Here is a 70,786-nt window from a genome sequence, read left to right as displayed (position 1 = left end):
CTGACGACCAGGGTGTGACAATAAAAAGTCATAGAGGATAGACAACAGCTACCTCTTGGACGAAATGAAGAATGTCTGGGAAACGCAGAGTCCACTTCCAGTGCAAACTGAATGATGAGGTGTCAGCTAGGCCTGAGGTGGAAGTACCAAGAAGTTGGACACTGACCTTTGGACATAGCATGCCATTAAAGCGTACCTGGAAAATGGATGCACGGTCTTGCAGCCAAAGCCCAAGTTCTTAATGACCTGGACAGGCAGAGAGGCATGGCTCTGCAGGAGGACGAATGGTGGGAAGGAGTGAGGGACCTCGGTTGCAGAGGAAGTGAAAGCTTTTAAGCAGAGAATTTAAGAACATGAATTATGGGGGTGGGGCAGGGGGAACAAGATGTAATAAAACCAGAATTGCTCTTTTTGATCAGAAAGTCTGTGTGACAGCAGGTGTACCACTGGTGCTGCAGAAAGTGCTCTTGTTGGAGAGAAGAGGCAAGCTGTCAGCTGGAGACAGAAATTAATATAAGTAAAACCAAGACACCAATGCTTCAAAAACCGGTGACCGTAACTCCAGGAAGACACGCTTATCAAATCTTACTACAGAGAGGTCCTCTGAGCCCAGCTGCTCTTCTAGCCCACCTGCCAGAACTGGAGGTGTCATCTACCCAGGGCCAACTACATAATTTGCTGGGTTCAGTGCAAAATAAAAATCCAGCTCCCTTGATCAAAAAGCAGGGGGGAAATGCCATTAAAAGTACTAAAATACGGGCTTCCCTGGTGGCACAGTGGTTAAGAATCCACCTGCCAATGCAGGGGACATGGGTTTGATCCTTGGTCCGGGAAGGTCCCACATGCTGTGGAGCAACTAAGCCTGTGCGCCACAACTACTGAGCCTGTGCTCTAGATCCCACGAGCCACAACTACTGAGCCCACATGCCACAATTGCTGAAGCCCACATGCCTAGAGCCTGTGCTCCACAACAAGAGAAGCCACCACAATGAGAAGCCCGCGAACTGCAACGAAGAGTAGCGCCTGCTCACCGCAACTAGAGAAAGCGCATGCACAGCAACAAAGACCCAACACAGCCAAAAAAAAATAGTACTAAAATACATACCGCTTTCCTTTCTTCTAGGGTCTCTTGACTTGGCATGGTGTGGTTCTTTTTTGTTATTTAATGTCAATCTAAGCAAAGAAAAATTAAAATTTTTCATTATTAGCATAAATTTAACCATTCATCTTTATATTATACTATGGCAGTTTTAAAAGCAAATATAAGAGCATTTATCTTATAGGCAGAATTACCAAAATTACACAATTCTTATTTTGTAGCTCATGCATGTATATGTATATAGTTCTTAGCAGGACAGTGGAAATGCCACACAAAACTAACCACGTACTTTAAATTTAAACTTTAAAAAGTCACCAAGAATAAAGGTCCTTCAAGTAGTTCACAGGTATCCATCTTCTAGAGCCTTAGCTTCTTGGCATAAAATCATACATTCCTTCTGGTGTTCATCTATCGCTCACGCTGCCACTGCCGTCCAGTGAGTGGCCTCCATGTTTCCCATAGGCACGGCCTCGCATGCGTACACACTTGCCTTCAGTGTCACGCCCGGGACAATCCAGGGGCTGCACTTGGACTTCCAGCCTGAGTCACTGAATGGAATTTGGGGAATAGTTCATAGGCCTCAAAATGCAATATGCATTTACTTTGAATATTGAACTTGTACTTTCCATTCTTGAATGTTCTTTTCTTTTTTGCCTTAACCTGACCAAGCAAGTCAACCCTGAGTTTTGTAGTCTGGGAAAAATAAATGTATTTATTCAACTAAAGATTACCTCTTAAGTGTTATCCTGCTACATACCTGTTTTAGTCCTAGTTCCTGTAGTTTAGGTAATCGATAAATGTTCTTAAATGTTATGAAAATATAATATGTTTAAATATTTTTCTTTTCCAAATTCCAAAAAAACTGGACCCATCCTAACAGTAAAAGATGACTCTACCGCTGAATCCAAATAATAATCCCCAAACATCTGTCCACTGCTTGCTCTGTACCTGCTCTTCAAGGTGGCACCAGTAGCTAAAAAGCACAGCTCCTCCCCTCGGGGAATGGAAGGAAGGCGGAACGACAGCAACAGTCAAGCCTCACACAGCTTAAAAGGGGTGGTTTGAGCCTCAGCTCCTCTAAGGAGCCCCCTACACTGAAATCACCCTTACCTGACCTTCTTTGGCTCTTTTATTTTCCATCTAATTGCCCTCTGCCTACCATTGGACCATTAAGCTTTTCCCCCCAGAGAATAACCTTTACTTAGAATATTTGGCCTAGAGTTTTTCAAAATCTGTCCAGAGACCCCAACATCAGAATCCCCCCAGGATGGGGATGTGGAACTATTAAAGTACAGACTCTAGCCTCCTCTGCAGATATCTGAAAGCAGAATCTGCGAATCTCAGGCATCTGCAGGGTTAACAATTTCCCTAGAAAATTCTAATGCCCACTGAAGTTTTAAAAAAACCACTGACCACCTAGTCACACTACCCATTTTACAGCTGAGGAAATTGAGGCCCTGAGGTTGCCTAAGTCAGAAGCAGTGGAGGGAGGTCTAAAACCCATCCTGAGTCCCTATACCAGGATGCCTGGTTCCCTCAGTTTCTTAATATACATGCTGAGCCTCAATCACCTTGTAACCTCCTACATGGCAAAGACCATATGAATCAAACTGAGAATCCAGCACAGTGCTGGGTGTTATGTAGGGCAGGGGTCCCCAACCCCCGGTACCAGTCCATGGCCTGTTAGGAACTGCACAGCAGGAGGTAAGCGGCAGGCGAGGGAACGAAGCTTCATCTGTATTTACAGCCACTCCCTATTGCTTGCATTACTGCCTGAGCTCCGCCTCCTGTCAGATCAGCGGCGGCGTTAGATTCTCATAGGAGCGCGAACCCTACTGTGAACTGCGCATGCCAGGGATCTAGGTTTCGCGCTCCTTATGAGAATCTAATGCCTGATGATCTGAGGGGGAGCAGAGGCGGTGATGCTAGCGCTGGGGAGTGGCTGCAAATACAGATTATCATTAGCAGAGGGGTTTGACTGCACAGAGACCATAATAAATCAACTGCTTGCACACTCATATCAAAACTCCATCAGTGAGTGGCAAGTGACAATTAAGATGCATCTGGTGGCAGGCTTTAAGTCAGAACCCGACACTTATTTTAGTCCACGTGTGGTTCGCCCATTATTTTATTTACCACTTCCATCTGTGCCTCTTTCCCGCACTGCACATTGGTCTCAGTCACAGGTTTGGTAAGCCCACAAGCTAACCCTAGCCAAAATGAGTAAAAAACAAAGGTTGCTGGAGAGCTTCTTTGAAAAGGGGGAAAGAACCAGTGATGAGACAGCAGAAGACTCTAAGACTGCCAACAAAAAGAAAGCTGCATTTAAAAGAAAATACCAAGAGTCCTACTTAAATTATGGGTTCATTGCAACAGGTGAATCACATTCTCCAAGCCTGCTTTGTATAATATGTGGTGACCGGCTATCCAACGAAGCCATGAAACCTTCAAAACTGCTTTGCCACATGGAGACTAAGCACCCTGAATTAAAAGACAAGCCTTTGGAGTTTTTCAGAAGAAAAAAAACGTGAACACGAAGAACAGAAGCAATTATTGAAGGCCACCACTTCGTCAAATGTGTCTGCGCTGAGAGCATGATTCTAAGTGGCTAACCGCATTGCTAAAGCTAAGAAGCCCTTTACTATTGGTGAAGAGCTGATCCCACCTGCTGCTAAGGACATTTGTCATGAACTTTTAGGAAAGGCTGCAGTTCAAAAGGTGCCACGTGTTCCCCTTTCGGCTAGCACCATAACTACACGAATTGATGAAATAGCAGACGGTATTGAGGCACAATTGTTAGAGAGGATTAATGAGCCACCGTGGTACGCAATCCAGGTTAACGAGTCTACCGATGTTGACAACAAGGCAACAATGCTTGTTTTTGTGCGATATATTTTTCAGGAGAATGTGCATGAGGATATGTTATGTGCACTTTTGTTGCCAACCAGCACCACAGCTGCAGAACTATTCAAGTCTTTGAATGATTACATGTCAGGAAAACTGAATTGGTCATTTTGTGTCGGTATATGCACAGACAGAGTGGCTGCCATGACTGGACAGCTTTCTGTCCAGTAGTTTCACTGCTCGGGTCAAAGAGGTCACTTCTGAATGTGAGTCTATGCACTGTGTCATCCATAGAGAAATGCTGGCTAGCTGAAAAATGTCACCTGAACTTAACAACGTTTTGCAGGATGTGATTAAAATTATCAACCATGTTGGACTTCCCCAGTGGTGCAATGGTTGGGAATCGCCTGCCAATGCAGGGGACATGGGGTCGAGCCCTGGTCCAGGAAGATCTCACATGCCGCAGAGCAACTAAGCCCGTGTGCCACAACTAGTGAGCCTGTGCTCTAGAGCCCACGAGCCACAACTACTGAAGCCCACGCACCACAGCTACTGAAGCCCGCATACCTAGAGCCTGTGCTCCACAACAAGAGAAGCCACCGCAATGAGAAGCCCGTGCACCACAACGGAGAGTAGCCCCCACTCACCGCAACTAGAGAAAGCCCACACGCAGCAATGAGGACCCAACACCACCAAAAATAAATAAATTCAACCACATTAAAGTACATGCCCTTAACTCACATCTGTTTGCACAGCTCTGTGAGGAGATGGATGCAGGGCACACATGTCTTCTCTTATACACAGAAGTTAAATGGCTTTCTAAAGGTAGATCACTGGCCAGAGCTTTTGAGTTACAAGAACCACTCCAGAGATTTCTTTTAGAAAGACAGTCACCACTGGCCACACATTTCAGTGACACAGAATGGGTTGCAAAACTTGCTTACTTGTGTGACATATTCAACCTGCTCAGTGAATTCAATCTGTCACTTCAGGGGAGAATGACAACTGTGTTCAAGTCGGCAGATAAAGTGGCTGCATTCAAAGCCAAACTGGAATTATGGGGGCGACGAGTGAACATTGGGATGTTTGACATGTTTCAAACATTAGCAGAGATTTTGAAAGAGACTGAGCCAGGGCCTTCTTTCTCCCAGCTGGTGCATGATCACCTATCTCAGCTTTCAAAAGAATTTGAGCATTACTTCCCAACCACAAAAGACCCCTGAACTGGGAAGGAACGGATCCACGATCCATTTGTGAATAAGCCAGGTGAATCAACTTTGTCCGTGCTAGAAGACGATCAACTGCTTGAGATCTCAAATGACGGTGGCCTTAAAGGTATGTTTGAGACAACTTCAAACCTCCATATGTTCTGGATTAAAGTCAAGCCGGAATATCCTGAGATGGCCACAGAAGCACTGAAAAGCCTGCTTCCATTTCCAACATCCTGTCTTTGTGAAGCAGGGTTTTCTGCAGTGACAGCGACCAAAACGAGATCACGGAGTAGACTGGACCTAAGCAACAAACGTCGGGTGTCACTGTCTCCCATCATCCCCAGATGGGACCATCCAGTTGCAGGAAAACAAGCTCAGGGCTCCTACTGATTCTGTATCATGGTGCGTTGCGTAATTATTTCATCATATATTACAATGTAATAATAATAGAAATAAAATGCACAATAAATGTAATGTGCTTGAATCATCCTGAAACCATCCCCCACCCCGGTCCGTGGAAAAATTGTCTTCCACGAAAACTGTCCCTGGTGCCAAAAAGGTTGGAGATCGCTGATGTAGGGAATTGTTATTTCAGCAAGTAGAACACTGAATGAATGAATGAATGAATGAGGACTCCCTACAGTGAAGCTTTAAAGCTTTCTGGATCATTTTAAGTTTACTTTTAGGTGTCTCTATTGCTAGCCATTGCAAATCCTCTTTGGCAGAAAGTTGGGTTTAAAAGAGAAAATAAATCAGGCAGATGGAAGCAAGGTGTTCCAATGGAGCAGAAAACCCCTGGCCAGCATGCTTTAGTACCCAAGATGGGGCCTCCAGAAGAATGACTGCTCCCCCCATGAACCATCTCTCACTTCCTGTCTCAGCACTCCACCTGCACCCTCCTGCTTTAATGCTTGGCTGTGGTTCTATGCCCACCCCAGGCACCCAAGTTCAATTTGATCCAATATTTATAATAGTTTGTTGCCTCTCATTTGGGCTTCTGGCACCTTAATTGTAAAATCACCCACCACCCCTCACGGGGTCAGGCTGGGAGGGAGAAGTTCAGTAGCCTTCACAGCTGTGGTAATATTTTATGTCGGTGCAGCAGGTGAATCAACCCACGCACACTCCAGCCTCTCCACGCTGCGTGGCTGACTGCAGGCGCTGACTCTATTGATTGCATCTATGATGACACGATGGCTGCCCACTGGAGTGGGACATGTAAATACCTTGACTCTCAGGTGGGAGGGAAAGGATCACTGTCAAAGGCAGAAATGTACCCTCGAGATCATGAGAGTACACTTTGCTGGAAAAGGTCTCACCAGGTCACATCTCTTTCCTACAATGCCTTAACCCCATTCCTCCCCCTGGAGGCACATATTCTTGAAATGGATGGAGTGGATGGATGGATGGATGGAATCATTTTAGTTAAATTTGACAAGTACTAGTGTTAGTGTTCAAAGTGAAAGGGCCCCCACAGATATTCGAGTCCAATACCCTCATTATACAGATGAGGAAATTGAGGCTCAGAGAGAAGGACCAAACCTGGGTTTCTAAGTGGATGTCTAGGATGTTAATATACCTTCATTCTAGTAAGTAACACTATATACTAGAGGAAGGGCTGATTCTGGCCCATATGGTACCTTTCTGTATATAAGAAAAGGCATCCCTTCCTCCCTGTGGACACAGCTCTGCTCCAAGGTATGTACTTGGCAAGCTGAATGGCAGCTGGATTTCGGCCTCCGCTGGCTTCTGGGCTGGGCACCCTTGTCCAGTGAACAACCTTCATGATTCTCACTGGCAACTCTGGCTAGGGAAGTGCAAAGTTTGAGGACAGGGCCTGAGCCTTATTTACTTCTGTAAATCCTACCTCATCTAGAGCTGTGCCTGTCCCAGTACAGGAGGAAGAGAAATGTTTACATAAGGAAAGAAGGGAGGGGGGAGGAGGAGCAATACCAATATCCTTGGGAACCTCACAAGTGAAACTTCATGAAAGAGCAAAACAAGTATAAACCCAAACAGCCGATTGCCAGGTCTAGCACAGGAAAATAAAGCAAAGTGAAGTAGAGTCCAATTAGTTTGCTTAAACAATATTAAACTCCAGAGGAAAACGGAAAGGGAGACCTGCTGACATTACTGCAAGCTGCCGAGAGGGGCCAGGCAATTATATTAGGGAAAACAGATGTTTGTGAGTTGCCAAATAAAGAAGCAATCACAGAGATAAAAGAGGCGCTTTCCCCAAACGGAAAACATAACTAAATCATTTATCAACTTCCTGTGCAGAGCTCAGGCACCTGATCTGGAGACAAATCAGGGAATTGTTGTTGTTTTTTTTTTTTAATGTTGTTATTTTGAATAGCCTGATTCCTTTGCCTTGAGCTAATTTGGATTAATCTATCCCCCCAGGAGGCTATAAAATTCTTCCTTTCCTCCATAAACCTCTGGAAAGACAGATGGTCACTCATCTGCATGTGAAGTTTGAACCCCCTCCTTACTCATCATGGTGGGGGGTAGAAAAGAGCATTCTGTGGGGGCGTGTCAAGAGCAGAGAGTTGGAGAAAAGGAAGAGGGATCAAATCTCTCATTATGTTCAGTAGTTCAAGAGCGTCTTGTTTCTCTGTGTCATTTATTTAGACAAGTCCCTATCCTCATTTTAAGATCACTTTGGCCTGTGTCACCCCAGGGCAGGGATTTTGTAATCTTTCTGGAGTCACAGATCCCATGGAAAATCTGGTCAAAGGATATGGACCCCGTCTTCAGAAAAGAAGCACATATGCCTATGCTTGCATACTTTGGCAAACAATTTCAAAGGATTCATGCATGCCCTGAAGCCCATATTTGGATCCCAAGTTTAAAACACCTGCTTTAGAGCCTGGAAGGGAAATCATTTTAAAGAGGACCCTAGAGGGCAGGGCTTCCCTGGTGGCGCAGTGGTTGAGAGTCCGCCTGCCGATTCAGGGGACGCGGGTTCGTGCCACATGCCACGGAGCGGCTAGGCCCGTGAGCCATGGCCGCTGAGCCTGCACATCCGGAGCCTGTGTGAGAGGCCTGCGTACCACACACACACACAAAAAAAGAGGACCCTAGACACTTAAATGATAAAGCCTAATGCTGTCTGTTTTGCATTTTAATGAGTTTGAAGACCTCGACTGCATTATGAGGAACAGCTTGGAAATGGCCCATCTTAGAAGCTTTGGTGGGGGCCCTGCTAGCTGAGACCTTGGGGAGAAGAGGAGAAACTGGCAGGGAAGTGCTGGCACAATCTTTATAAGGACACTTCAGCATTCAAGAAGTTATGATTTTGGGGGAAGTTTAGCCTGTAATTTATCAATATTCCCACAAGGTGGTAGTTCTGCGGTCATGTGGCTCTTCTTCTAAGTCAGCCTGTGTGCATATTTCTGGGTTCCAAAATGAAATCAATAATTTTCCATTCAACTTTTTTGATAACTCAAGAACAAATACAGAGAGCCAAATACTCACTTCTCAAGTGCCTACTGCTTGTCTATGTATAGGAGGTGCAAAGATAAAGAAGAGACATCAGGGTCTTTACGTTTTACTCTTTACTTCCCGCAGCAATGATTGGCCATCGTGGAGCTAGATTTTCATTCCTGAAACTCTCAACCATTTTTCCTTTCAGAGTCAATTAGTGATTACCTATATTACCTTTCCCTTTAATTTCACAAAATCTTTTTTTTTTTTTTTTTGGAGCACAGGCTCTGGACACGCAGGCTCAGCGGCCACGGCTCATGGGCCCAGCTGCTCCGTGGCGTGTGGGATCTTCCCGGACCGGGGCACGAACCTGTGTCCCCTGCATCGGCAGGCAGACTCTCAACCACTGCACCACCAGGGAAGCCCCACAAAATCCTTTTGAGCTATGCCTGGCATTTTCTTCTCCCTGAATTTCTTAAACTCTGAGACAATGTAGTCTCTTTTATCAGAATAACAAAACAATAATTTTATTAAGCCAGCTAACTACTATACAGATGAAGAAGCATTACTAGTCACCAAGGAGTTAATTAAGCTCTCTTCATAACCTAGAGGTATTGTTCCTAGATGCCCCCTGACCACTCACCTCTAACACACACACACACACACACACACACACATCCTTTTTTTAAATTTTATTTTATTGAAGTATAGTTGATTTACAATGTTGTGTTAATTTTTGCTATACAGCAAAGTGATTCAGTTATACATATATATATATTCTTTTTTATATTCTTTTCCATTATGGTTTATCACAGGATACTGAATATAGATCCCTGTGCTATACAGTAGGACCTTGTTGTTTATCCATTCTTTATATAATAGTTTGCATCTGCTAATCCCAAACTCCCAACTATTCCCTCCCCCACCCCCCTCTCCCTTGGCAACCACAAGTCTGTTCTCTATGTCTTTGAGTCTGTTCCTGTTTCGTTGATAAGTTCATTCGCACAATCATTCTTTAGGCTGCTGGGAGGTAGGTCTGCTTCTGTGAGAAAGTTGAGTTCAGCTTCAACCTTGAAGGAAACTTCCTCTGATTATCTCTCAAAGTATTTGTCTTTCCTTCTCTCAATTCCCAATTCTTTATGACCTGGCACTTATCATAAATTACCTAGCATTTCAGCTACCTGTGTACCTATCACGTCCTGCAGGATGTGTTTCCATCTGCCAGGGCATCTTTGGTAAAATGCTCAGGAAATAACATTGGTTGGACGTACCAGTTGGCAGGATATGAACTGTCAGAGGAGAGTTGTGTGTGGCGGGGGACATGCTGAGTGAGTACAAGGACCCCTTAAGGCCCTCACAGGAGAGGGTGACTCCTCCCAGTGTGACCAGGAAGAAGGTAGCACAAGGGTGGAGGAAGAGAGATGACTGGGAGGGGGGAGGATCCTCTGGATTAAAGACTTGAATGTAGGACTGAAATCATAGAACTCCTAGAAGAAAACCACAGATGGTAAGCTCCTTGACATAGATGTAATGATTTTTTGGATTTGACACCAAAAGCCAAGGCAGTAAAAGCAAGAATAAACAAGTGGGACTACATCAAACTAAAAAGCTTCCACAGGGAATCCCCTGGTAGTCCAGTGGTTAGGACTCCACGCTTCCATTGCAGGGGGCATGGGTTTGATCCCTGGTCAGGGAACTAAGACACTGCAGGCTGCATGGCGCGGCCAAAAATAAATTAATTTAATTTAATTTAAAAATAAATAAAAACTTCCGCACACCAAAGGAAACCATCAACAAAATGAAAAGGCAACCTACTGAATGGGAGAAGATACTTGCATATCTTATATCTGATAAGGGGTTAATATCCAAAAATATATAAAGAACTCATATAACTCTAGCAAAAAACAAACAATCTGATTAAAAAATGAGCAAAGGATCTAAATAGACATTATTCCGAAGAAGACATACAGATGGCCAACAGATACATGAAAAGGTACTCAGGATCACTAGTCATCAGGGAAATGCAAATCAAAACCACTCACTCCTGCCTCCCTGGGGACTGAGTAGATATCACCTCACACCTGTTAGAATGGCTATGATCAAAAAGACAGTCTTTCCTCAGCCTCCCCTTGGAAACTGGGATAATGTTGGCACTTACCTCACTCTCTCAATGAGAGCATGCAAGTAAAGCATCTAACCCTGAACCTGGCACAGGATAAGGGCAGGAAATGTTAACTATTATAATTATTGTCAAGAGACCAATAGGGACCTGACACATGGAACCTCGAGGGGACTGAGAATCTATTTAGGACCATTGCAGAGATGCAAGGATGGTGGTCAGAGGAGTAGATGGGCCAGCTGGAGAGCTAGAAGAAGAGGGTGGGGGCAGGCCTGTGAGGAGGGGCGTCCTGGGGGCCGGAGCAGAACCGGGTGGAGGATGCAATGGTTTGTGTTCATTTGCTAGGGCTTCCGTAACACAGTAACCATGAACTGTTGGCTTAAAACGACAGAACTGTATTGTCTCACAGTTCTGGAGACCAGGAGTCTGAGTGGAGGTGTGGGCAGGGTTGAGGGCTGTGAGGGAGAATTTGTTCATGCCTCTCTCCTCGCTTCTGGTGGTTCTGGGGTCCTGCTGGAACAAGTACCCAAATATGGACACGTGGGTTTGGAATTGGATAACACATGGGTAGAGGCTGGAAGGGTTTGAAGGCATGTGATAGAAAAAGCCTAGAATTGCTATGAAAGAGACTGTTGCTAGGAATATGAAGGTTCAAGGTGAGGTGTCAGACGGAAATGAAGAACATGTTATTGGAAACTGGAGGAAAGGCGGTCCTTGTTCTACGTACCTCAGGGCTGGGGAGGATAAGCACAACGGTCCCTGTGCATCAATTGTTCAGCGAACGTGAGGGCTCTGAGGCCTCCTGATAGTGTCCCACTGTGGGGTCAGCATGAGGCTCCCCAGGGGAGGGCTGGAGGGACAGGTCGAGGCTCCTGGAGGGACTCGAGGGGTATGAGGGGCTCTGCAGACGAGATGGGTTTCTTAAAGGCAAAGGGGTGGGGAATCCTGGGGGCTTGTGTCTGGGGACCCCCAGTTGAGTTCCTCCTTCCCTCTTTCCTTTTCATGGTTGTCTCCTGGACCTCTTGTACCTTCCCAGGGCTTTATACAAAGGGTTTTTCACAAGCCCTCACAACACCTCCTGAGGCTGGCAGGACAGGAACTGCCATTCTCATTTTATAAACTAGGATGCGGAGGCTTAGAGAGGTTGTACAACTTCCCCAGGACACACAGCATGTTGGAGGCAGCAGCATTCAAGACCCCTGTCTTGTCTCTAGACTCCCAGCCTGGAGCTGGGTACACCACACCACATGGCTTTGGTTTCTGGTGTTTCCTGTTCTGGGAGGCTTGGCATGAAGGAGAAAGTGAAGCCAGAGCCAGATACCCTGAGTTCCCCAGGCCTGAGAGAATCTGGCTTTGGGGAGGTCTTCATCCCCCAGGTGCTTAGAGCATCTCTACAGACTCTTCAGCTGTGCTGTGGCTGTGACCACAAGGGGGCGGTGGCACCCGTGTGATGATCTGCGGGCAGGACAGCGCTTGAGGTCTGCAGAGGTGGGGAGGGGGCTCTGCTTCCCCCACCCCACCCCAAACTTCTCAGAGCTCCCTGCTGCCAGGATCCTTCTCAGACTCCCTCCTCCATGGAGAGGCTCATTGGCTTTCAGGGTACGTAACTTTGACTCAAGTTGGTCATTCCAGGGTTTCCTGAGCTGGGGCTGGGCTTGATACTGGGCCACATCTCCCACCACGAGCACCCACATTCAACCCCAACTCAGCATCACTGGAGCCCCTCACTCCTGCCTCCCTGGGGACTGAGTTACAATGAGATCCACACTGACTTCTCCTCCACTAAACTAATCCATTCCCCTCATTTCACAGACGGAAAAAATGAGACCCGGGGACAGAGACTTGCCTGATCACACATCTTGAGAGGAGCAGAGTCAACGCTGGAATCCAGGTCTCCTGGCCGCCAGGCCCACCCCACACAGCCCACCATGGGTACCTGGGGTGTGTGAGTGGGGTGGGAGCGGAGCTCAGAGGAAACTCTTGTAAGCCTCAGAAATACTATACAAGAGTCCCAAGTCCATGACACCACATGAGCTGAGAACCTGTCACTCAGTCAACAAATATTAATTGAGGACCTACTATGTGCCAGGCATCTACATCCATGGGATGCAGCCGTCAACAAAACAAAGACCCCAGCCTTGAAGAAGCCTAAATTCTAGTGAGAGTTCTGTTTGTCCTGTGATAAAGCAAAAATGGCAAGCCCTCCCCTACCTCATCCAATTTTATAGTTGCTGTGCCTACACACCACTCTCATCATGATTTGTCCTGTTTGCTTTGTACCCCTGTCTTTCTCTTCCATGTCTTTCCTTGTTCCTGATCTGTCCTCCTCATCCTCCTGCAAAGAGGCATCATGGCAGGAAGGAGGGGCCTGCCCTTCTGCATCCACACAGGCCCAAGGGATGAGCACAGAGAGGGCTAGTCATGAGGCTGGCCGGGCAGGAAGGGAGGAAGCTGGAGGCTGTGCTGTGCCAAGCCTGGAGCAGGCCGCCCCTCGGCCCATCGCTGGTGCCTGAGAGTTGGGTTTGCCAACACCCCAGGAGAAAGACTGGTCTGTCAGGGGCTGCCTTGAGTGGCAGATCTCAGATTCCAACCCTCTCTGCCCACAGCCGACAGGCTCAGGGCGAAGGGATGTGAGGGGTGGGGCAGGAGTCAGCTGGAAGGGCCCCCCCCGCCCCCCCCGCAGCCCTGTGGGGAGTCCCAGGCCTACAGAGTGCATTCCCTGGGTATTTCTACAGAAGTCTCTGAAGACTTAGGGAAAGTAGGCTCACCAAACACATATGGTATACACACAGGGAATACTTGTGGTTTCTCATTCCCAGGCAGGCCAGCCTCTCAGGGAGCCCCGGTCCGAGCGGAGACACAGCCCCGGCCTCAGGGAGCCCCGGTGTGAGGAGAGACGCAGTCCTGCTGAGGGGAGAAACACAGTTTCTGGTCCCCAGTGCTCTCTGCTAGGTCACCCCTCTGTCTCACTGCCACTGTCTTGCTGGCTCTATTCCGTTCTCTCCCTCTCCTGTGTGTACACATGCAGAAACACATGCATACAACCACGTGCATTTGGAAGAAGTCTTAAAAACACTCAAGACCGGGACTTCCCTGGTGGTCCAGTGGGTAAGACTCTGCGCTCCCAAAGCAGGGGGCCCGGGTTCGATCCCTGGTTGGGGAACTAGATCCCTCATGCCGCAAGTCTGCATACCGCAACAAAGGATCCCGCATGCCTCAACCAGTAGCCAGCGCAGCCTAAATAAATAAATATTTAAAAAACAAAACACTCAAGACCAAATTTCAATAAATGCCAAGTACACGGTCCAAACTCCAAGGGCTGTGGAGACGCAGACTTGGGGATGAGACGGGGAAGATCTTGCAGTTGAGCTGCGGGGGCTGAGGCTCCAGACCTCGCGGGAACTCAGGGGCCTTGGATCCCGCTGTGTCCTCTAAGGCTCTGAGCACGGCAGCCTCACCGGGGGAGGCAACCTCCATGGTGACCAGGACAGGAGTGACCCCACCCCCTTGACGCTGTTTCTTTCCAGCCTCACATGCCCTGAGACGAGTTCTGGCTGCCGAGGAAGCAGGACCTGGGACGCTAGGAGCCCATACAGTGACGGGAGACATCGGAGGGATGGGGTGGGACGGGAGAAGCGGGGCTGACCACCAGCTGTCCAAGCTGCCCCACGGGAGGTGGGGCCGAGAAGCACTCCAACGCACACACCTGCCTTCACTCCCAGATCCCAGGGGTGAGAGAACAGGCCTTGGCATATTCCAGGGATGTGTCCATGTGCCACGTCCATGGCCCTTGTTTGGGCCTCCATGCTAGGGAGGGCCAAGGGTGGGCAGGAAAGGACCCTGAATGGGGTTCAATTCCAATAATATTTGGAAAACACCCTCCCTCACTTGCATGACCTTAGTCACTTTCTATCCTGAGAAACGGGCCACCTCGAATTTGTTCATAAACCTGGAAACTAGACGCTGTGCCTGGGGATTAACATTGTTCAAATGAGAGAAGGAGGAGAGGAAGTCCCCAGTGATCTGGGGATGCAGAGAAGCTGTGAAGGTGACTTTTCTAGGACTCTTTAACCTCGGGACTCTTTAAACTTGTTTTCTTTGCAGTTCAGTCAGCCTGGAGGCAGAGGGATGAAGAATTTGACATCTATAACCCCACCCAGCCCCTCAAAGTGGCAAGATCAGCCCTCTCCCAGCGAGAGGTCACGTCTCCAGTGACAGGGAGCTCACCCTCTTTTGCCCTTGCCTTTGCTAGGTGCCTCTGATGGGAGGGGATTTGGAGTGTGAGGTGCTGGGTGCCCCCCCCACCTGGTCACTGCAGACCCCAGCAAAGAAGAAGATGGGGTGCCAGAACAGAGTATATTTTTACACAGAGCCCCAGAGCCTTCCTGGCTGAGTCTGGGAACTCTTCCTGGGGAGACAGATTTCACAGATGGGACTGCTCTGAAATGGTCCCACTGTGCTCTGGGCGGCACCGGGAAGGTGGAGGCGGCATGGGGAGGAGGCAGCGTTCTGAGCCGGCGTGAGGAAGGTACATCTGGCCTCGGCACTGCCGGGTCCTGTCAACAGCCCTGGCGTGGTGCCTTTCTCCTTGGCACTTTCCACACCGGATTATGGTTCAGCCAGACTTCCTGTGCAGGCCTATCGAGTCCTGAGCCCTGGGGAGGGCAGGAGGAGGAGGGTGAGCCCCGGGGCTACTGTCTGGTGGACAAACAAGATGTTTATTCGGTGGAGGAGAAAGAGGAGGCCGAGAGATGAAGCTGCTGGTGCCCTGGGCTTTCCTTCCTGCCTTCCCCTCCCCACTCCACACACGCAGAGCACTGCACTGGAGTCATGGGCCCAGGACATCAGCACCAAAGGACCCGAGGACAGACACACACACACACACACACACACATACACACACAACAAGGGGACCCCTGCAGACAAGGCTGTGTTCACTTTTCTGATATAACCTTCACACACACACACACACACACATACACACACACACACACGCACACACACACACAGCCTTTGTGTTTTAAAGTCTATTAACCCTTGCAAAACAGAGTTAAAGAGGTGGCTCTAGACCAAGGGCGTCACAGCCGCCTCCAGTGCGAAGATGGAGAATCGGCCCAGAGAAGGAAGGAGGTGGTGGCTGGCGGCAGGGACGGGGCCTGCACGGTGGGGCTGCCAGGTTTGAAATGTGACACCTCTGGGGTGAACAGACTGGGCCTTGATCTTGGATGCTTTCCTGGGAGGCTGCAAGGACAAAGGACATGCCTCCCTGGACTGAGGACCCAGGCTCTGGGGCCCCGTGCAGTGACAGAACAGGAGAGTGGACAGACGGACAGATGGACTCCTAGAGGGAGTCTGAGGCCTCCCCAGGACCTTGCCATTCAAAGTGTGGTTTATGGACAGCAGCATGACATGGAGGCTTCTCAGAAATGCAGAATCTCGGGTCCAACCCAGACCTACTGAATCAGAGCCTGGACATCCATTTACATATTCAAGTTCTGGAGGCCTTTCTCTGGGAGCTTCCTGGATGGGGGTTTCCTCGTGGACATGGCATGGATGACAGCATCACTCTCAGTGGATTCCACTCCTCAGTCTGCAAGGCACCTTGTGAGGTCAGCCCAGCCATCTCCCAGACTACAGGTATGGCTACTCCTGTGGTCTCCCAGGGGGATTTATTTCACGTTTGTTTCCTGTGGCACCATGCTAGGCATTTGAGATATGATAATAAGCAAAAAACAGACATGGTCCCTGCTCTCTTGAAGTTTTCAGGCTTATGGGACTGACAAATAAGGCTTTTCTGAAGGAGTGTCGCTTGAGCTTTGAAGAGATGACCTTGGTGAGAAGGGGAGAGAAACCTATTCCAGGCAGAGAGAACAGCATAAGTAAAGGCCCTGAGTTAAGACGGAGCATGGCTGGTTAGAGGAACTAAAGATCAGTATGGCTGGAGAGGTGGAGGGTGGGAAGGACCATTGTATCAGATAAGACTGAGTGTAAAATTTTCCAGTAAGCCAGAGTTCCCCGGTGCCTGTCATACCTCTTGATGGTCTCAGAGAATCCTAGAATGTCAGAAATGTAAAGAACCTTGGGCTTCATCCAGGCCAATGCTAGAACTTGGCTTCAAGCCTCAGCTCCATTATAAATTAACTGTAAATGTGACCTTGGATCATGGGTTTCTCATCTGAAAAGTGTTGGGGATGCCTAGGCTGGGAGTAGCTCATGTAAGACTTCTCTGAGGAGTTACTTTAGTTAGGACACATGTTAGGCTGCTATTAAAAAAGAGAGACCCCAAAATATAGTGGCTTAAACAAGAAACAATTTTATTTCTCTCTCATGTAAAAGTCTGAGTAGATGATATAGAGTTAACATGGCAGCTCAGTGGTGGTGGAAAGGCAGGCGTCTTCTACCTTGCTGCTCTGCCACCATCAACATATAGCTTCATATGGTCCAAAATGGATGCTCCAGCTCCTGCCATCACATTTGCACCCTTCTTTTAAAGGCATGACCCAGATGTTGCACCAGGATCTTCTGCTCATATCTCATTGGCCAGAAATTAGTCATGTAGCCACACCTAGCTGCAAGAGAGTCTGGGAAAGGTAGTCTTTGGCTAGGCAGCCATGTGCCCAAGTAAAAATTCTATTACTGTGTAAGAACGGGAGAAGGAATACTGAAGGGCCACAGAGGGTGACCCAGAGTCTAAAGATAGAGTTGGAGCCAGGGAACCCAGCCAGGTCTCTACAGGATTCTCCTCTTGGCCTTGAGCTGCCCTGGCCTCCTGGAGTTCATCAAGGCCAAGCTCTATCCTGCCCCACAATCCTCCCCCATTTCTACCAACTTCAGGAAATCCATGAAGCCTGTGGAGGCTTTGGTACTGTAGGGTTACAGGCATGGAAGGCGGGCCAGCCCTTGCCTGTCCCCACCGCAACACATGGCACACTGATTCTAGGGGGGCTTCTGGCAGCCTGGTAGGACAGGCTCAGGAAGAGGTAGGTTTCCACTCCTCACACACGTAGGAGGCTACTCCTTCTGCCCTTGAAGCGGCAGGAGAGGCCAATCTGGGGAGGGTGGTGGGCCAGCTGTGTTTCCACTACTGGACTGGGGTGGTCCCACAGCCGGGTAAACAGCTGGCAGCAGCAGCTAGAGTGGCTAAGGAGAGCTTTCCCACAAGACTGTCTGACCCTAAGAAGGCCAGAACCAACACCAGCAGATTCCCAAGGCTGCATCCTGCCCACTGCCTGGGCTACACAGCACAGCCGGCTGCTGGCAATGGCTCCCCCTCTGGGCCTCTGCTCTCCACTCTTGTCTTTTCTGAGAGGGACTAGAGACCGTATGTAAAGCAGGGGTTACAGGAGACCGGGGCTTCTCAGCCTTGGCACTGACATTTTGGGCTGGATGATTCTTTGTCATGGGGGCTGCCCCTGCACATCATAGGATGTTTGGCAGCATCCCTGGTCTCTACCCACTAGGTGTCAGTAGCACCGATCCCCTCCCCAGCTGCAGATGTTTCCTGGGGGAGCGGGGAAAACTCAGCCCTGGTTGAGAATCACTGGTATAGATTGAAAAGGTCCTGATTTAGCCAAGGAACAAGTCAGGAATGGATGGAGAGAGTGAGGGAGAGAGAAAGAATGGGGGGAAAAGAAAAGACAGAAATAGGGTGAGAGGGGGGAAGAGAAGGAAGAAGAGATACTGAGAATAAGAAAATGAGATAAAAAGAGAAAAGAAATAAAAGGAGCAGGACTTCCCTGGCAGTCCAGTGGTTAAGACTCTACGCTTTGAGCTTTTTTTTTCGTTGCAGTTCGTGCTTCCACTGCAGGGGGCATGGGTTCATTCCCTGGTCAGGGAACTAAGATCCTGCGTGCCACGCAGCACGGCCAAAAAAAAAAAAAAAAAAAGAGAGAGCGAGAGAGAAATAAAAAATCAAAAGAGGGAAGTTTAGAGAGATGGAGTGAGGGCCAAACCCTGGAAGGCAGGGGGAGCAGGCAGGCAGACCCCTAGGGTAGTGCTGGAGTCTGGAGATATAACTGGGTAAAGGGGCCATGTCAGAATTGGTCAAAATCGAGGTCCTGGCTTCCATGCTCCCTAGGAGCTAGACCACAGAGCACAGCTTTTAAGGGTTGAGCTTCTCCCAGGTCTCTGGCCATTCTGCTTTCTTAGTGGGGCTGGAATTTGGATGTGGGATCTCTTCAAAGTTTCTCTAAGCCTCAATTCTTACCTCTAGAGAATGGGCCATTGCTGATGAGAAAGCACGAAGGACCGACTACTTTTTATCTCTGCAATCACCTAAATTCCACCAAGATGATCACGATGAGGCATAGCCCACAAGGACAAGAAGAGTGAAGATGTAGAATAGTCAGCAAGATTCTGGAAGCTGAAAACAGATGAACAGTTACTTAGCCTGGCAGAAGTTGTACCTTAACTCTCTGGGGTGGGAGGATGGGCAGAATGATAGTAAGAAGGCTGCTTCAAGCTGTGGGCACCTTGAACGTCTCAGCACTTGGCAATGCCAGATCCCTCTAAGAGGGGTGGTGTTGGGGGTGGGGCTGAAGAGGACTGGTTGGAATTGGGTTAAGAAGCAGTGATAGGGAGCTCCCTGGTGGTCCAGTGGTTAAGACTCCATGCTACCAATACAGGGGGCCCGGGTTCCATCCCTGGTCGGGGAACAAGATCCCACAAGCTGCAGCTAGGAGCCCACATGCCGCAACAAAAAGAGCCCGCATGCTACAATTAAGAGAGCCCGCATGCTGCAACTAAATACCCTGCATGCCGCAACTATGACCCAGTGCAGTCAAATAAATAAGTAAATGTTTTTAAAAAAAGAAGAAGAAGAAGAAGAAGCAGTGATAACCCCAGATCCCCTCCCGCTTCTTGCACAGCTAGGCACTGCCTTCCCCACCCTGACAGAAAATGGGCTGGTTTACCAACAGAGAGGATTACACAGCTGAGGCAGGGGATTAAGTGCAAGTCTGAACACCAAACGGTAAGTTTCCATGAGCCCTTTCCCATTCAGCATCAGAACATTGGAAACAGGTTTATAGCCCCCAGCAGATTCCAGGGATTCTCTCTAGGGAAACTGTCCAAAGAGAAGAGTCCTACAGATATTGGCACTTAAAGGTTTCTCAATGAAAAAGTCAGCTTGTCACCAAATCCTTTAGGCACAAGTTCTGCTCACATAATCAGAGCCTTAGTCTTAAATATGAATAGACAACGAAGGATCACAGGGAGGTGCAAGAGAGGTGTCACTATGAAAAAGAGAGCCAGAATAAGCAAATAAGAAAAAAAAAAAAAAGTAACTCAGAGATGATGCAAAAAGCAGAATCTTTTTTTGCCTCTTTGAGATAATTAATATTCTCAGAGATAAGAAAAATACTGCAACCTTTGAAACAAGAATAGGATGCTATAAGAAAGTAACATTCACTGAATAAGAAATAGCTATTGAAAATTAAATATGATAGCAACCTATGTAGCATCCTTGCAAAAAATATTTAACCTGTATTTTACCATGATTTAGCTTCCAGTCTCCAGTACATACAGCAGGTAGGGGGATAAAATTAAATGACATTATGAGGAAACAATCAGACAAACACAGAATGTAGGGCTTTCTACAAGACAACTTGCCTAGATCCTTAAAATGTCAATATTGTAGGAGAAACAAAAAGATAAAAAAGAGTTTATAGATGTTAAATAGACTAAGGAGGGAAACCCCTGGAGGTCCAGTGGTTAGGACTTAGCACTTTCACCGCTGAGGACCAGGGTTCAATCTGTGGTCAGGGAACTAACATCCCACAAGCCACATGGCGTGGCCAAAAAAACAAAACAATGCAAAACAAAAACCACTAAGGAGACCTACCAACCAAAGGAAGTTAAGATAGGATCCTAGTTCAAATAGACCAGCTATAAAAGAAAAATTGGACACAACTGGGGAAATTTGAATATGGACAGGATATTAAAGCTATTAGGGGATTATTGTTAATTTTTTGGGGGGGGTGATAATGGTGGTGTGATTATGTAACAGAATGTCCTTAAGTTTAGAATCTGCAGGCTAAAGTATTTAAAAATCAAGTATAATATGGTCTACAAATTTCTTTCAAATAGTTCTGCCAAAATATACAGGCAGTTCATAGACAGATATATAATAACAATTGTTCAATCTAGTACTACACTGTCTAACACAGTAGCTACTTTTCACATGTAGCTTCTAAGCACTTGACATCATCTGGATTGAGATACACTGTGAGTATAAAATACACACTGAATTTCAAAGACTTAATACAACAGAAAAAATGAAAAGAATCTCATTAATAATTTTTATATTGATGGCAGGTAGAATTGATATTTTGAAATAAGTAAAATATTAAAGTTAATTTTACCTATATTTTAACTGTTTTAATGTGGCTACTATAAAGTTTACAATTACAAATGTGGCTCACGTTATATTTCTATTGTACAGCAGTGACCTAGGTAGGGAAAAGAATGTTAAGTATACTATTTTTTCAACTGTACTGTATATTTGCAATTCTCTTAATAAAAACTTAGAAAGAAAAAGAAATGAAATAAAAATAGAGACTTTCTTTTTAATCAATAGGAGAATTGGAGTTAAAGTTTAAAAATCCTTTTGAAAGTAGGATAAGATGATAAAAGTAAAGATTAGAAAATCAGAGAACCAATCCAAGAGGCCTCATTCAAAAAGATAGAACATAATAAGCACAGAAAGGAACCAAAGGGTATGAGCTTCTAGATTAAAGGGGAGCCTGAGGACTCAGCACTGTGAATGAAAAGATACACCAACTGATGCACTGGGGAATAAAGAGATTCTAAAAAGTTTCCAGAGAGAAAAAATATATATCGGTCACATTTAAAGACCCAGGAATTAGAATATCACTAAACTTCCCCACAACCACCCAGGAAGCTAGAAGACAAAGGAGAAAAACTCAAAATTCCAAAGGAAAAAAATTTCAACCTAGAATTAGATACCCAGCCAAACTATCAATCAATATGAAGGTAGAATAAAGATATTTTTAGATGTACAGGGTCTCAAATTTTTTAACCTCCCTTGCACCATTTCTCAGAAAGCTACTGAAGGATGTGCTCTATCAACCAAGAAAGTAAACAAAGACAGAAGGCATTGGATGCAGAAAACAGGGGGTCTGATGTAGGAAGAAGGCAAAGGGAATTCCTAATCAACGGTGAAGGGAAACTTCAGGATGTGAGCTGTCCTAGAGAGGACATCCAGCCAGGAGCAGAAAATGTTTGGCTCTGAAAGCAGTTCACCAAGAAAAAACAAAATGGGACCAAGAGATTATTCTTCTGAGAGAAGTTTTACAATTATAGCAGGGAGTTTGGGAGTTAATTAGTGACACAGACATACAAAGTTAAGCAAACAAAAAACTTGAAAAACAAAATGTCATACAAGAAGAAAAGTGTACCCAAGTACATTATGAATATTTACATAGTTATGACAGTGTTAACATCGAGTTGAGATCTAACTATTTTGGGTGATAGGGAAAGAAGTATATGTGTTGGAGATGGAATGGAGCTAATCGTCATCTTTTGTAGTAGGAAGATAATCTATACTAACTAAAGTAGGATAACAAAAATAATGATGGGATTTTAAAAACAGCTATATGTTATTTAAAGAAGTAGAAGAAAAATAGGAAGAAGTAGGTAGAAAGTCTAAAAGAAGTTGCCTCTGGGGACTGGGAATGGGGAAGGGTGAGGCAGGCAATTGCTGTTTTCCGTTAGTCTGTGTAGTATTATTTGACTTTTATTAAAAGTATTTATATACATATATCACTTTGCTAAAAATAAAAATTGAATTAAAAGATAAAAAGAAAATCCAAGTCATCCAGGGCAGGCCTAGTGACTGCCCAGAACTGAAGGTCATTTCAGGTGTCACTGCCTGGCAGCTGCCTACGTCAGCAACTCCGGACATGGCTAGAGGGAGCCTTTTTGGAGAAATGTTATCCTGCCTACCCCCATGACTCATAGGCTCCCATTGTTTCCACACCCCTGCCACTCTCCCGCCATGGGGATGTGTGCGCTGATGTGGGGGGTGGGTACCAAAGGAACTTTCTTGTGCTCTTTGTTTACTGTGGGCCCCACTCCCATCCCCAGGGGTACAGGCTTCCTTGCCAGGGACCAGGTGTCAGGCAAGGGGCACTGGGTGCCAAGAAAGAGAAATAACAATCTTAAAATACCTCTCTGCCCACCCATTTCGGAAATTCAGAATCATGTGGTTGAGTAGGACATATGAGATCAACTTGCCAACATCTCCAAGAGGTGGACACCGACCCTTGGCTTGAGCACTTTGAATGACAGGGAGCTCAATGCTTCAGAGGGACACTGTTAAGGGTTGGGGGCAAAGTAAGGGGCACATAAAGGTCTTTGGTGCCTACAGGCTTTTGCATGAGCCATTCTTCATGCTTGCATTGGTCAAGGCCCTTTGAGTGTCAAAGAACCCACTAGTTCTAAAAGGTGAGGTTCAATGAAAGGATACAGCTCTCAGCGGAAACAGAACCTGCCCAGTCCCCATCTCTGCCTCTCTCTCCAGATGTCTGCTCTATCCTCCTACTTCTCTCTGCATACTTCCTTCCTCTGCCTACTGTCTGGTTCACACATGACCCCAATGCCTGCCACCACTCCCAAGCCTCCATGACTTCCAGATTCAGCTCCCCACAGCTCACTGTCTTAGTCCTTTGATATACTAATTTCAAATACCTAGCCAGGTCATCTCATTGATTCATCTTTTTTTTTTTTTTTTTTTAAGGATTTTATTTAATTTTTATTTTTTTGGCTGCGTTGGCTCTTCATTGCTACACACGGGCTTTCTCTAGGGGTGGCCAGTGGGGGCTACTCTTTGTTGCGGTGCATGGACTTCTCATTGAGGTGGCTTCTCTTGTTGCAAAGCACGGGCTCTAGGCATGCAGGCTTCCGTAGTTGTGGCACACAGGCTCAGTAGTTGTGGCTTGTGGGCTCTAGATCACGGGCTCAGTAGTTGTAGCGCACGGGCTTAGTAGCTCTGCAGCATGTGGGATCTTCCCAGACCAGGGATCGAACCCATGTCCCTTGCATTGGCAGGCAGATTCTTAACCACTGCGCCACTGGGGAAGTCCGCATTGGTTCATCTTGGTTCAGGTTTCCTCTCCTAGCCCAATCAGCTTTACCAAGGTGAGTCACATGGTTCAAAGATGGCTACCTGGTCTGTCCATCTTCAGGAAGAACAGTGGGTAGGGAAGCCATCTCAAATGTATCCACCACACTCACCACCTTTCTCTCCCCTCTACCCTGCATTCATCCAAGGATGCCTTCAGCAAATTCTTACCAATTACCTTCAGAAAGAGCACTGGGGGGTTGAAGACAGAGGAACCAGGCTCAGATTTGTGACTTTGGGCAAAAGCACTGCCCATCTATGGGTCTCAGTTCCCTCCTGAGCTCCTAACATGAGGGGGGCTATGGTTCAACTATATCAGAGGTTCTCAACCCTGGGAAAACATAATCATCTAGAGAGTTTTTAAATAAAATTCTGATAGCTGGCCTCACCTCCCTCCCTCCACAAATATTCTGATTTCATTGGTTGGAGTAAGATCTGGGTAACATACTTTTGAAAGGGCCCCAGTGATTCTAATACACAACCAGGGTTGAGAGCCATTGGATTAGAGTCTAATCATTAGATCATCACTAATAGTCGATGGCTAAAATGGTACTTGGCTTACAACAAGTGCTCAATAGGTTCTCCCTGAAGGAATGAATTCCCTTCAGCTGTAACATTCTGTTCTGAGTTGAGAGGTAGGTTTGGGGGTACTGGCGGGGCTCCAGTGGGACTCAAAGAGTTTGCTCAGAACAAGGGACAGAAAGACACTGGAGGGAGGGTCACTGCCAGTTAAGGAGGAATCTCAGGAGTGGTCCTTTGGAGACAGACCAAGCTGGATCCTCTGACTCACTTGGTACCTACCGATGCTGTTGGGGCCCAGAGGCTGGAGGGCTGCCTGCGGTGGGGATGAGATCTTGGGGAATCTGAAGACCAGCCCAGCTCTAGGACCTTGGGCAAGTCAATGAACCACAAGGTTTTCCATGCAAAACAGGAACTTAGAGTTCTCCTTCACTAGGCTGATGAGAGGATTAAGGGAGACAAAGGATTGAAGTGTAAACAATTATTCACATGAGGCTTAATCTTAGGTAAATCTCAGGTTATCACTGCCTAACATCACCCAGAGGGAGCTGTAGAGAGGGGGCACTAGATTGTCAGGTTCTGACCTGGAAAATGACAGCTGTCCAAAGTTCTCCCTGGAACTTCAGCGCGTTACTGTCAAGCCATTTCCTAGGGTGAACAGAAGGACAATAATGTACCTGCCACCCCTACAGACAGTAACATGGAGGAAGGCCCCGGGCCTCACATGCTAACCTTTGAGGCAGGTTATAGTTCCCAGTTTTCCTGAGAAATAACAGAAGCCCAGACAGGTTAAGTGACTTGCCCGAGGTCAGGCAGCTAGGAGAGGGCTGGGCTTGGAATTTGAGGCAGCCCCAAGAGCAGTCCCTATCCTGCCCTCTCGTTGGGAAGATGGGACAGACACCTGTGAAACATCTAGAAAACAAGCCAGCAGCCCCATATGTGAAGTTACCTGCCAGGTGGAGAAGAGCAGACCAGAAAACCTGGGAGAGGCAGGGACTGCTAAGAGCATCTTTCTAGAAGGTTAGTGTAGAACCAGGCCAGCCAGTGGTGGAGGGGCATAAAGAAATGCCTTCTCATTAACTACCATCTTGGGCTGCTTCTCCTGGGATGGCAGGTCAGGGTTTCTGGGGTTACATGGTAAGAACCAGAGCCCACTTTAGCTAGCTCATGGAAAGAAAAGTTTGTGGTCAGGATTCAGCAGGTGATGTCAAGGGGATCCAGAGGTAGGACCAGTATTTCCTTATAGAGAGTCTGGAGCTGGGGGCTTAGAAAGCTGTCTTCTCTGCAGTGTGCGTTCTTCTCTCTTTCTGTCTGTGTCTTTCTGTGTCCCCGAGTCCCTCTTTCTCTGTCTGACTTTATGTTATGCTTGTCCCCACCACACACACCCCACATACATGCCCCTCTTGCTTTCTCTGTGCATCTGCTCCATTCTTCTCTCTCTACTGTCTGACTTCTATGTGAGCATACTTTCTGCTCCCCCATAATTGTGGTGGCAGCCATGAAAGTGCACCCCGAGGACCTCCAACTACAAGGAGGAAATTGGCCAATGACCCCAGCTGCTGCCTCTGAAATCCATCACCAAGTTTGTTCCCAGATCATGGGCTGCTCCAGCCAGTGACTGAGCAGAGCAGGGTACCAAGGTGGATCCATTTCGCAGAGACCTGGGACTCACCCGAGCCTAGCCTAACCTCCCACAGCCTGCAGGGCAGTCTATCTTGCTTCACCCAACCTCCCTTCCCTCTCAGTCACTCAGGATGGACTTGCATCTTGGTCAGATGGTGCTTCCAGCCTCTCACAGGTGTTTCCCCTAACATAGTCCTTTCCAGCTTAATCCAGCCATGGCATCTGCTTCTTGGAGAACCTGGATTAACACACAGCAGTTGCAGGTGGGTCATGACGGAGCCCCCACTCCAACCCTACTGACTCTCCTCCCACCTCCTGTCACCAACACACACACCGAGGATGGGTGTGGAATCAAACAAAGGAAGAGAAGTCTTTTCCCTGTGTCCCCTTGTTAAAGTCCCAGCACAGAGCCTGTCCCAAAGCAAGTGGTTACTAAAAAGTGGTGGTCGTTAGAGGGACAGCCCTACACGCGGTGCACAAGGGGGCCAGACCACGGCTGGCTTACTGAGGACTGCTCCTGGGAGGATTCTGGGGTGGGGCTGGGGCACTGGGCCTCTTCAGCATCCACTTTTGACTGGGACCCTGGACATCCTGCGTGGAGTCACCTCCTCCCCTGCACTAGGGGCGGGGAGTTTTTGGAAGGCCTTAGGCTCCTTCCTGTGTTGGTTTGACTCAGGCACACATCCTGTGTATCAATGGTGTTTTTGCTCGGCGATACGATCCCTGCAGCCTTAGTCTGGATCCCAATAGCCCTGGTCCAGTTACCAGACCTAGTGTATGCCAAGAGGGTCTGCCCTTTAATTATAAGGACACCAAGGGGATGAGGACTTTGCTGAAACCACAGTACGGTTGGGAGAGTGTAAGGCACCTCCTGGACTAGGCTTTGGGCAGTCGGAGAACTCCAGCTGAAGGCAGATATGCCTTCTACACAAGGCCTGTGTTGCCCTTTCTGCCTCCGGTTTGGAGTGTGACCCTTGGGTGTACCCTTCCGTGTACATACATGGAGCAGGTACCTGTGTCACCTGCCCACCCACTACCCTCACAGTCAGCTCCCACGGCCTTGGATCTTCACCCTTACTCAGCAATGGTCTGAGGGGCCCACGGGATTGCAAGGGACACTTTAGGAATTATGTTCCCCCTGTAACCCAGACATTGCTGGCTCCTTTCCAAGATGGGCAAAAACTCATTTCCTCCCCCCCCGGTCCCCCCACCCAGTCCACACAGCGCATCCAGAAGATCAGTGGGATGGTGTGTTGGTAAATGTTTAACATCTGGCTCTCTGCAGAGAGGAGAGCCCTGATTTATAGTGTTTGCTCATTTCTGTGGTGTAAATACTTCCACTATGGCTATTTTAAGCTACAACGTGATGTCACAAAAATGAAGTTGGGACGAGAAACGCAGTAGCGCACCATTATGTAATATTTCCACTGGGCACCTCCAATGGATGTCAGTTACCTCAAAAACTTGAAGAGTAGTGACATGTAAAGTAATTAGGAAATGATGAGTTTTGAGTATGTTTTACCTTCGCTCTTCATACAATTTAAGCGTATGGTTATATAATTTAATTTTTAATATAGTCAGCTTGTAAACTTTCTGAAACTTTAACCACTGGCTCTCATGAGCGGGACGAACGGGCTCCAGACTCCTGGGTCAGAACCTTTCCCCTGGGGTGAACTGTTGAGGGTGGGAATGTGAGCGGGTAGAGAGATAGAGGGAGGGCCTGAATGCCTGACTGCCTGGTGGGTAATTGTCTGCTCCTCATTTCCCTTCCTCCTCAGTCACCAGCATCAGGTGTTCTAGGCGGCCTACAAGAGACTCAACAAGTACATGTCGGGGGCTTCCCTGGCGGTCCAGTGGTTAAGCCTCCATGCTTCCATTGCAGGGGGCGTGGTTTCAATACCTGGTTGGGGAACTAAGATCCTGCAAGCCCCGTGGTGCGGCATTAAAAAAAAAAAAAAAAAAAGTACATGTTGTTTGAATTGAATACAGTATGATGTCACCACCCCAGACAGAGCGGCTCAGCCGGCCAGAGCCACAGGTGAAGGAATCTAAGAATAAGGAAGTTTTCCATAACTGGAGGTAAACAGATTTCAATGCAGAATATAAACACAGGCAGGGAGGGATTGGCAGGAGATGCCAGAAACACGGAACAGAACTGCCCTCTGAGATCTCCAGCCAGGCATTTCCAGAACCTGGATATTTCTGGATTTTACCCCAGGTCTGCAAAGTCAGAATCTCTTGAGAACAGAGCTCGGGAATCCCCTGGCTACTGCTGGGTAGTCACCAGAGGGCTGGGATCTGCTGACTGGTTCACCTCACTGGTCCTGCAGAGGACAGGTAGCTGGGAGCTGCAGCCAGGGCACCCTCTTTGGGCCCCCTGGCCCTGGAGCAGGAAAGCCCTGCTCTGGCAGGCTTGTGTGGTAGTTACTAGCACAGGCTCCGGGGTCTCAGGTTTGAACCCAGGCTCTGCTTCTAGCTGTGTGACTTTGGGCAAGTTAACATACCCACTCTGTGCCTCAGCTTCCAAAGGGCGATAATAATACTGACTTCACAGTGTGGTGGGGATTAAATGAGATCTGAGGTCATGGGCAGTAAGCATACTGTAAATGGCCGAGGTGGCTTATTTAAGGCACAGGGCTAGATGGTAGCAGACCCCAGGCCTACCAGTACTGTTCAGACATAGCAGAGAGGACCAGAGACCCCAAAGTAGAAGAGACTTTGATATCTTAAGGTAAAAACCTCTGATCTTGCTTAAGGTAGGGAGCTCCTGGTAAGGAGTTTCTGCGCCTTCAAAGAGGCTGAGTCTCAGGGCAGTAGGTCCTGTTTGTGTCCATGTCCCAATCCCTCGGCCCGCTTTGGGTGCCAGTGCGGCTATAGTGGACAGTCCTGTACATGCTGCCCAAGCCCCTCCCCAGGGGTGCCTCTCTGCGTTTGCACCCCAGAACTTTCTCCAAAACCCAGAAGAAGGTCTCTTAGCCCCAGGGCAGGCCCAGCCAGTGTTCCCGTCAGCTATCATTGCTAACAAACCACTCCAAAACTTAGAGGCTTAGAATACACCAATCATGTATTTGCTCATGATTCTGAGATTCGGGGGATGGCTGGGCTCTCCACGTGGCCTCAGCTGGTGCTGGAATGTCCCAGATGGCTCCTCGGCTGGGCAGATCCCCTCCAGGTCATGGGTCTCCAGGTACTTGGATTTCTTACCTTGCAGCTGGCTTCCCCGAGAGCACAAAAGAGGAAGCTGCCGGGCCTCTTAACACAGAAGGTCATTTCCAGGGTATTCTATTGATCGAAACAGGCCCAGGGCCAGCCCATGTGCAAGGGAATGGACTCCACCTCTTGTACGGGGAGTGGCAAGGTCACTTTGCCAAGGAGAGTGTGGGACGGTGGCGTCTTTGGACAGTACAGTCTGCCACATCCAGCCTGTATAGGAGGGAGTTGGGGATTAATGTCCGTGGGGCCATCCTTAACCAACGAGGGTGGGAACAGGTGGATAAACGCAGGCCTCCTGTCCTTCAAAGGGACAATTCTGAGGTGTACTCGACAGGCTCTTCAGAGGGGTCCCAGCAGGATTGAGCCCCAACTGCCCACAGTGGAACCAGCTCAACGATGCCCCCTTAATTGCCTTGTGCTCTTTCCCCATCTTTATCTCCCTCTACCTCTCGGCTACTTCCTCCAGCCATCTCCCAGCTCTGGTCTTAGGCCTTGCTCTCCTGGGCAACCAAACCAAAACACTCAGTTTCTTCATTTGGAAAAAAACCCTTAAATCAGGCTATAAAATATTGCACCTGGCTCCCGGGCTGATGACTAATCCCACAGGAATGGAGGTGAAAGGGCTTTGTAAACTGGGCGGCCCCGAAACCGAGGTGAGTGGTCACTGTGAGCAGAGGTATTCCCGAGGGAAGCACGGGGACTTGGGGGCTGCAGGGGTGGGACACCCAGGCCCCTGTCATCAGGGAGTGGTGACCAGAAGGAACGCTGCCACCTTGGAGGCGATGAAAGGTGAGGACAGAGAGGTGGGGGGAAACGGGAAAGGGGGTGCAGACACAGGGGCTTCCTGGAGTGTGCAGAAGTAAGGAGTGCTGCGTCCCTGCCCTGCCTACCAGATTCAGGTGACTCGGCACAATCAAGTGACTCACCGGGCCAACGCAGCCTGTAACAAAGTCCCTCAAGATCATCCACCCAGTTCTGCAGGGACTTGCCCTCGTGGAATAAACTTCACCTCCTGAATTGGCCTCTTCCCGGGAGGAGAGGGACTGAATTACAATGGGAGGGTCCAGGATTCTGGTTCACTTGCCCTCCATTCAGTAAACATTGAAAAGCTGAGCCCTTTTCCACGCTGGCCAGCTTGTGGTCTGGATCCAAGGTGAACAAGCCACTCCCTGCTCTCTGAGAGGCTCCAGACCCAGAGACAGCTTGAACAGCATCGAAGCAGCCGGCTTGCTGAGGGACGGGCTCTGGGCCTGGTGAGGGACATCTGACCCAGAATCCGGGAGGGGGGGCCAGGAACTGTGGAACTCTTCCCGGAGAAGCTGATGTCCACCTTTAACCCCAACAGGTCTTAGAACTCAGCTAGGAGAGAGGAAGGGCATCCCAGATGAAGGAAGCAGCATGGGCGGCCTGGCTCATTTGGGAAACTTCACTGTGTCTGGAGCCCAGAGAGGTGGGGGAGTAGGGGTGGGGGGCAGATGAGGTTGAAGAGGGAGACAGCGCCAGGAGAGCAGTGGGAGCCCCAGAGGAGTTTAAAGCAGGAGATAAAGGGGGTCAGATTTGAGTATGGGCTCCAGCCTGCTGGTTGCAGTAATGGCCTGGTGGAGACCTGCTCAGGGGCTCATTCATTCATTCAACAAGGGCTCAACCAGGCATCAGGCCCGGTGCTGCTGCGGGGGTCCAGGTGAGGGGCTGTAGTAGCCTGGATGGTGGCCAGGATGGAGAGAAGGGGCAGAGATTCTGGGGAGTCGCTCTCACTGTGTTACACAAACACATCCTGGCAATTCCCAAACTGGCATCTGGTTCCTGGACCAGCTGTGTATGAATTTGGAAACTGGGGACCTGTTATTTCAGGGGTGGACAGCTGATTGGCAGGGCTGAGCCCAAGCCTCAGGGGCCCCCAGAGGCAGCCATTCCTGGAGACCCACCCAGAGCAGCACAGCCCCCCCTGTCTCCTTTCTCCCCCTGCCTTTGCCCCAGGCTCCAGAAAGCTTCCCCGCAATGGTGGCTGATAACCTTTCCAGCAAGGGGGTGAAACACCCCGGTTTCTTTTCCTAAGTGACTCCTGTAGGATCACACAGGAGCCAGAGGCCCAGCTGGGACCCAGAGTTTGTGCTTATTTCCTATTTCTGTGCTCCTCTCCCTCTCAGGTTGCAGGCTCTTTGGGCGTAGGAACTGTCTCCTCCATTTGACTGTGGGTTTTCTGAGGGTGTCTCCCCCAACACATCAGGAGCTTTCCGGAGGGTAGAAGGAAGAACGGAAATGCAAGTGAGGGAAGCTGTTTTGCTACCATTTCATAGTTGTTTGAATTTGTGAAAAATCCTGTATTTGCCTCAGTCTCCTCATTTGTAAAATGGGGTTAATGATAACACTACCTGTTGTGAGGATTAAAAGACATAAGATAGAAGAGACATTAAAAGAGCCTTGGGGGTATGGGCAGGACAGAAATACCAAGCACAGACCATGAAAAACAGCTGGAAATGAGAGCAAAGGGAACCAAACTGTAGGCTCCATGAATAGGATCTCTGTTCATGTTACACGCTGCAGTTTTCCAGGTGGCTGGGACAGAGCCTGGTCCATGGTAGGTGCTGGGTGAACATTAGTTGAAGGAATGAATGGAGAGTACAGGTGGCAATGGTGGAGAGCAGGGTGCCAACTCACCACCAGGGCGGGAAGGCTTCCAGGAGGGGGCAGGGGAGGGCCCAGGCCTAGAGGGCTGCTGGGAGTAGGCGTGTCTGCCTCAGAACTCATGAAACTCTGGGGGTTCAACAATACACCCCCGTAGTTCTGACCAGGTTATGAATGTGGTGTCAACAGTGGGATTTCCCTGCCAGGGTCCTCTCCCTTGACTTCTAAATCACTTCCTCCACCTGCCATCCCCCAACAGCTCATGGGCACAGTGACAGTGACAGGAGGGTTCACGCCCCTCCACACACGGTACCCCTTCTCTGCTCTTGATTCCTCAGGAATCCCTCCTGGGCTCCACCCTCTGCTCCAGCTGCTGTCCCACCTTGTTTCCAGACCTTTCACTCAGAAAGCTCACCACTTACCTTAGCCGCAGTAGACCAAAACTACACCTTAACCCCAGCCTTCCCTGCTTCTATCATCTATGAGCAACTCTGCGAAGCTGTGCCTGGTCAAGTTGTACTCTCTGAGCTTTCATCTCCTTCACAGCAAAGGGGGCCAAAAGCCCTGTGCCCCGGGGGGTGCTCCGAGCCGCTTGTCAAGAGGGCTTTGTGAGAAGGCCAAGTGCCACGGTAGTAAATAGAACTGTTACCTTGAGGCTGGAAGGGGCTAAAGCAAAACCAGATAAGTTTGAACCTGTGTGTGTGTGTGTGTGTGTGTGTGTGTGTGTGTGAGAGAGAGAGAGAGAGAGAGAGAGAGAGAGAGAGAGGAAAGTGGAAAGATGTTTTGGCAAAGGGATGGATGGTATCAAGTCATTACAGAACCCGTTGATATTTTAAACACATATGATCCTTTATAAATGCAGCCACACCCTCATGAAAAATGTGCTTCATTCCTGAAATCACAGAACTGTAAACTTTTCCCAGCAGACTGAAGATTTTAACCAATGTCCTGTGTGGTGTGGGAAGGGGACCCTGACACTGCTGTGGAAGAGGCCAATTTCTAAACCGTTGAGACCACAAAGTCTGACAAATCTTCCTGTTAAATGGATGCATATGGGCCCAGCTGAGCCTGTCCACTCTTCTTTCACGTCCTTTCCAGCCCACAGTGCCCAGCCCTTGAGCTCAGAAGGCCTGATCTCCGGGGTCCTTCCCTGGCCCACCTTCCTGAACACAGAGGCCCTTTCAGGGGACGCCAGACGTGCCACAACAGAGCAGGTGATTGTTAGCTGGTCATGGGGGCTGCATGGGTTTGAACCCAGGCTCACCATCTATGGAGATCTTCCCTAAGTCACCTTTCTGTGCCCGTTTCCTCGCCTATAAAATGGGGATGTAATACCCACCTCACAGGGCTATTGCAAGATCAAATGAGTCCATTCACATACTATTGAGCATAAAGCGTGTAGAACGGGGTCTGGCAGACTGGCAACATGAGCTGCTAGCCACGGTCCCCCCACTCCTCTCCCCTGTCCTCATTCCAACCTGTTAACTGTCACCTCCTCCAAGAAGCCCGCCCTGACCACATCTTACGTAGCCTGCCCCTTCTCCACCTCCCCACCTCTTTCATTTTCTTGTCCCTTCCAGACCACCCCAGTTCTCCCCTTGACTCTCAGGCTGTCCTCAGTCCTCCCAGACTGCCCCCCCATCTTGCCCCCAGCCCCTCTCCCCCCACCCTGCAATAGCACGCATCAGACTGGCTTGTCCATCTCATGTTTTATTGTAAAAATGTTAAAATAAATTACATTTGACATCATTGCCAGTATGTACATACAGTGTGTGTGATTCCAGGACAGCCAGCAACACCCCAGCCAAGTGGGGTCAGGAAAACTAAGACGAGCTCGTTAAAACATTTCACAGAAAAACAGAAGGCCGCTCCTTCCCACCCTGATGCTGGGCCATCATACCCCTGGGTTATAGGCTAAGTGGGGATGGGTGAGGTTCTGGCCCTCTTTGGTCCTGCAGCATTGGGGAGGGGGTTGAGAGGCAGAGAGGGTGTCTGGGTGGCACCTCCTGCCCAGCATCCAGTCGCCTGCGACCAATGCCCCTCCCCAACTCTGACACCATGACCTTGGCTGAGGTCACCGAGAAAGGCCCAACTGGGTTGGGGGATAGGAGGGTGAACATTGGACATCCCGATCCTTGGGACCCCACTCTTGCACCTTTTCTCCCCTCTGGCTCTGAAGCCAACGAGATAAAAAAGAAAACAGCAATTCATTTAAAAACTAACAAAACACAACATGCAGGGCAGAGTGGGCTGGCCCAAGGGTGCACCTCACGAAGAACCCAAGAACTCTGCCAGCCCCTCACCAGAAACAGTCCATCTGCAGTTTCACATTATCTTTTGCTCCTCCCATTGCAAATCCTTTCTTTCTTACACAGACAGACGGACAGAGACACACACACACCAAACAGCAGCTGGAGGGAGGAGGCTGATTCACATATTTGGACATTCCCCACTTGTGAGCCAAGAGTGATCTGGGGAGCGGTGAGGTCACGGGACGGAAGGGTGGAGGCAGGTTCAGCCGGAGCTGAGCCCACTCCTGCAGCTCCCCCGCTGCCAGCTCCAGGAGCCCCAGCCTCTCTTTCTGCCACCACTTCCTGGGAGGCAGAAGCCCACGCCTGCCATTGCTTGGCCAAAGGGTGTCTGGGACAGGCAACCGGACTCTGGGCTGCGCTCCATCCCAGTAAGTCCACACAAGGGCTGAGATGCTGGGCCACACTTGGGACTTGCTCTGAGTCCCCCGTAACGGGAGTGTTTCAGCACCTGCCTGTTAGCTCCCCTTCCCCAGATGGCCTCCTCCCTACTGAGGTCTGCAGTATGGGCGACAGCCAGGCGGACGAGGTGGGACTGGGGGACGGTTAAACACGTGCCCCAGGCGGGGCCCCACTACTGCTGAGGCGCTGAAGTGCCCAGCCCCCAACCCCACCAGGGTCTTACACCGCCCTCACCCTCTCTCTGGCTCAGTGCTGGGCGCACAGGAACTTGTTAATACTGGTGAACTCAAACGGCCAAGGCCCCCAACCTAAGAGAACCGTGAGACAGTCTTAACCGAATGACTGAGCAACGACCCACGCAGGTGCAGGCCTCCCCGGGATCAGTCCTTCCAGCCCACGCGTCCGTGAACCACCAGATCCCCCAACCATGCTCAGGACAGATGCCTCCCGCTGCCAGGGCGCCCGTTCCGCTGGTGAACAGAGGCCCGGTCCTGGGTGTCCCATGTCTGACCGGTAGCATCTAGCTGCAGGGGATGAAGGTGAGGAAGGCCCCTGGCCCCCTACTCCCAGTTCCAGGGCCACACCCCACCAGGGGCCAGGGTCCCAGCCACAGTAGGACACCCCAGGTTGAGGAGAAGAGAAGCCATGGAAGGTGGGGTGGGGAGCCGGCCCCACCTCACGTGCCTTTGGGGCAGTTTGCCTTGCTGTACTCGTTCATAAGCTGTTCGTAAGGCACGGAGAGCTCTGACTCAGTGCTGGTGAAGATGGACTCATCCGACGAGGGGAACTCGCCCAGGTTCAGGGGCACCTCGGCCGGGGCCCCCTCCTGGGGCCTCTCCTCCCCAGCCAGGTTGTCCTCCAGTGAGGACTTGGAGGTGTCCTCGTCCGAGAGGCCGGCCTCCTCGTTCACAAAGGTGATGCTGACGTTCTGGAAGATGAGCGGGTGGTAGTCCTGGGCGTCCCACGGCTCGCCCTCCTCGCTAATGCGGTCCAGCTGGTTAATGAGCACCTCAGAGGTCGGGGAGCCCTCCTCGGGGGGCCCCGCCCCGGCCTCCTCGCCGGGTGGCCGAGACACATGGCCTTTGCTCCTCAGCGTCTGGGACACCTCTTCCAGGCTGGGCACCCGGTTCTTGGAGTAGACCACCAAGGGGGTCAGGGAGGTGGGCAGGGCTGTCAGCCCACCCCCCTGGGGCCCCAGGCCCGGCCCTGGGGCCCGCTCCCCACCGCCGCCCGTCTTCATCGCCTTCTTCCCGATCTGCTTGATGAGATCATTGTAAGTCTCCTCCTTTTTCGACAGAAAACTGAAGATGTTGACGTCCTTGGACGCCGCACCCCCTGCCACCTGCAGGGCCTTCCTGGAGTGTGGGGAGCTCTCGAAGGACTCCTTCCGGCGCCGCCGCCGCTTCTTAATGGCCTTGTGCACCTCCACAAACATGCTCACCTTCCAGTTGACAAAGAGGGAGAGCCAGGCCAGCCCCAGGTAGATCCAGAGCTCCACGAAGTAGCGGTACAGGGCGTGGTAGTTGGCGCTGGGGTTCACACCTGAGGACGGGTCAGGAAGCCCAGAGGGTCAGGGAAGGGCCAGCGGGGACCCGGAAACACACAAAGGCCAAAAGCCGTGTCACCTGAAAGTGGACACAGCGCAAGAACACAGAACACCGATGCGGATGCACCAAGAAAGAAAGGAGGCCTGTGCTAGAAGCCGGACACCCCATCGTCCTGAGAACCCTGGCCTGGTCACTCATGTGCCTGTCCCAGACCCCTGCCTGAGCTTCCTCAACTATCAAAGGTCAGGAGAGTGTCTCCCTGGGGTGGGGGAGCTTCAAGGGGGAGGGGCTCTGGGGAGGCTGGTGATGGAGCCAGCACTCAGGTCAGGAGCTAAGCCATGAATGTCGGCCTTTCAATGATTCACCGACACTGACACTTGGCTGCTTTGTGTACTTTTTGGGTGTACGTGTTACAGTTCCGTTAAAACCTGGATAGAAATTAAGTAACAGGGCAGCTGGCATCCTCCTGCTGGGGATGGACTCACTAAGTTAATATAAGTGAGGCTGACAGTTGGGCCTGGGATGTCCAAGAGCACGGGTCCTAGCAGGAAATATCCTGGACGGCCTTGATTCTCCTTCTGGTGACGTCTGGCCTGCCTCCTGACTTCCTGTATCTACCCTCGTCCTACTGGTTCCTCCTATGGCCTGGAGGGCTCTGCCCTCTCCACACCCCCACTTCCGTGGCCAGGCTCCAGACACCTGCTCCAGGGAGCCCTCCCAGGTCACCCTGCACAGCTCTGGTCACTCCCCTACCCTCCAGGATCACGGAGATTTCACATTACACTTCCAGGCATGTTGATCCATATTATTACGTATCCTGTGTCCCCCTTCCTGCCCTGAGACTGGGAGAAACTTGGAAAAGGAACTGGAGGAAGGGGGCCACTTCCGGAGTGGGGCTCCCTTAGAGCAAGGGCTATAACCCCCTCATCAGACTGGAGGGAGTCTGAAGGCAGGGCTGTCTCCCTTGCAGCCAGGAGGTGCTGTCAATCTTGCTCAGGACTCCGGTCCTAAGGCTATGATGACAACCGGGGCACACTAATATAACCGGGCCCTATCCACTGCACTCATGAATAGCAACTCATTTGATTGTCCAAAACCCTGTGAGGTATATGCACCGTTACTTTTTTTTTTTAAACCAATTTTACAGATGGGGAAACTGAGGCAGTGGTTTGGTGTCTTGCTGGAGCTGAGAAAGTATGATTAAACACCCTTCTGTGCTTCCCTGATACGAAGGGTCCTCCTTAGCCTGCTCTGGGCCCCAACAGCTAGACAATGGCAGGGTTGTGCCTCCGTCTAAATTTATCTCTCAAGACAGCAGGCTCAGATCTGCCAGGGTCAGTGGAGTGTTCAGGCCTCTCTTTCCTGCTTCTCCCACCCACTCAGCCGCCCCCTCCCAGCATTCCGAGTCTCCCCTTACAATGGGGCAGGAGGGTAGTGACCTGTCCCTGGCCCTAGGAAGGGGGAGGGGAGAGATCGGAGGTCCTGGAGCAGAGGTGAAGGTCAGCTGGGCAGGGCAGCAGGCACTGAGGGAGCAGCCACTGGGCCAGTGCAGCCAAATGGGGTGTCAGGAAGATTAAGAACCAAGATGCTGTGCAGGCCACAGGCACAAGGACATGAGTGGCTGGAGCTGACAGACAAAGGGGCCAAAGAATCTTATCGCCCGTGTGGATTAAGTAGGGGAGGAGTGGGAGGGAGGGAGGGTCCGGGCCCCGAGGGAGCAGGGCAGCTTGGGGGAAGGCCTCTCTGGTCTTTAAGCTGCCAGTGGCAAGAGCAAAGTTTCTGGTCTCTGAGCCAAGCGTCCTGCACAGCCCCCTCAGCGCCTGGGAATGATGGGAGGAGGCAGCTGTGACGTGGACCCTGTAGGCAGAAGGCTCTACCTCCAGCCCCCAGTGCACCTAAGCACCTAAGCTCAGGAGATGGGGGAGAAGAGAGGAAGAGACCAGACGCCAAACACGAACAGAGAAGAAGGAGGGAAAATCCACGTTCCAAGAAAGAGAAATAGAAAACGTCTGCAATTATTCTGTGCCTTGGTTTCCTCTTGCAACTGGCAGGGTCCCACTGGGTGGAGGCCCAGGACACTGGACGCCTACCAGGGCCCCCGGTAAAGGCCAGCTGCATTGAAATTGGAGGAGAAGCAGAGAAAGACAGGGTGGGGAGGCAGAGGAAAGGGGCAGGACTCACCGGCCACGAAGTCGCCGAAACCGATGGTGGAGATGGTGATGAAGGAGTAGTAGAGGCCCTCGATGTAGTTCCACTCCTCTGTCACCATGAACACGAAGGGTGGGATCACCAGGTGGACCAGCACGCCCCACAGGATGAAGATGGCCGTGCACGTGATCTGCGCCTTGCGCTGAGGGGAAAGGGTGGGGAGACCAAGTCAGACGGTGGTGGAGACCGGGGGGAGCCCAGCAGAGCACCCAGAGGGCCGAGGAGGCAGCCAGAGGTGAGGCCGGTTGGGCGCCAGGCCTGGGAGGCTCACTGCCCAGGGGAGGGGGCTGGTGGTGATGCTCCCAGCCTCACCCAGGAGGGCAGCGGGCTCTGAAACTGCTCCCCTGCCACCTGTCCTGACACTTCTGTCCAATTCTTAGATCCTTCCCACCCCCTCATCACCTGCCAGGGTCCCCCCATCTCTGCCCAGGACCTAGGGGTGGGGACATACCAGGCTCACGCCTCTCTTGGTGAGGAACTGGCCCAGCCTCTTGGCACGTCCCCCGAAGAACTTGCCCAGGGCACTGATCCATGTCAGACAGAGCGGCACCCCAAAGAGACCATAGAAGACACAGAAGAGGCGCCCGGCGGGGGTCTTGGGGGCCACGTTGCCATAGCCTGAGGAAAAAGAAGAGTGAGGCCAACAGAGCCACGGCGGGGGTGATGGGCCCAGACTCGGAGTGGCACCTGCCTCGGCCGCCCCCGCCACACACCCAGCCCGAGGAAAGCCCATTCCCTAAGACCACGTGACACTGATTAATATCAATGCTTCAGAAATGAAATTTCCCTTGACCATGCTACGATCAGGATCATTTATAGCAATTATAACGGTATGTCTCCTCCGTCAGACTGGGAGCTCTCTGAAGGCGGGCTAAGCCTCCACCATTAGCAAGTCCTCCACGAGTCCGTATGGCACCCTTGAGCAAGTTACAAGGTACCAGTTAGTAGTTTCTCTGGGTAGACACCCCAGAAGCACTGTGGTAGATGGTCTCCAAAGACGGTGATTCTTAATTCCGTCCCTTCTTATGCTCACATCCAGCTGGCCTCTGATTCCCCTCCCTCTGAATCTGGGCTTTAGTGACCTGTTCATGGAATGTGGCAGAAGGGACGCTGAGTCAGTTAAGTCCTTATCAGAAGCCTTGTTGCTTCTCCCCTTGATCTCCTGAAATGCTCGCTTTGGGGAGTCTCCCTCTTGAAACCCAGCTGCCATACTGTGAGATGCTCAATCACGCCCAGCTAAGCTCCCCAGCAACAGCCAGCACCAACTACCAAACATGCGCTAGAAGAAGCCATCTTGGACTTCCAGCCAACTGGGCTTTTTTTTGGATGACCACGGCCCCAGCCACTCCAACTACCGCGGCATCAGAGACCTCAAGCAAGAACCAACCAGCCAAACCCCATCAACTCACAGAATGGCCAACAATAATACTAAATTGTGTTTTAAGCCACTGACTTCTGAGGTGGTCGGTGATACAGTCATAGATGACCAGAACAGACACCCAGACTGGCGAATAAGCACGGGGTCCATTTGTGCAGTGAGCAACCTGCTCGAACTCTGGCTGTCAAGCTGTGTTGTTTCTACTCCAAAGCCCAGGTCAGGACTTCTAGAAAACAGTCTCCTAAGCATGGCCAGTCCCCAAGGACTTACTAAATCTCCAGGGACGTGTCAGAAGGACAGAGTGCAGCTGGCCTGATCTTAACCTCGACAAGGCCATGTGACCAGAGCTGGACTCTTACAAGATTCTGGGGAGCTCGGACGTGGAAGTAGGTATCCTGAAGGTCCCAGAAGACTTACCGATGGTGGTAATGACCGTGGCTGCAAAAATCATTGCGTTGGGCCAGTTCCAGTTGTTGAAGGTCTGGTTCCCTGTGATGGCCACACCCTGTCCTGCAGCGTCAGATACTATCTAAAAAGAGAGACACAATGAAGGTCAGAGAAGAGGTCAGCACTTTATAAACTTCCTTATAAGCATTCTTATTTAATCATCACAATAACAAAGTGACAGTTACTGTCTCCAATTTATAGGTGGTGAAACATTTTATAGAAGATCAGAGAGGTTAAGTGATTTGCCCAAGGTCACACAGCTGGTAAGAATATGAACCCTGGCAATCCGGCTCCAAAGTGCCTTCTCTCACTGAGCCAGTGCTTCTCAAACTTACTAGAATCACCTGGAGGACTTCTTAAGTACAGCCTGCTGGGCCCCACCTCCAGAGGTTGATTCAGTAGGTCTGGGAGGGAGTCAGAGAATGTGCATTTCTAACAAGGTTCCAGGTGATGCTGATGTTGTGGTCCCGGGACCACAGTTTGAGAACCGCAGCAGACTCTTCTGCCTCTGAAAGAAGGCAGATGTGATGCAGACAAACAGGAGGACCTCCGGAAAAGCATTCTACTACAGGGTTGGCCTGGGAGGGACCGCCCCCCACACCCGACATGCCTTTCACCCCCACTGTCAGGACACCTGCTAAGGTCAGCTCGGTAAGCTCTTGGGTCTGTCCTCCGAGGGCGGACATATCAGCTGGCCTCCTTTCTCCCATGCCTGGGACTGTCCTCTCCCCGCTACAAGCTCCCCCTTCCCTCCCTTCCCTGGATCCCTTTCTCTCTGCCCTGGGCTGAGCAACTTCAAGGTTTGGGCCAGGACAGGTCATCAGAAGGTGGTGTGTACTTTTCAGGGTGACAAATTCATGCTACGAGTCCCCACGGAGCTCCCGGCAACTATGGGTAGCAGCAGGTGAGAGGTCACCTGGGGAAGTACACTGGGAGGCACCCAGAGAGGCCTTCCTTAACTGTTCCAGGAACACAGGCAGCTGCCAAACCTGCTCACCGCCCAGGCCCTGCCTGTACCCCATCCTCCTGAGCTACCTCCCTTCACCCACACCCACCACTGGCAGGACCCGGACCTCAGAAGGTGGCTCCCGAGGAGGGGCCAGGATCCACTCTCAATTTGGGGTCCTGCCCCTGCCCCCTAGGAGAGCCCCAGGATGGACCAGCTAAGAAACCAGAAACTCAGCCAAATTGCCTCTAAAAATCAAGCCTAGGACCGAGAAAAGACAGAGGAGTGAAGGATGGAAGCAGGAGGGGGATGGAAAAACCGGAGTTCTCCCTGCGGCACGACTGAAGTTTGGTGAGAAAAGAGGGAAGGGTGGGTTGTCCTGAAGGAATGTGCAGTTTGCAGCGGCAGGCCTGTGTAAACGGATCTGCAGACTTTGTAAGGAATTTTCCATGATGACGTGCTCATTTGACAGGCCGTCAAACCACAGGGCTCACCGCCCTGCCTCCCCCTGCTATTTCCTGAGCATCTCTCTGCAAAGCGGGAAGTGGGGACGGCTGCCTTCACCTGCCCTCAGAGAGCGGCCGCCAAGCCGGCCAGGCCACTTCCACGCAAAAGCACCAGGACGTTCAGATACGAAGAGGCCAACGGGTCTATCCTGTTGGAGGTGCACCCAAAAGGTTTTCTAAACCATGAAATCCACGTTCGAAACAGGAGAATGAAAAGTCCCAGGGCCCTGGATGTTAATGTTAAACAGATGGCAGGGAAAGCAGAACTACGGGCTCCCTTTGGCCACAGCCTTTGTTATCTCAGATATCCATCTTCGGGCGGGCGGGGGGCATGGGGGGGTTAGTGCAGCATTGTCAGGAAGCACAGCCCAAGACGGATGACAACTGACCAGGAAATCATGGGCCTGGGGCACCACCCCTGGTCATCCCCATGGAATCCCGGAGGAACAGGAAAGATGTCAGAAGACAAGCTGCCCCCCGCCACCCTACCCCCGCCTTCTCATACGAACAAAAAGGGTAGATTCTAGAAACTCAAACCTGAACTCTTGCTGACTCTTCTTTGGAGACAGCAGCACGTTTGGCATATTCAAAGAGGAAGTGGTGGGCACTGGAAGCTACTAGCACAGGTTCACCAGAGCAAGTCATGCTCAGCTAAGTGCATCTCCCACTCCAAAGAGTCTGCAAAGCCTTGAAGTTCAGTGGAATGCAGTCAGTCTGGATAGCAGCAAGGCAACTGAACAGATGGGCTTAAAGATATTCACGTGGACAAGACAGAGAAATGTAGGGAGGAACCGGGGTTAATCCGGGTCCACGTAAAGGCAGATAAACAACCCCAAGAAGTACTGATAATTATCTGCCTGGCCTGAGGTCTCCATTAAGCCAAAGGCCAGGCCTCTTCAGTCCCTTAATCTACAACACAGTAAGGACGAAGATGGCTGACCAGTTTAATCTGCAAAGGATGCAAAACTGGGACAAGGCTGGGATGGGAAGATAGCTAACACACTGCAATGGCAGTTTGGGACTCAAAATCATCTGGACTGGAAAAATGGGCCCGAACTAACAAGATATGGCTGTCTTTTAAATTTTTCATGTCTTACACTTTGGGTTAGAAGGCACTGACCCATACAGGGTTGAAAGGGAAAGTCCTTGGGTTTCAGCTGACCACAAACCAACAAACACTGGTATGGCTGCCAAAAAAAAGCAAATACAATCTCGGGCAGTGTCAATACCTTATCTCTTCAGGGCTGGGAGGCAACGAGCCCACTGTCCTCTGTAGGTGAGGCCACATGGGGGGCACTCTGCTCCATTCTTGGGTGTCGGACTTCATGATATGTTAACCAGTGGGCCAAGGTGCCAGAGGGAACGGGGGTGGCTGTTTTGGATAACGAGCTACCTCAGAATGGATTGCCCTTGGCAGTCCTCCATTTGCGATCATGGAAAGTGTTTAGACCCAGGGAGACCAGCACACATCAGCGATGGTGAAGGTGTGACTGGAACAGGGGTTCTCAACTGGGGTGGTAGCACCCTCTGGAAGTGTTTGGAAATGCTGCTTGAGTATGTGCCTTGTATGTGCCGGGCACTGGTCCGGGCACCAGGGGGAGAGCAGTGAAGGGACGAAATCCCTGTCTTCCCCACACATCTACTCTAGTGGATGCTGGGGGTGCTCCTGACATGAGGCGAGCAGGGACCAGAGAGGTGAGATGCCCTGCCACCCACAGGACAGCCCCACACGCCACGTCCACGCTGCCCCCACTGAGATAACACTGGATGGATTGCCAAAGGTGATCTGCGACTTGGGAATCGCTTAGTAAAGGCTAAGGAGACAACAAACGTAAGAGCTGGCAAAACAGGGTAACTGAAGAGGGCATTATGGTTGGGAGCTTTGCAGTAGAAAAGCTGGCTTCCTGCTCTTCACCCCACCAAGGATGTGTCCTTTGGGGCACAGCCCTCAGACCCAGCCTCTGCCCTGGGTTATCAGGGAGCCACAGCCCCACGTGCTGTCCCCCTGACCTCCATTATCTCTCCATGGTCACCCAGAGGGGGGGCAGACAAAGGGGACATTCTGAAGGGCCCTAAGTCCCCCAGGGCCAGAAGCACCACTCACCCTGACAACAGGCCAGTGGCGGTAGTTATGTCCACTGGTCAGGTCAGGAGACTGTGGCTGAGAGGTTAACTGGCAGAACTGGGCCAGGTTCTAGACTGTCTCTTGCAAGTCAGCCGGGCTCCCCACCTCTCTCCCTTCGCTGCTCTCCCTGTCCCTGGACGCCCCCAGCACCCCTGTTGTTGCCTTCTCTCTGCCCACGGGTCCCAAGCAGCTGGCCTGGGAATCAGCCTGGCTCCATCCCAATGCTGGGGAGACAGGCAGGATTTTAGTGCTGCTGTGCAGACTCCTCTTGTTGGGGCTTTTCTATATGTTCCCTAACGGGCTCTTCCTGCGATTCTGCCAGGCATCACTTGACAGAGGAGGAAAGCTAGGCTTGGGGAGCAGAGGTCCGCATGTGAACTTGGGCTGCCTGCTCCCTGCTCCCACCCCGTGTTGCTGTGGCTTCAGTCGGAACACCTCACTGGTTACGGTCAGGGTCCCACTGGCCGGTGGAGAGGTCCCCCAGAAGAGAGGGGCTTGACCCAGGACTGAGGCCATCCCTGGGTGAGGGGGAGCCACTGGACACAGCATCCCGTCCCCCGGGGTTAGGGAAACAGCTTTCTCAGGAGACGGCCCCTGTTCAGTCACAGGATTCTTTAACTTGGCCTCCAAATTCACACAAGACAATATCTTCATTTTCCACATATCCCTAAAGAGTGATGGGAGAGGGGGATGCCGCACACAGCCCAGGCCCGGCTCTGGTTTGAGGATGGAATAGAGCTCTCCTCCCCGCCTGTCACCCTCATAATAAAGCGGCTGTGATTTACTGAGAGGTGACTATGCACCAAATGCGCTGAGCACTTTAGGTGCCTTCAGCTCATCTTTAAGGAGGAAAGAATCCTGCTGGGAAGACACCATCATCTTTTCCATTTTGCAAACGAGGACTTAAGTCTGAGAAGTTAAGAAAGTAGCCTAAGGTCGGGATGCTAAAAGCAAGGAAGCCAGGAGTAGAGCCTGCCTCATCTGGGCCCTGGCTGCTGGTACCCCACCCCTGTCCCACACAGGCCACAGGAAGGAGGCCAGTGCATACCTCCACCCCTTCGCACCACCTGGAAAAACAGTGCCCTAAAACCAGCCCATCCACTCAGACCTGAGCCCTCCGGGAGGAGACATTCCCGCCCCTGCCTGTGGCTCAGGCAACATGCTGCCCCAGACACCACCCTCCCAGAATCTCGCTGTCCATGCAATCTGCATTCCCCACGGCGCCTCATCCCCCAGGGGTCCGGGGTTTCCTGTGCAGAGGCAGTGCCAGGCCTCCCCATCCTGGAGATTCATTCTGCAGAGTTGCAGGGAGGGCACATCCCGTACCTGGTGCCCACCTGCAGACACGGGCAGCGGGGCTGAGGTCGGGCCTTTGCCTTCATCAGGCCAGTGGGGAAAACAAGTCCAGGTGGCAGCCTGCCTGCGGACAGCAGCTAGGGGCACCCACAGGGCCACCGCCCTGCCTGCCTCCAGCTCCCGCGGCAGACCTCACGCTCAGGTCACAGGGGCCCCTTCCTGCCATGTAGGATCGGCCTCCAGGATGCCCTGGATGCCAGCCTCCACCGGATCCGCGCTGCGTCAAGGTACACAAGCGGACGCCCCTCACCATCCTTGGCTGCATCCATCCCTAATTCATTCCGCCTCCGTTCACTTGGTCCCTCCGGCCTGGAAGGGGAATGAGACCAATGTCATGTGTGCACGGTGCTTGGCGGAGTAGGAAGAGCCTTTAATGTCCCTCTCACCTGGCCCTCCCAGCCACCTTGGGAGGTGGGCAGGGCATGGTGGATTCCTCCTCCTTTCATAGATGATAGCTCCTATTTGAATAGTAGCTGATATCTGAGCACCTATTTTATGACAGGCACAATCACAGCACTTTAAATCACTCGGCTTGTTGAGTTTTTACAACCTTGTAATGTAGGTACTCTCACCTCCATTTACAGCTGAGGAAAATGAGGCACAGAGGCTAAGTAAGTAACTTGCTAGGCAGCGGTGGAGCCGGAGTGTGAACCCAGGCAGTCTGGCTCGTAACCCCTGTGCTGTCCACAGCTGGGGAGAGGGGACAGGGGGTGCAGGGTGGGCTTCTCAGCTACAGAAGTGAAGCCGGGTCTCTAGAACTAGAGACTAGGTCTAGGTCTCTAGGTCTCTAGACTAGCCGGGTTCTAGTCTCTAGAACACAACCAGGCAAACGCAAGGGAAACGTCCATGGGAATGCAAAGATCACCCCCCAGAAGGTAAGCTCCATGAGGGCAGGACTTTCATCTGCGGTACCCCCAGAGCCGAGGACACTGCCTGGCACATAGTAGGTGCTCAACAAACATTTGTTAAAGAAGTGAGTAAACGAACTTGAATGAATGAGGATATCTTCTCTGACCTCGACTGACTCACCCTCTCATGTCCTTCCTTCAACACCTTCCTAGCATTATTCTGCAGGTGGATTTAATAAATTCATCAGCAACAAGGGGCAGGGCTTTATCCAGCAAGAGGGCGGGAAGCACAGTCAGACCCCGGTAAGAGTGTGGCTGGTGGGGTCAGGGGGTGAATGCAGGGCATCCAACGTGTCGGGGGGGAGGGAAGGGTGGGGTCAGCAGGCTGCAAGAACAGAGGGCAGGGGGGCTGAAGGTCCTGGGGGTCGGGGGCTGGGAAGGGGTGAGGTGAGGGAGGCAAACAAAAGCCCCCTCGTCCAAGAAGGCAGAGCGGGTGGCAGTGGGGCTGGGAGAGTCCCTGGGGTGACTGGAGGGACTGTCCTTCCTGCAGGAAGGGGAGGCTTGCCCCCTCCAGAAACTCTCCTAGGGGGCTGTGGACGTGTGGAGAACAGGGAAAGGAATATAAAGGGGGGCGACAGGCCTCTCTCTCGAACCAGACCTGGCCCTCTCCTGGGAGAAGATCATGGAAATGTGGGGCTGACCTGGGTGTGACTTGGGCGGGGGGCGGTCCTCTCTCAATTGCTGGCACCAAGTCTCTGGGTAAATAACAGCCTATCAGCCTTAGTTCCTCCATCTGCCAAAAAGAGCACCTACCCCAAACATGAAAAGCACCTAGGACACTGGAAGTGCTGAATGAACGTACCTGCAGTCAGTGTCATGAGGAAACCAGACCCAGTGGTGACCCGACACCCCGGGGGGAAGACCGCTTGTCCCCAAAGGTAAATCAAAGGTCGAGGGGTTTACTTCTCTGCACCTGCAGGACAAGCCTGGGTGAGAACAGGGACACCGAAACTAGCAGGTAGGTGCTCCTGGGCCCCCGGACAGCGAGTCGGGGGACCTGGGGGTCGGGGTGTGTGTTAAGGCTCCCCCTGAGTTGGCAGAGGCACACCCAGGATGTGCCACCCCATCCGTCAGAAGGCCCATCTCTCCGGACCTCTGCCCGCCAGAGGCTCCCCGCCACCCTGGCCGGTTTCCCGCACAGCCAAGCAAGGCAGGCCGGCTGCGGAGGGAGCAAGGCCACACGCTGGTCCTCACGCTGCGTTCCCCAGGTGAGGCCGAGGCCAGGCGTGGTGGCTTCTCTGAACCCCAGTCCTGAAGCCCCCGCCAAGCTGCCCCCAGCTTCACAAGGCAGCCGAATGCCCATCCGCCCCCTGCTCTGGGCTGGGCTCTTCCTTCCTGTGTGTCCACACCTGTCTGCACGTCCATCTGTTATCTAACAAAGAGCCTCCTCAGGGTAGGGGGCCGAGGGAGTTGGGGGCGCTTCTGAACAGAACAGACGGAAGTGGAGATTAGTAAACCTAACGCAGGCACTTTTCAGGCAAATATATTAAGAGTTTGGGCTCGTTCAGAACAATGTTTTTGACCTTTAACACCACGAACTGATGAACAGATAAAGGGGGCAGGGGAGGGCCCCAGATCCCATGTCCTGGGGCTCCCGCCGCAGTGTAAGGAGGGGGAATGGGCAGGCAGGGGGCTGGGGGTAGAGCTCACTCGTCCAGCTATTTGGCCAGCCCTCCCTCTGACCGTCTTTCGGGGACTGTTGGCAGACCCAAAGTACCTTGGCAAGAAGGTGAGCACCTGTTACCTCTCTTATTCCCAAGACGAATTAGAGGACTGAAGACTATTATCAAAGCCCTCAATTACCTTCACTCCTCTCACTCTCCCTCTCTCGTGCTGACTCAGCTTCTCAAACCTTCCTAAAGCGGGGGCGGGGGAGGGGCATCGGAATTGTTTCCAGATGCTAAACTGAGGCTCAGAGACCTTGGATACCACCCGGTCCCTGAGGCAGCCGCTCTCATTCCCAGCTGCCCAATGGAACCACCTGGGAGTTTAAATAAATACCATGCCTGGGCCTCGCTCGCAGCTACTCTGTGCAGTGGACCTGGGCGCCGAGTGGCTAACAAGCTCCACAGGTGATTCATCCCCTCACCGCTGCCTAAGAGGGGGTGATGGGTGTGGGTGCCGGGCTCAGCCTTCCAGCTCCCCATCCAGGAGGGAGGATGCGCGGGCAGGGAGAAGGCATCCTCGGTATTCCTCCCGCCCTCTCCCTGCAGCCCAGGTGACCAGGTGTGGCTCGGAGGGCGGGCCCTGTTTATGAGTGGGGCACTGGCGAGGGCCCAGTGGTGCCACCCTGACACCTACACCAGCTGCAGGCCTGGCTCACCCGGGCCCTGTCTCTCCCAGGAGGGGAGCAGGTGGCTGCGGGTCAGGTGCAGCAGGGCCGCACCTCATCTCAGTTACGACCAGACCTGGGCTCTTGTAATGTGGACTTGGCAGACTTCTGGTTTGCTTATCTGCATTTTCAATTTTGCTCCAATGCCTACCCGGATATTTATAATGTTTTTAGCTGAACGAAGGAAAGAAAACTTGTTGGAGCCTCGGTTGGTACACTAGGAAGTCAATGTACAGCCAGGAAGACCCCGGTGCGGCTCACGTTGCTTACCGAGACCCTCCAGGAACCCTTGACTTCCGCCAACGTGACTTCTCTGTAAAATGAGGAGGTTGGCCTATGACTACAGGGGTCCCCCTGTCTGGGGACAATTCACATTTTCCTCTGCCTAGAACCACGACTTCAGGGCCCAGTTCAGCACCTCCCAAGCTCCAGGAAAATCCACAGCACATTCGAGAAAATACATTTTCATTCTCAGGACTCAGCTCACTGGTCACCAGCTCCAGCTCTTCCTGAGCCCCCGGCAAGCCGGGCTGCCCGAGTCAGAAGCGAGCCCTATTCCTCATTCCTCCCAGATCCCACTGCAGGATGAGGAAGGCGCCTCACTTCGCCTTGGTCCCTAAAGTAACCTGCCTGGTGCTGGCCAGGCTGCCCTCCCTCAGCCCAGGGAGGAAGCAGCCAGCCAGAGGACGTGCCTGGTGTACAAAATACAATCCCCCCAACCCCAGAAACCCACACACCCTCATCAGGCAAGGTGGAAAGTGTATCCCACCCTCACCCTCAACGCACGCTCGAGGGGTCCCTACAGTACTGCTTCTTAACTTGGTTGCACGTGGAGATCACCCAGGGGGAGCCTGGGGAAATACTCATGCCTGGGTCCTACCCGCAGCGATTCAGACAGAAATGGCCTGGGGTGTGGACTGGGAACTAGGATGCTTAAAAGCTGCCCCAGGTGACTCTAACATTACGTACAGCCGATTTCAAAACCACTGCCCCAGACCCGAACTACCTTCACTCCTTGTTAGGGGGAAGGCCTAGTCCAGCCCCACCCCAGGGGTCAGCACAGCAGCCATGGATGGATGACTGTCCTCCCATCCACCCTTGGGCTTCCCCTCCTGGGCCATCTCTCAGCAGCCTTTGCAGAGCTCAGAGGTGCTGCAAGGTCTCACGCTCACGGGGAAAGCCCGTGCCAGAGGTGAGCGCGTTTTCAGCAGAAACCTCTGGGTTTCCGACTTTCTCAGGCCCGGGAGCCCTGCTTGCACTCAGGAGGGACAATGAAAACAAGGCAGGTGACCCTGCCCCCATTGTTCTCAGGCTGGGACGGTAACACTCCCCCCTCCCCCGGGGCAGCTGGGCGCCCCTCCCATGAGAGCTGAGGCCAGGGCAGAGCAGTGCAGGGACTGGCTGCCCCCGCGGGTGGGCTGCGGGGGTTTGGCTAAAACAAACAGACAAGGGCTGGTGGGGCCTGAGCTCAGGATGGGACGTCAGCAAGTGTTCTCAGGCACCTGGAGGGCTGAGCTGATGAGTGAGACTGGAAATCCCTGTGTGTGCAGACCCAGGGGACCTCAAGGACCCAGTCCCGGTTCCACAGTCCTGCTGCCTGAGAGCCGGCCCTGGGGAGTAGGAAAGAGCCCCCTCCCACCCAAACACACACACCAGATAACCCCCTGGAGCCATGTTCTGAAACTCCACCCCCTGCCTCATGTTCTGAAGCGCTTGGGGCAGGGGGAACGTGCAGTGAGGCTTAAATGACAAGAGGGGCACCTTTCATCCACCTGCAGCTTCCCTACCCCCAATTCACAACCACTGCCCTGCTCTGGGTGGCTGTGGCCCGACCCATGGCCTTGTGCTAGTATCTCTTCCCTCTCTGGAACGCTTGGCCTGGATTCATGACCTGGCCCCTCCTCTGCCCCCAGAATCCAGATCCTGGGAGTATCTGACATCTTTCTACTTTGACTGATGCCAACAGACATCTTCCTACTAGTGGGTCAACAACTCGAGGGCAGGAAATTACTCAGCCAGGACACCTCAAACATGCCAGGTGTGCAGATTACCCCCGTCCTTCCCCATAGGGGTATGGGTCACTAGGGAGAGACAGATCCATGCAGAGGATTCGGCTCCTGGCTTGTCCTTTCCAGGCAAGCCGGCAAACCTCTCTGGGTCCTGTTCAACTCCTCTGTAACAAGGCTGAGGAGGGCAAAGCCAGCATCTCCCTCCTCCTGGCCAAAACCCCATTCATCAGGCACTTTTCATACCTACCACTCCTCTGGCCCTAGTTTCATCTGAGACTCAAGACCCTGTGGGCAAGGCAAGCAAAATGGATATTGTTATTCCCATTTTGTAACTGAGGAAACTGATCAGAGAGGGCTAGTGACACAGAAGAGCTCACACAGCAAGCTGATGACAAAGCACAGAGAAGAACCAGCCGGAAGCCCTCTGACTCTCAGTTGAGGGCCCTTTGCACCAAACAAGCAAGCCACCCATCCCCCTTCCTGGGATAGGGCTCAGAAATGCCAACCAAAGTGGATCAGGGAAGGTGAGTGACAGGAGACAGGCAGACACGGGTGACAGGTGATGGAGAGCTATAAAAGGGTGTGCAGTCACACCCGTGGATCTAATCCTGAGATGATTTTGGATGAGCGTATGCTTTGCTCCCCCCTCACCCAGAGATGCCTTAGGTTTACCCCAACCTGATAGTAGGGTGGAAGGAGCAAACACAGGAAGTCACCAGCCCCTCAAGGTTTCTAAAAACAGCCCTCAAGCAGGCCACAAAGGAGGTTGCAGGAACTGCTGACCTGCCATCTCCCCATCCTGGGCTGATGACCTGAAGGAGATTCATCAACAGCTCAGCAGCCCCACCCTGTCTGTGCCACCTTATGCTTCCCATTCTCCAGAGCCCCCGTCCACACATTAGCCTGGACGACACAAGCTGCTGATCCACTGCAAAATCACACACGTCAAGTTTGGGACCCTCTGCAGGCAGCACGGGGGCAGAGCGGGGAAAGGCCTGGCCTTTGCAGCAGACACACATGGGTTCGACTCCTGGCTCCATCGCCCACCAGCAGGTCACCTGGGGCATGTCCTCTCACCATCTGAGCTTCTCCTTCCGTCTCTGGAAAGCGGGGGTACCGAGACTTCCTTGGGTTGGGGTGCAGATTACGTGAAAATGCACAGCTTGGTGCTGGGCATACAGGATGCGCACTGGGTGGAAAAGTAAACTGGGAAGAACAGGGCGGTGGGGAGGCCACCTCCATTCCGAGGGTTTGTGCCCGGGCACATACCTCCAGAGCTGTGAACACAGAGCTGGCCAGTTGTCACCTGCAATGCCCTCCTTCCTGGCGACCACCACCTGGAAGATCAGGGCTTGGGACGGTACTTATCGCCCCATGACATTCTATCAGGTATCTGCTATCTGGCCTACTATTTATCTCCCCCGAAGGGACTACAGGCTCTGAAGGCAGAGATTTCACTCATCCCTCATTCCCAGAACAGAACCTGGCACCGGTAGGTACTCGATATTTGCCAAATGACGACTCAGTCTCTGAGATGTATGCCTTCCACAACCACGCTTCCAGGGCATGAAGATGGGCGAAGATGGGTGCTGGTGCTGTATTTAACATGGGTTCTGGCTGGATGAGGTGGGCAGTCCTGGCAGGTGTGGCCACCCGGGGTGATGGCTTTGTGTTTCTCTGCCCAGTGCCTTTTCCTCACCTCACCCCACCCTACCTGTCTGCCAGGCCAGAGCCCCCAGAGGTCCTAGCCCTGGTGAGTCAGCTGCACGGCAGACTTTGGAACCATCAGGATTCCTGAGGAAGGAGGCCGGCAGGCGGTGAGAGGGGGTGCCCAGGATGGGTGTCAGGGTTGAGGGCCACAGGTCCGCCCCACACCCCGGGCCCCATGCATGCCGCTGCTTCGTGGCTCCTCCAGCAGAGGGGAAAAACGATGCTCTGTTTCATAAAGCTCTCCTGAGCCCTGGGAGCTGCCAGCCCTGTTCCTCTGGACACAGACGCCTCCCCTGGGCCCCCTTGCTGGGTTCCTGAGGACAAGGCTCTCCAGCAACTGACACCCCCAGATTCCCCCTCCACGGGATGAAAGCTGCCCGCAGCCTCACCACATTCATCCCATCCGGGTACACCCACACCCTTGGGAGAAGGATGAGGCCAACACCCTCACCTCTTACCCAGCAGAAGACAGCACCCCAGACCACCGTCAAACTGTCTCCACCCAGGGGCCCAAAAAAGGGACCCCTCCATCTGCTCCTTCCCCTCTCCCTTCACCTGTGGCTGGCAGCTCCGGGTAATAAGTAACTGCCCATCCTTGAAGGCTAGGGTTCTGATGATAAGGGATTATTAAGTCTACCCACTTATTATAATTTGTTTAAGACGACCAGATGGTTAAACTGTAAACCTCTTCACTAATGGGAAAAAAAAAAAAAGAAAGAAAGAAAAAAAGAAAACAGGCCAGGGGGATACTAGGCGGTGGTGTTAATCCTGCAGGAGAGGTGACAGCGGAGTCTCGCCATGCCTCCAGGCCTGTTTATTACAAACCACCGCTTCCCCCCCAAACCTGGCCCTGCTGCCTCCAAGCATGACCCAACCCCCATGCCTCTCCACAAAGCCCCCTGCAGATCCTCCTGAGGGCCAACCACCTGTCACAAAACCCTTCCTTATTGTCTGACTCTAACCTGAATCCCCCCGGCTGCAGTCCAAGCCCATTTCCTTTGGTTCAGTCTCCAGCTGGAGACGGACAACAGCTGGTCTCCATCGTCTCTGGAATAAATTGTACAAGAAACGACCAGCGAAACGGCACAGGCATTCTGGGGTGGATGGTACTCTTTGCAGGGTGGGGAGCCTTCTGCCTCAATGGCAGATCAAATCCCAGATCAAATCTCACCACTGGAAGACTGAGTCACAACTAGAGACAAGAGCAAAGACAGACCACGATGCTGACAACTTTGAACATCACGAGGCCGGATGCAAGGGGGTTGTGCCCTAAAGTGAAGACTCCCCAAGCCCCAGACAGCCGGACACAGATCTCTCACCACACCAGTTGCACCAGGGGCTCCAGCCACCAAGGCCCCTATCTGGAGATCACAGGGATGAGATACAAAGGGGATCCCCAAATACAGTGGGAAAGGAACAGAGCCTGATCCATGCAACCGGTGCCCCCCACCCGCCTCCTCTGCCTTCGCTGCCACAAAAGCACAAAGGCACAGCCGCCTCAGCTTTTCCACCCTGCGGGGACAGTCCCCCACCCGCCTCCCATCCCCGGCTGACTGGGGCATAACCAGGGTGAAGCAACAGAGAGCTGTTTTGTGCTGAAGGTATGGAAAAGTACAGCGAGCCCTCCTCGCACAGAGAGGCTGGGCTGAGGTGAGGGGTGCTGGGGTGGGGGTGGTTAGGAAAACCTCCCATCCTCCAACCTGGGGCCCAGGACCAGGGACAGGCTGGGCCACAGGAAATGGAAACTCTCCCGATGGCACATCAGGAGAGTCCTGACTCTGAGGCAGCCCCATTGTGAAACACGGGAGGCAGAAAGGACCAGCACCAGGCCTTCAACACACACATTCTCTCGCTCCCCTTCAGCCGGGCTGCAATTTTACACAAGAGCATTTTCTAAGGCTGCTTAGCCCCCTAACACCCACCCAGGCTCTGGCAGCCCTCAACCTTCCTAGGAGCGCGCAGAAACATTTGACACCCACGCCTGCACAGCGCTAGCTATTCCTCAGCCCTACAAGTCATGACCTCAGTTTCATTACTGATCAAACGGGAGTAATGCTGTCTCCCCACCAATTCACAGGGCCATGGGTCCAAAGGCTCAGCAGATGTGAACGTGAAGAGCGTGAATTAGGTGCACCAGCAAAGCTAGAGATGCCCCTGACTTTGAACTTCTAGTTTCTAAACACCCACTGCCATTGGGGGTAGGCTTTCCCCCAGCCTCCCAGTGCATTGTGCATGGCCAGCGGAGGCTCAGAGACAGGAAAGCAAATGCCACCAGATTTCTAAGTCATGCAAGGGTCAGCAGGGGAGCGAGACCCGCTCCTCAAGTGGCTGCATCCTGCCCCCTGCAGAACCCAGTTTCCCACGAAACACTTTGAGTGGCAGCTGGCGTGGCCACTTCTCAGGCTAGTCTAGGGAGGTCCATTTGCCCTCGCATCTGCTGAAGATGGCCACCTGGCCTGGGCTACTGTGGGCTAAACCAAAGATCTAGCAGTGGGCTTCCAGGATATGGCCTGCCCTCTGCCTCATGGGTTACCTCCCAGGAAGAGCAGGGGGACAAGAGGACAAGATGGGAACAGGGTTCCCTTCACCTTCCCTCCCACGTTGAGGCTCTGGGCATTCCCCTCTTTGGAGCCATTCCTGCCTGATACAAATGCCACACCCGGCCAGATACCAGCCCCCAACACCCCTGTACAGATCTACCAACCTAAGTTAACCCAAGGAAAGACGGGACCAGGGTCCTGGGCAAGCTTTTCTCACGTTACGCAGCTCGAAGTCAGGTCGACTGATTCCTTAAGAATTTGCCGAACACCGGCCCTGTGCCCTGATGTGGGCAAAATAAGGGAAGAGCAAGACTCTTAGACTCTTGGCAAGACTCCTGCCCAGGAGGGCCTTGGGTCTAACAAGAGACAGACAGGCAGATGGGAGGAGTTACAACGACAGAGGAAGACAGCACAAGAAAGCAGCAGACAAGCCAAGGCAAGGCCAGGACTGTCCTTGCTAAATACACACTCAGCTGAGCCTGATGGGACACAGCGGGCAGGGCACTCAGCAGACCCTGGCCAACCCGCGCTTTCTGTGAACCAGACCGGTGGGGATGCTCACCTCAGAGGAGCCTGCAAGTTTCCCGGGGGGTGGGACGGGGCAACCCCCCCTTCAGGTTCTCAGCACATCACCCTCCCCACTCCAAGGCTGCCGGCCAGCTCTGACCTCATCCACCCCAGAGCAGGATGGAATTTAACTAGGCACCAAGAGAAGCCAGTGTGCCCTTAGGAACCTCAACAGATTCCGTCAGCATTCTAGCACTGCCCAAGAGAACTCTCTGTGCTGATGGGACACTATCTGAGCAGTCCCATGTGGCTACTGAGCCCCTGGACTGTGGCCAGTGTGATGGAGGAACTAAATTCAAACTTTATGAATTTTAATTAAAAATTAAACAGCCACAATAGTTAGTAATATCATGTTAAAATAAAATTAATTAGGGACCTGTGGGTGGTAATTAACATACTGATGCAGTCAAACACAACACATCCTACCTAGGCAGGGTCTGTCTTACCCTGGACCCCTGGATTCACCCAAGCCTTGGCCGTGGTCTGCAGCATGCTCTGGGCTCTGAATTACACGCATGGTCCTGGGCTGTCCCAAATCTTTCCTGTGCTTGTGTCTTTTGTCAGTCCAAAAGGCAAGGAGGGCAAAGTCTTCTTGGGCCCCCGCAGGAGTCGGAAGAGCTGGATAGACACAGAGGCTAAGACAATACTTGTCTGTGGGCCTCTGGAGGATCCCCTCCCTTGTAGGGGACACTGACCCCAACACTGGGGACAGCCCCTGGGACTCCCCCAGCTCTGCCAGGCCTCTCCTGGGGAACCACACTCTCTTCTTGGTGACCATCAGATTGTGTCCAATCTCAAACTTCTTGGTCTGCAGACCGAAAGCCCACCTGGTTTCCCCAGTCTTTGAGACCCTTCCCCTCAAAAGTGTTCAACAGCACTGCTGCCCAGGAAGCCACCCCTCTGGCAGGTAAACTGAAAAATAACATGTTGTTTAGCAATTTCAGAAGTGACACTAGTTTTCGGAGTATGCGCCGTTAGAACCATGTTTATTTGTGCTTTGTGTACTCGCACATTAAAAATATCCAGTGTAGAAGTGGCTGACGCTATATGCATGCATCTTACCCTTACAGAAAATTCGATTTCTTTGCTTTAAAAGCAATACAACAGCATTTCGGAAAACTAGGGAAGCAGAGAAAGAAAAGGCATAGATAACCCTGCTTCCCGCCTTCCGTTTTCACGTCGAGTTTCAATTATTCAACGCTAACACAGCACCATGCATGAAACTAGAGTCTCCCGCTGCCCTCACCCCCGTCTTGTTTTTGTCTCACTTGAAGTCTGGCTCATAGCTCAGCCCCACTGAGAACACCAAATCGAAGCCCTGGGAACCCACCCCTGCCCCAGGGCCCCAGCAGGTGCCCCTGCTGGTCTGTCTGAGGGTCTCCTACTCCACAGGCCAGAGCCTACCAGGTCACTCAATAGGCAGGGATCAACCTGTGTGCAGTGCAGTGGTGGCTGGGAGTGGAGTGTGTACACAGATGGAAACCGGCTTTGGCAAGCGAAAATTTTAAGACACGTACACAGTGACCTCAACACAGAGCTGAGACGGGGGGTCTGGCCACAGGGAGCCCTCAGCCCTGGGGCATTCCAAAGAGAGAGGGCGTGCCAAGACTGAGACCTACGAACTCTGAAGCCCTGGCATCGTGGAGACAGAAACTTCCTAGAGCAGGACTCAAAAGTGTCCCCTCATGACTCAGAAGTTGCCTTGCCCCAGCCCTGGGGAGCCAGCCCTGGGTCCAGACAGGTGCACGCCCGGGGCAGGGGTGTGGGAGGGTAGGGGGGATGCTGACGCACCTCCCCAGACAACCTATCGACCTGTCCCAACAGAGGGCAGAGCGTCCCCACTCATGTGCCCCGTGCACGTGATGGGCAGCAGGGTGGGGGGCCGTCCCAGGGTGCTTGCTGGGTTGGGGTAGAATCTGGCCAGGCATGGTCCCCATAGGAAGGGCCCGGGGCAGGAGTTTTCCAGATTGGAGGTGGGCGCTGGTAGTCCTACCTTTGGGTTTTGGGGGCTGGTGGGACAGAGGTCAAAGGAGAGAGAGACACAGCTTCACGGTTCGGGTGTTCATTAATCATTACCCTCGTACACAGTGTGAGGTTTGGGATCCAATGGGGCAGTTGAGGGCCTCATGGGAGGGGGAAGGAGTGCAGACAAGGCACAACCCCCAGTGCAATGTGCTCTGACGTGGGGGAGAAGGAGGTAACCAGAAAATGATGGGGCTCAAAAGAAGGCCAACTCCAGGGTCAGGGGAGCCTTCCCTGGCAGCCCCAGCCTGTGGCAACGTTTCTACCTTGGAGCACACGAGTCCCCTACAACATGCTGCACCCCTATTTAATAATCCTTCATATACACCGCAGGGCCCGGCCCCAACCTCAAAGATAAGGATAACGTCTCATAATTCCCACAACCTTGAACCAGCACTGGGCATACAGCTGGCGCTAAGAGTCTAATTGGCCTTAGTGAACAAGTCCCTGGCTCAGAGAGGGGCAGTGACCTGGCCCAGTCACACAGCAAGTCAGCTGAGCCAGGCCCAGGACCTGGCTCTGTCTTCCAATCCCCAGTCCCTGGGCCGCTCATCAGTAGATCTCAGGGCTGCGGCTGGAGTCTGGGGGATGGGGTGTTGAAAAGCTGATAATCAGGACACCCTCCCTTTTCCTGCTCCCCGGGGGGTGCTGACAAGACATTACTGCATCAGCGTGCTCTGCTCAGCCCACTCAGCACTATCCCTCAGCCAGAGGCAGCCCTTCCACCCGCTGCTCCAAAGGGGGCGGGATGCTGAGGAGGGGAGGGCACTCTTCCAAAGCCAACACTGTCAGGATGCATTCCTTGACCCGGGAGGCAAGAGTTTTATTTGAACAGGAGCTATGGGGAGGGGATGGGGCTGCCGCTCTTTCTCCTCCAGTGGGTCTGAACAGGTGCCATCCTGTACCCGGGGGCATGGGAGGAACAAGAACCTTGCATCAGACTCAAGGAGCACCCAAGCCAAAAATCAACATTCAAGTCCGTGAAGGGCCTGCCCCGGGGTCCTCAGCAGGCTACAAAACGGCCAGTCTGTCCCCAGTCACGCAGGCAGATCTGAGCAGTGCTTACACCCCAGGAGAAAGGCAAGACGAAAGCTGTTCCCTCCCAAGGTGCAGACCACAGCGCTGCTAGGGCTTAGCCCTGGGGAAGCCAAGTCAGGGATGTGTCACAAGTGTGGGTTTAGCTGCTGGGGCGGTAGCAGGTAATGTGCGGACTCAGACAGGAACCCTATAGCCGAGAGGCAAACTAAACTGTACCTCACTACTCCAGGTCTTTGATTCTTTCTCGAGAGTTCGGTCTCTGGGTCCCCTGACCCACAAACCCTGCAGTGAAGGGTCAGAGCCTGACAGGTCTGTAAGGATGCCAGGGGAACAGGCTGGAGGGCAGGGATGGAGCTGACGGCCTCCGCCCTGAGCTGCGGCACCTACTCAACCTAACGCAGGTTTGTCCTGCTTTAAAACTTTTCACACTGAGAAGAGCAAACAAACCTATATATGGTCAACATGGTCAGAACAGTGACCAGTGTCAGAACCCACAAAGGCTGAAGACAGCAGTTCTCAGCGAAGGGTCAGTAGCATGCGCAGCCCGCTTCCAGGGAGCTGGAGCCATCAGGGCCCAAGGAGAAAACTCAGTCTCTAGGAGGGGCTGGTGGCCCAGCACAGGGGAAAGCTGATTTAGGACACCACGGTGTCTAAGTGGGGCAGGGCTCTGGCTCTGGACCCAGAAGGCCTGGGTCCAGGCCACTAACTAGCTGTGTGACCTTGAATAACTTATTCGCCTCAGTTGCCTTATCTGCAAAATGAGTTTCCACGTTGTCTGTGGTCCCACGGCTGGGAGGCCCCAGGGTGTGGGATGGCCCCCACCTGCCTTTCCTTCACCAGGTGCCAGCTGCAGTCACTGCTGTGGTCTGACTGCTGGAACACCTCCCTCCGCTCCACCTGCACGGTGACTTATGTTATCAGTGGACATAGACCTGAGTTCTTGGTAAAAGTTGAAACGTGCTGTCAGTGTGCAGGGTTTTAGAATGCCTCCCCACCCTCAGGGCATGGCCTCCTGTCTGTAGCTGGGATCAAGGGTAGGGCTCCAGACAGAGGCAAGACCACACAGGGAACAGAGTCCAAATCACTTGGGCTGCTGCAAGGACTTTGGCTCTGAGTCTGGGGGAGAAGCCATGGAGGGTTTTCTGAGTCAAGCGTTCCAATCTCACTCTATCAGGATCCCTGACTGCCGTGGCAGTAACTGACTACCTTTCACCTCCTGTGGCCTCTGCTTCCAGGAAGCCTTCCCTAACTGCCCCACTTAGCTCTACCTACTCCTTTATTGTACTTTCCCCGCCCTGGTGAGCACAGTTACCTTGGAAAAGTTACATAACCTCCCGAGGTCTAGGCCTTGGCTTCAGGGCTCTAAAGGGAGGCTAGTTAGAAAACCACTAAGCTCCCTTCAGCCTCACATTTTATGATTTGCTGCCAGGAGTGGCACCCAGAGCCTGACCCTCCTCCCCCATCCCTGCCAGCCTCCAAGAAACCAGCCAACAACAGCTCCTTGGGCTCAGACACTTGGGGAGCAAGGTCCTGTGATGGGGAAACTCCCTGGGGAGACATCAGACTACTTCTGCCCCAGGCTCTGAAGGGCCTAGAAAAAATCCTTTTTTCTGAGCCTATGGTTGACCACAACTTCAACCTTTGCCTCTTATTTCAGAAAAACTCACTAATGCGTAGGAAAGCTGGCACTCAAAGAAAGGGTGTGCTGGGGCAATTTAGGAAATCAGGCCAGTTTAGTGTAAGTGAAATAAGTGCTCTGCGTCCTAACACACATCAAGATTTTGATTTAAAGGCTGTTCAAAAGGGGATTAGAGGTGGGGTGACAAACTTGGCTTGGCGAAGAAAGGCTCTGGACCTGGGCAAGCACAGCTAGTTTAACCCAAGCTTGGTTCTAGAGACGGTCTGTCCCAGCTTCTCACCAGGCCTCAGTTTTCCCATATAGCAAAAGGGATGACATTTCACTGCCAGACCTCACAGAGGGCACAGGAAGGCACTTTAGGTGAGTAGGTCTGCAGAGACCCATGGTAAGGCCAAGGGTGGGGATGTGGGGAGGGTGCAAAGCCTGGGTATCTGCATGCCCCTTAGAGGTCACCCAGGTGCTGCAGGCAACACTTCTGCTCCATCCCCTGGTGCCAACGTCCCTAGTCAGCTCTGCCCCAAGGGGTGCGCCATGGGGTAGAAAAGGCCTAATGCCTGCAGGCTGCAGTCATGCCCAAGGGCTATAGGAACACACCCTTCTCCCTTACAAACAGCCTGGCCTTCCCCCTGCTCCGCCCCACCCCCCACCCCTCGTGCCCTCGTGGACGTGGTCTGAGGACATTCCCTGACAGGCAGGGACGGCTCATCCCCTTTACAGCAGGTCTCAAAACAGGCCTGGGCACATGGTATGTGCCTGGTAAATGCCTGGACGAAGGACTGGGTCTCTGCTCTTCCTCAAGTTCCTTGAAAGCAGAAACCACCTACCCTGGGGAGGACAGGCCTGCTAGGCGTGCTCACGCAGACAGGCCTTGTTCATCCCACGGGAAAGGCGTAAGGGGACTCCTGGCGATGAACAGACCCAGAGAAGCAGAGCTGTTTGTTCTGTAAAGTCCCTCAAAAGGGAGAAGATAACCTTGAGCTGGTCTTAAAGGTGAACTCGTAGCGCACCTTCCTCTTGTGTTCTCCTGTCGTCTTCGCGCCCCGAGAGACAGGTACCATCGCTCCTACTTTCTGATGAAGCCAGGGGCTCAGGGCGCAGCTTGCAAAGGCGGTGTGAGTTTAAAGCCTGTGGCTGACCACCAGGCAACTTGGCACCGCCTCGTGAGGCTAGAAGGCTAGAAGGAGGAAATGGGCGTACATTTTGATAAAGCCGCTCCCCTTCTGTTCTCTGGGGCCAGAGCCCGGCCTGGCTCAATTCACCCAGGTAACCACTTTGACCTGGCAGGAGGCTGGGCCCCTCATGACTAGACTCCAACCCAAAGGTCCACATGAATCTTGGCCTCCCTGTCCGAGCCAGGCACACCACGGGGCACCTGGGGGCCCAACAGACACATTCTGAGCCAGTCACTTACTGAGCTAGGAACTGGGTAGGGAGACATGGCGCTGCCCACACAGGGCTCCTGCAGTCTAGCTGGGCCTCATTTAACAGGCTCTCCAAGCCTTCTTGAATGAAAGGCTGAACTTACTCCCAAGAAGCAGAGTCCAGAGAGGTGAAGTCTGACCAGGGTCACAGAGCACAAACCAGCACTGTGGGGAGAATCAGAATCCACGTTAGAATTAGCTTTTCCCTGCACAGTGGTTCAGATAAAGGTTTCCCGACGCCAGCTCCAGCCCCAAGCACTGGTCACACAGACAAAGGGAGGGGCTCCGCTGTGTCCCCCTCAGCTGCTGTGGCCTACAATACCCCTTGCAGCCCACAGGGCCCGCCACCAGGCTACAGGGACAGCCAAGCTGGCCCTGTCCCCCAGGTAAGCCCCTCCCCACACAGCTTCTAGCCTAGCCTGGGGGCAAGCCTCTCCCTAATGGGAGGTGTCAGCTAGGCAACCTTAGCCAGATTACAGTGGCCATGGGAGGTGACAACAGCCAGAAGTACACAATACTGCCTAAACAGTTCGGCAGGAAACCCAAATATTTAGCTAGGAGGGGAAAACCAGAATGGACACTTCAAAGGCAATCCAAGGGACCTGGCCAGCAAGGGCCTATTGAGAGGGGAGATGGGTGGTGTCTGGCCCCAGGGAGAGCACAACTCTGACCCCACATCCTGCGTGACCACCCTCCGGGGATGGCACCCATGAGGCCATCTGGACCCAGGAATCCTCTGGAAGGGAAGAGTTTTAACAAACGCCTGGGATAAGCCAGGACTGAGCAGAGAAAGCCTGGTCCCCTTTCTGCAGAGGAGGGAGCAGGGCTCTGCTGGAAGGGAAGAGGAAATACACCTTCCACTGAGGGAGGGGCTGGGTGAATGTGCAGGAAATGGAAAATGGTGGGGACTCCACCAGGAGTTTTGGTGGGTTTTATCATCTGTGTCTCCATCTCCAGATTGGGAGCTCAATATACTGTGGGGCTTGAACTGGGCGTCAGGAACAGCACCACCCCACCCCCGACCCTAGAGAGACGGGGTGTCAGAGAACAGCTAACACATAGCAAATCACCAGTTGCATGTGTCAGGTACTCAGTCAAATGTGGATTCTGCAGGCATGAGGGCAATACTGAACTATTGTCCCATTTCACAGACTAGGAGACTGACTTGCTCAAGGCCCCAAGGCTAAGTAATCAGCCAGCCACACAGAGAACCGCCCGATGCACCCTAAGGTTCTGAAGACACCATTTTCCCACCTCTAGGCCTTTGCTGCTTGTTTTTGCCACCTTTCCGGCTCACATCGAGCAGAATGGGTCAGAGTGTGGGCTCTGGGTTCAAATCCACATTCTTCCACTTCCTAGCTGTACAGCCTCGGGCAAATGAGTGAACTCGGAACTATCCATTCTGTTGCTCCTGCCCTGAGGTGGTGCTGGTAAGAGTACCTCCAGCAAAGGACTGCTGTGAGGATTATGAGACGATGCACATAAACAGTTCCCACTGCCTGTGGTGAAGCAAGTGCTCAGTAACCATTAGCTGGAATCACCCCCACCTCCGGCCACCAATCCCTGCCCACTCCCATCACTTCTACCTCCTGGCTCTACCTCCACTCCTGGTCAGGCCCCAAGGCTCTGCAGTCAGCAAGGAAGGGTGAATTTTAGCCTCTGGCTAGCCACGTAGCCCTGGGCAAACCCCTTGGCCTCGGTTTCCTAGACAATGGGCAGAGAAGTAACACCTCACCCACAGGACAGGTTCAACAGGTAAAGAACCAGCCTGGCACATGGGAGGTACTCAGCAGAGAGCTCCCAGGGGCGCTAGCTCACACCACTCATCCCTCCTGGCTGCCTCAAATTCCCCCTTCTTTAAGTTCGAGAGCAGAAATTAATCTCTCAACAGTACATGCTTGGAACCTCCAGGTGTACCTACCAATGTCAGGTAACAAGCTCCTCACCTGTCTTTCTCTAGAGTAGGGGCTCTCTGAGGGCAGGGGCTATGTTTTGTTCAGAGCCAGATGCCCCACAGGCCACAGGGTTCTACAGGCCTCAGGAAACAGGAACCGAATCCTCTGAGGCCCTCTGACCCTCATCCATCTCTCCAGCCTCACCATATGCAACCCATCACTGGGCACCAGGACTACATTTTTCCTCATTTCACCACTGTGGCCCTGTTTCTCTCCCCAACTAGATTGAGCTCCCGAGGGCTAAAGCCCCACCTGGTTTCTGAGGCTTCAGTGCACACAGAAGTGACAGCTGGCAGGGAGGGACCCTTCTGTGATCCCCTAACTTTGCCCAGGTCTCTGAGGTTTGGGGGCCAGATTAACTGCTCACGAAAAGCCGAGATGCCTCAGGCAGAGCTGTACAGAGCTGGAGCACACTACCCGCACTGTTACCTACAGAAGCAAAGAAGGTATAATCTGGGAAGGTCATCAAATGGAGGGGACCCAGACCTGGACCTCCCAAGGGGTTCATGGAAGGAAGACAGAGGTACCCTAACTGCAAGCTGGGTGTGAGGGAGTGTGGGTGGGCTCTTTTGGGGGAGGTGCTGTGAGCTCTGTGGGTTTTTGGGGAAAGACCCACACTCCAACACATTGGAAGGAGAAAGGGAGGAGGCATCCTTACCAGAACACCCATAGGGTGAAACGATCAGCCCACAGAAACGGCCGATAATTTAGAGTAGAATACTCTACTTCTTTTAAGTTGCAAACAGCTGTGAAGGAAGAGGAAATTGCTGAAATGCTGTTCACTCCCCTACTTGAAAATTGCAAAAATTTGGTGAGTTCAAATTCTTTGGCTAAACCCAGACAGCTTCGTCATCTGGCCCTCACCCCTCTGCCCCCTGGCTGCAATACAGGACCGTCCTGCAGTTTTACACCTCCCTGAGGGCTGTGGTGAAGAAAGATCCACCATCCTATCCTCCCTTCTCTCTCTAGCTTTTTAAAAAGGTGGTTGATATATACCTAGACGTGGAACTGCTGGGTCATATGGTAGTTCTATTTTTAATTTTTTTAAGGAACCTCTATATGGTCTTCCTTAGTGGATGCACCATTTTACACAAAAAGACAAATACTGTACGATTCCACTTATAAGATACGTGAAGCAGTCAACTTCACAGAAACAGTAGAATGGTAGTTACCAGGGCCTGGGGAGAGGGGGAAAGGGGAGGTGTTTAACAGGTCTAGAGTTTCAGTTTTGCAAGTTGAAAAAATTGTGGAGACCTGCTTTCACAATAACGTGAATATACGTAACCCTACTGAACAGCACTCAAAAGAGGTGAAGGAGGTAAAAACTTCGTTATGTATTTTTCACTATAATTCAAAACAAAAAGTCAGTTGACCTTTCTCCTGCACTAAGGTCTTCCTGACTCTGTGCTCGCTACACTTGTGCGTGGATGGCCCCATCGCACAGTAGGGGCATCTAGGAGGTGCGTGGCAGCAGCAGCTAACGCGTGATGAGCCTTGCTATGTGCCAGGCACCGTTCCAAGCAACCTCTGAGGGTGATGTGACGGCGCGACCCGGCGCGACCCGGTGACTCTTTCAGCAACAGGAAGGGGCCCGCAGTAGTGAGGTGAGTGGCACGTGAACAAAGATCCCTGCGGAGGGCAGCGTGTCCTTTTATCCATGTCAACCCACCCTTGTGGGGAGGATCGACAGGTCAGGGCTCCTCCACTCATTCCAGGGGTTCAGGGGGACTCTCAGCAAAATCTCCAAGGGGATTCACCTCTACCTTCTCCGCTCCCCAAAAGGAACACCAGGAGGTGAACCTATTGCACACGCCTACCTCATCTGACCTCTCTCTATCACCCCAGTTCAGGCCAATCAAGTGGTTCCTGAGGTACCACTAAGATCTAGCATCTCAATTTGTACAAAGACTCTCTTGGGGGTTCTGTCTCAGCAGCCCGGCTTCCCTGTTCCCCAAAGCCTGGTACTTCCCTTCCCCCCACTCCCCCCACCCCACAGACATAAAGAGTTCAGAGGCTGAGGCCAACCTAACAGCAAACAACCAAGTTCAAGATGAAAAGCTCTTGGCCTGGGGTCACAGCCAGCCAAGCACAGCATCCAAAACCAGAGGATTGTGTTTCTTTTAAATGCCAGACTATAAATAGAGCAAAACCTGAGGAAAATACTTAGAAGCAGCAGTCATCACCTCCCCTACACCCCCTCCTATAGGACTCCCCCCACTCCCACTAGAACATTTCAACACTTGCTAATCTCTACCCTCAATAAGCCTCTATTACTGTGCCATCCGTAATCATCCTAGGGGCTCTAGTAAAACTCTCAAAACGATTCAATAAAAATTCACCTTAACTGTTAAAACTAACCAGAGTAGTTAACTAAAGCAGATTTATCGATCTGAGAATTTTTTTTGTTTTGGCTGCCCTCAACTTTGAGCGGAACATAAGTAAGAAAATGAGCCTTTAGGAAGGAACCTCTTTCTTCTATTTCCTTTCAAAAACCCAACTTCTCCACTTTCCATTTCTGCAGTCTTAGACAGTGAGAGTTCAATTTCAAATGAATGACCCAGAGGCCTCCGTGATTCTGGATAATCAAAAGATCTATTGTGTTCCCTTTACATACAAAGGCAGTTAAGTGAACCAGTGCGCTTTCCGATTTCCAGCAAGGTTTGAAACAAAAGAGGTTTTCATGTTAACCCTCGGTTCCCCCCAAAATTCAAGTCACGTGCCCAGTATGAGCATTTTGGTCAGATGTGATTTAACTACATGATCCACAGTTATATTTTTTTAAGTTTTAGGAGGAGGACTGGTGTTAATAACAGGATGTCAGAACCTCAAAATTGGAATTAGCCTTATTACTATGGACTGGAACATGTGTAGGGGAGTACGAAGGGCCCAGAAAATAAAAGGAGAGAGGTCTGGCACACACGGAAAACCTCAGAATAGGACAATGCAGGTTAGAGGCCAGCAGGATCAAAGAGGCTTCCGGGAACAGGTCAGCTACATGAGCAGTTTAAGAAAACCCAATTAGGGATGGGGTGTGCCAGCGAAAGGCAGGGCTTGGGGCGACCCCTACCGCACCCCCAAAGGAGAAGTGGGGCGGGGTGGACTGCTGCTTATTTCAGTAAGGGAGGAGGTGTGGCTCAGCCAGGCACAACACAGGAGACACCTGCGTGCCCATGCCTGTTCTAGGGGAAAGAGAAAATAGAATTTCCCAGCAGACCAGAGTCCAGCTGAACCAATTTACTAAGCTCACTGACAGGTGCACCGTTCAACAGCTTCATATGCCTGAGGGGGAGGGCAAGGGTGTACGAGAAGCAGGCTCTGGAGGCAGACTGCCTGGGTCCCACCCCAGCCTGTGCCCTCCTGGTAACTCCCCTGGGCTTCAGTTTCCTTATCTGAACACGTAAGGGTGCTGTAAAGAGTACCCAACTAATAAAGCACCTAGCAAGTTGCCCTAGTCAACGTGTCCTCAACGTGTGCAGCAGAGGGAGGCTCGCGCTCCTCAGTTTCACCTATACACACCCAACGCCTAATGCTTCCACTTTACTTGACCTTCACCAGACCCCCATTTTGCATATGAGGAAAGAGACACAAAGTTAAATGGTCTGATGGGTAAATGGCCAAGCCGGATGGCAAAACTAGCCTGCGCCCTCTCATAAAATGCCGAATACCGCCTACAGCGCCCAACATGCTAAGCGCTTGGTCAATGCCAAATCCCCTTGTGGGAGCCTCTGCAATTTAGGAAGAGGCTGGGGGAGCGGGTCACCAGCACCTGCAGGAGCAGGCTTGAGAGCAAAAGGGTTCAGGATGGTTCTGAAGGCAGGAAGGAGGGGCGGCCACGTGGTCCGAGGCCAATGGGGCGCTGAGCCTTTGAAAGTCAGCCTCCGCCTCAGTTCAACCACAGCATGAACAGGGAGGAAGCACCTGACAACTCAGGGACTATTTCCAAAGATCTAAAGAAAGGTGCCTTAACTCCCTTTCTCACGCCTTTGAAAGTACACACACAATTTCCACTCTAAGAAAAACCCCAACCCAGGCTGCACCCCACCCCCTTCCAACAGCCTTTCCCGGGGGGGGGGGGCCCTACCCCAGGAATTCCCAACTGAGGGACTTTCTTTAGGATTACAAAGGTGATTATTCAGAACCTGATAAAACACAGAACTCAGTGGAAAATGCAGGAGCAGCCAGATGGGAAAGAAGATTTTTGAGTTTCATTTTTCCTTAAACCAATTTCCTGTGGCCTGCAGCAGTGCCCCGAGTCCCAGATCAGCAAGCGAAGCCAGGCAGGTTTCTGCAGACTGAAAGTGATGCTGGCGAAATGCTTCCACTGGTTCGTTCTCATTTCTGGGGTTCTTCCTATGAAGGGAGGGGATTCGCCAAGTTGCAGATGGCTTGAGAGGTTGGCTGGGGATGGGGACAGGCCTGTCCATAATCACCTCCAAATCAGACTGGCCTGATGCCCAAATCCTTTTCCTAAAGCTACCTGCCGGCTTTTGGGGGGTAATCGCTGGAGGGTTTAAAAGGACCTCAAAATACCAGGCATCTTGCTTGCTCCTTAAGAAAGCTTAAGACACCTTAAGAAAGCTGCCTAACCTCCAAAGCTATTATAACCACCAGCTGCACCCGGCTGCCTCACCCCGACCCCCCCCCTCCTTTTCCCTTCTCCTCATGTTTTGAACTTTATTTTCCCACATCCAGCCTTGAATTCTTTCCTTCCTTCCCCTGCAGTAGCGGAGAAGCAGCAAAGAGGCAAACACTTCGAGGGCAGCTCGATTCTTTATCATCCCCGCCTGCCTTCTTCCCCCTCTAAACAAAGCCCTGGAGCCAAGTAAACAACAACGCGTTCTCCAGAGGAATTGTTTCCTCAAGGGAAATTATAAAGTGACCCTCCCTCCCCAACACACACACACAGGGCAGACACCCATCTCAAGGTAGGCAGAGCTGCCCAGAACTCCTGCTATCAGGAGCTAAAACACCCTACTCCCTTCTGAAGCTCATACTCCCACCAGCCTCACCTACCAATGGCCCCCGCCCTGGGAACTGCTCCCGGACAGGAGGGTCCCCACTAAAATCCAACACCCAACCTTCTGGCCTAAGCCTCCCCTTCGACTGGCTCCTAAGAGGACACGTCTTTATTTGCCTGGCTGCTAGCAGGCACCTATATGCTCACCTGTGGGAATGTCCGTCGATTTGGGGACAAAAAGGGGGTACCACAGGCGAGATATCTACACATTTCTTCCCATTTTACATACGGGCTGTTGAGGCCAGAAAAATGAGAGACAACTACACAGCCATAAAGGACTGGGGAGCCGCAGCAGTTTAAAGATTGTTTCTCATCAAACTTCCTTTCTGGCATCTTTTACCCCAAGAGAAATGTAACACCTTGGACAATATCTCCACTCCACCTCACAACCTAGAGCCTTCACGGGCTCTTACCCAGGTCTGGTCGTTCCACTGGAGGGAGGCCATCCCTGCAAGGCCAAGAAGCGTGAATGGTTGAGGCCAAGAACCTTCGAGAAACTGGGGTAGAAGTCTTCGATCCCCAAACAAGCCCCACAGTTTATCCACGTGAGATCAATGCCATCCATAGGGCATATGAACCAATGCCAACATGGAGGAGAAACTCTCCCCCAACCTCCCATTCTATATAACCTCTCTGCCCGCCGCCCCACCCCCATCCCGCCCCGTCCCCCGAAAAGGGGCTCTCCGGGTGTTGTTCTTTTGTTCAACCTGTTACTTTCACAAAGTTGAACTCCAAGCCCTTCGGGGATGTCTCCGCGAGATAAGCTTTCCCGGAAGCCTGCGCGCGTCCCCAGCATTCTAGCCACCAGCCCGCATCCCGGGGGCTCAGGCCCGACAGAGCCCCGGACCCCCCAGCTCCCGCGCCCTGCGGGGGCGGGGGAGCCTCGCGCCACTCCGCCGGGCTGGTGAAGAAACGCCGAAAAAAGCCGGCCGGGTGCCGCACTTGGCCCCGGAGCTGGGAGGTAGAGACGCGAGGAGGCGGCACCCGGCGGGTCTCCCGAACTCTGGGAGCGTCTCCAAGGAAAGACAAACGCCTTTATCCGCCCCACAGCCTCCTCCAACCAGGGAGGTACCCGCACACCCACACCGAGTCACTGCGGGCCCTGGTTCACCCGGGGGTCAAGCCTAAGTTCTTCCCTCGGGACAAACAGGGTTCCAAAGTCTCCGCGCGCGTGGGAGACTCCTGCGCCCACGGGTGAACGGCAGATTCCAGCAGTCAGACTCATGGGGAGACATCCTCTCCGGTCACCCCGGGACCACCCACAGGGAGTGAGGGTTATCCAAAGCTGCGAGGCGCTCCCCTTCACTTCTAAACCTCCAGCTCACCTGCAGAATCTTGTCCAGGCCCTCCTGGCCCAGGCATGGGAACTCCTTGAGCAGATGCAGTTTCTGTGTATAGTAGCTTTTCTTGGCCTCTTTCCAATGCGGCTCCTCCAGCACCTCGAAGATCGCCGCCCCGATGGCCAGGTAGAAGATGATGGCCGAGGTGAGCAGAGGGCCCCGGTCCACCATGGCTCCCGAGAGGCCACCTCCTGGAGAATGAGAATGCCTCAGCTAACCCCAGCGGCTCCCGGTCTCACCCGCCCTCCAGCCTCTGGAAACAGCTGTTTGAATTTGGAGCTCCGCATGCGCAGTGCCCCGTTCAACCCGGCGCCGCTCCACCGACACAGTTGGCCCTGCAAGTTGGCCCACTGAGCGCAGGGAACTGTGCGGGACCTCCTCACGCGGGCCAGAGGTGGGCGGACACCAAGGGGGCCGAGGGGGCACCCTGGACCGCGGGAGCTAAAGCAGCTAGGTGAACCCAAGGCCGAACTCCCGAAGACACGTGCGCTGCTTCTCCGCGCGCCACAGCAGTGTGCGCCGCGCCCGCCTCCGCGCGCCTCTTTAACCCGGGCCTGTTGCGCTCTGCCCGTGGAGGAGGGGCCCGCTGAGGGCCCGCCCCCGTGCAGGCCCCGCCCCGTGCAGGCCCCGCGGCTGGTCCCAGAGTTACCGCTAGGTGCGCGCTGGAAGCAGTTGCGGACCACGTTCGCTCCCCAGGGCCGCCGACAGGGTAGGCTACGCGCCCGCATGCCCGGAGGCGTTGTGGTCTCTTGGACTCACGTTTCTTACTAGTGATGGTGTATTAACTAAAATGAATGTGTACCTAATGACTGGGGTCAGGAAGTTATTGCTATTGTTATTTTCATTATAAGCCAGTTTTCATTTATTGATGTTTCTGCCAAGAAAGCTTGATTCTCGGTCTTTCTGTCTCACACACCTTCCTGTAAGACTGGGGAAAGGACATTAGAAAGGGACCGGAGAAAGTCAGAGGATATTAGGAACTAAACCAGTCACAAAGGTGTGACTCCTTCCTCTCACCCCAGTCTCACCTGCTCTGGTGAACATCTGAGAAAGAGCAGTCAGAGGCAGCACACTGTTCATATCCCTCCCCACAGACGCACTGCAATTCTACAGGAAACACTTGATGTCTTTCATACTCCCAAGCATATTTAAAATTGCAAACACCCTGCCCCAGACACATAAACACACACACTCACATACACACACACTCCTTATCCCCCTTGTTGGTCTTATTTTCCTCCTGG

General features: G+C 52.2%; 1 protein-coding gene across 5 annotated transcripts; it reads right to left on the bottom strand.

The window, feature by feature from the left end:
• Positions 1-33,514: 33,514 nt before the first annotated feature.
• Positions 33,515-70,073, bottom strand: KCNK5 (potassium two pore domain channel subfamily K member 5). Of its 5 annotated transcripts, none has more exons than XM_089918793.1 (6): positions 69,528-69,615; positions 40,447-40,619; positions 40,082-40,193; positions 38,738-38,904; positions 38,260-38,428; positions 33,515-36,073 (listed from the first exon to the last, which is right to left on the bottom strand). In XM_089918793.1, exons 3-6 carry the CDS (start codon positions 40,113-40,115, stop codon positions 35,208-35,210), a joined length of 1,236 nt encoding a protein of 411 aa, XP_089774919.1. In that variant the 5' UTR covers positions 40,116-40,193; positions 40,447-40,619; positions 69,528-69,615; the 3' UTR covers positions 33,515-35,207. The 5 variants fall into 5 exon arrangements, with proteins under 5 accessions (XP_089774919.1, XP_089774918.1, XP_022437525.1 ...); XM_089918792.1 differs by lacking the exon at positions 40,447-40,619 and adding an exon at positions 61,221-63,931 and having other exon boundaries at positions 69,528-69,597; XM_022581817.3 differs by lacking the exon at positions 40,447-40,619 and having other exon boundaries at positions 69,528-70,073.
• Positions 70,074-70,786: the final 713 nt, after the last annotated feature.

Source organism: Delphinapterus leucas, chromosome 10 (assembly GCF_059928025.1).
Source record: "Delphinapterus leucas isolate spDelLeu-1000000601 "Yukka" chromosome 10, BTC_Dleu_Yukka2, whole genome shotgun sequence".
NCBI lineage: Eukaryota > Metazoa > Chordata > Mammalia > Artiodactyla > Monodontidae > Delphinapterus > Delphinapterus leucas.
Note: the sequence above shows the minus strand (reverse complement) of the source record. Positions and strands in the feature narration are given on the sequence as shown.

Excerpts from the sequence above, each read along its gene's own strand:
- KCNK5 (XM_022581817.3), bottom strand. The coding sequence starts at position 69,713 with ATGGTGGACCGGGGCCCTCTGCTCACCTCGGCCATCATCTTCTACCTG. Across the intron at positions 38,905-40,081 it reads CACGGTCATTACCACCATCG|GCTATGGCAACGTGGCCCCC; the intron begins GTAAGTCTTCTG and ends CTTTTTCCTCAG. Across the intron at positions 38,429-38,737 it reads CCAAGAGAGGCGTGAGCCTG|CGCAAGGCGCAGATCACGTG; the intron begins GTATGTCCCCAC and ends CTTTCCCCTCAG.